This window comes from Manacus candei, unplaced genomic scaffold, assembly GCF_025592945.1.
Source record: "Manacus candei isolate 608988 ecotype Guabito, Panama unplaced genomic scaffold, ASM2559294v1 h1tg000014l, whole genome shotgun sequence".
Lineage (NCBI taxonomy): Eukaryota > Metazoa > Chordata > Aves > Passeriformes > Pipridae > Manacus > Manacus candei.
In genome coordinates this window covers 20,451,543-20,523,631 of record NW_026138062.1, presented here as the reverse complement: position 1 = coordinate 20,523,631, position 72,089 = coordinate 20,451,543, and the positions used below count along the sequence as shown (strand labels likewise).

At 43.3% G+C, this 72,089-nt stretch overlaps 1 protein-coding gene across 2 annotated transcripts; it reads right to left on the bottom strand.

The window, feature by feature from the left end:
* Nucleotides 1–11,649: 11,649 nt before the first annotated feature.
* SIAH3 (siah E3 ubiquitin protein ligase family member 3) lies at nucleotides 11,650–64,863 on the bottom strand. 2 transcript variants are annotated; one of them, XM_051778760.1, is made up of 4 exons: nucleotides 64,836–64,863; nucleotides 58,290–58,388; nucleotides 57,007–57,123; nucleotides 11,650–12,536 (listed from the first exon to the last, which is right to left on the bottom strand). In XM_051778760.1, exons 2-4 carry the CDS (start codon nucleotides 58,341–58,343, stop codon nucleotides 11,943–11,945), a joined length of 765 nt encoding a protein of 254 aa, XP_051634720.1. In that variant the 5' UTR covers nucleotides 58,344–58,388; nucleotides 64,836–64,863; the 3' UTR covers nucleotides 11,650–11,942. The 2 variants fall into 2 exon arrangements, with proteins under 2 accessions (XP_051634720.1, XP_051634721.1); XM_051778761.1 differs by lacking the exon at nucleotides 64,836–64,863 and adding an exon at nucleotides 64,758–64,805.
* Nucleotides 64,864–72,089: the final 7,226 nt, after the last annotated feature.

The window sequence follows — 72,089 nt, the reverse complement described above, 5'->3', positions numbered from 1 at the left end:
AAAGCAAGTTTTCCAGGCTAACCTGGAGCTTCCAGATGGGTTTCAGGAGTATAGGTGACCAAGCTGAAGACAGGGAGCTCCCAGTGGTGCCTGCAACAGGGTACAGGCTGCATCATGTGTGCGCTCCCGGGAGACAGTGTAGAGCCTGGGAAAAGGATGTGAGAATGCAGAAATATCCTAGGCTTGTGGAAAATCCAGCTGGAACTCATAGTTTACCCCTAGCATAAGCCACATGTCTAAGCTTTGGACTGGAATAAAAAAATGTGTGGGTGCTTCAGCCCCCTGCACTTACAAACTGGGGAAAAATCAAAGTTCTTCTGTGTAAGAAATGTCCTGATCCCCCATCTAGGGCTGTGTGGAAATCCACCTGAAATATTATCAAAGCCTGTTCTAACCCACTTTGTTTGCTGATCACGTGTGAACAGCCTCAGGAAAAATAAAGCAACTCTTGCTTCTAGTTATTTTTTCCTTTGTCCATTACCATTTCATTTTCCTAAGATTAAGGAGAAAAAATTGAAGACCCAAACAGCCTCATGTTTCTGAACACTTTGCAGCAGCAGAAAGAAACAAAATGAAACAACCCCTTAAATTATTACATTTTCAAAAAGAATCATCATCTCATTGTACAGATGGTGTGCGCCAGGCTCTCATTAGCATCCTGCTCTATTTTTAGTCCCTCTTCTTGCTGCACATGAAATCTGGTTGCATTAAAGGAGGTATCATGCTGCCTTCCCCAAACATCATTTTGGTCCACAAAAAGCTCTCCCCCTCTCTGCTTTACGTTTTAAGGCACAGCTGCCTTCTCTGCGAACTCGGGACTGCTCTGCGACCACCAGTGTATTTGTTCACGGGGAAGTGGAGGAAAATCACCTGTCACATCTCCTTCCTTCCATCATCAGCAATTTTTTGTGTGTCTGCTGTGAAGAAAGTTGTTAATTCTGAAAGAGGTAGAGTTGTCCACTTTAGACCTTGTTGAAACAGAGGCTAAGATTGTGCTGGCAGGCCAGAGAAAACTAGGACAAGGGAAATTAAATTCTCTGTTTGCTGCTGAACTGGAGACCTGTGCTAACCCTCAGCCTCGGATTCCCCTTTGGTAGCTTTTTGTTATTGCCAGTTGGTAAATCAATGCTCTTCCTGGGCAATTTTAACATGTTGGATGAGTGCAGGCACAAGGTAACCTTGCTCCTAGCCTGCAGTGTTTGGGATAGGTTTTTTCCTGGAGATTTGAGCTCCCAAAAGAGTGGAGGTTGATGTGAGCAGTGTAAGGACTTTATTCCTTGCCTCACAAAGTACATGTCTAAATGCATCACATCCTCAAAGTGCCCTACCTTCACCCCCCCAACAAGGGAAACTATTGCTGACTTGTGCAGATGCAGGCATTTATCTTCCAGATATTTAAAATCAGAGGGGGTAACATCCATTCTTCATGTCCAAGGGGAGAAGCTGGTTCTTGTAGGTTCTTGTAGTCCTTTCAAGTCCACTTCCATTTGCACATACATCAGGGAATTTCAGGTGCCTTCACTCTGGATCAGATACCGTTCTCTTTCACACTTTTGTTGAATTACTTAACACGAGCTTGATGTCCCTTGCAGCTAGGTTCCAGAGGAATGAATGGTAATGAGGCTGTAATTTGTATGAGAGACAACAGGTCAGCTGAAGATACCCTGCTCTGAGAAGAGGGTGGAGATTGCTTCAATAAACCATGAATATTCATCTTGCATGTCTGGTCAGTTTTGATCAATCAGCTCTTTTCAAGGCAATTTCTATCAAGCTCTATGAGTGCCTGAAACAGGTTTTGGCAATAAGAAAGTAAAGAAAAAGATTGACGTTAAAAGGAATTGACAGGCAATAGGGTTAGAGATCCTGCCCCAAATCTGATCTTGTGAATAACCAACCTGAAATTAAATAGTTAATCTGCGAAGGTCCTTGACAACTTACGTGGTAATGCTAAAAAATATTCTCTGTTAAATATCCAGAAGAAAAAAACCAAACAGACAAAAATCAATGCCGAAAGCCTACAAGAAATAAGGAGCAGACTTGTGTTATTTCCATTTAGTGAAATGCCAGAAAGATTAGAATTCCCAAGAACACCTTTCTTTTCCCACATGACCAGTTTTAGGCTAGACACAGGACCAAAGCTCTGATTCCTATGTGCATTTTCAAGTTCCTGTCTCAAAATGCAGCAGTGCTGAATCCAGCTTATGAGGGCAAGTGGGGACAATCCAAGATGGGACTACTCGGACCTGTGTTTTGCCTTTGGTGAGAGTGACACTTTTCAAACTGATTCTGACTGCAGAAGATTAAAGGTAAGCAATAACAAATTGTAAGGCAAGCTTTAGCAGGCAGTGCACTTTGGCAATAGTTTTTTTCTTCCTAATATTTCATTTCTATTCTCTCGTGATGCACTACCCTCTTCATTAAAGTAGCGCTCTAATGCAAGTAGGTGATACAAGCTGAGAATGCCAAGTATGATTTTCATGGCAGACATTGTGAAATGTTTTACAGATACTAATAGAAAGGTTTATTGCTGCTCTTTCATGTAACACATCATCATAAAAATGTCTAGAAAATTATATACATTGGTCCAGATTAAGAAATTCTATCTGAGGTGCCATTGCATGTTAAATTAAAGCACTTCATACAGTGTAACATGCTAAGTTGATGTAAAATATTTGGGGGGACAGTGGAATATGAACAATAGCAAATACAAATACGTGTCAAAATATGTGGGAAAAAACCCACTGCTTAGGTACTATGCCACTTTCTTTGCTTAAATTCCGATCTGCATACCTCACCTGAATTCAGATAAGTTATCTGTGCCTGCCTTCAAGTCTGTGCTAGGCCAACAGCATCCTGGCCTGTATCAGTAATAGAGTGGCAGCAGGACTAGGGAGGTGATTGTTCACCTGTACTTGGCACTGGTGAGGTTACACCTCTAATCCTGATTCTGGGCCTCTCACAAGAAGAAAGACATGGAGGTGCTTGAGCAAGTCCAGAGAAGGGTAAGGGAGCTGGTGAAGGGTCTGGAGCACAAGTCTTATGAGCAGTGGCTGAAGGAGCTGGGAGTGTTTAGGCTGATGAAAAGGAGGCTCGGGGGGAACCACTCTCTGCAACTACCTGAAAGCAGGGTGTATCAAGATGGGGGACAGCCTCTTCTCCCAGGCAACTAGTGACAGGATAAGAGGACAAAGCCTCAAGTTGCACCAGGGGAGGTTTAGTTTGGACGTCAGAAAGAATTTCTTCATGGATTCTAACAGTCTCTTGCTGGTTTTCTGCCTGCTGTGTGCTTTGCAATGCCTTGCACTCGTTTGCCTTAAGGTTAGATGTGTCTGTCCTGGGAAATGACATTCTGTTATGATATGTGGCATCTAACACAAGGCTGAAATGAGAGCCAGGATCCTCTAACCCTTTGGGAATATGAATACTTGTACAATTATGTTGACATAATACAGAAACAGTTTGGGTTCACTTTTTCAGCTGGAAAATTTTCATTTTAGAGAAATTAAAGTGAGGGTCTTTAAGCATTACAAGCCTATTCCTGTGGAGTAGTAAGGATAGTTTTGTGGAGTGTTTGGGCTGGGAGCAAAGCTGCTTGCCTGTGAAGGAGACTGCTCTGGGGTGTACTGATGAGGGGGCAGCCAGCTCTTCTGCCTTGGGGGTGGTGACCCCATACCCCATGACAGTGCCTGAGCTGGAGCTGCAGCCTGAAGGGTGTGGTCTGGGGGACTGAGGACCATGCTCAGAATCATGCATCACCATGACCACAATCAAAGTCTCCCCCAGATGAAGTGATCTGAATGCAGTTATCACCACTGGATGAGAAGAGAGCAGAAAGCCATAGGTGTTTTAGTGATAATAAAAATGCTTCCCAGCATCACCACTGTTATTTCTGCCTTTCCCTAGAGGACCTCAAGCCAAAAATTTTTGAAGCTCTCCTCATCACAGCCTCACATGGGAGCTAGCCAAAATCAAACTCTAACTACACAGCCTTTTTCCAATATACTCCCACTTGAGAACAAATAAGCCCCCAATCCAGTTTGGTTGGTACTTTTCTAGTGAGAGAAAACTGCCATCAAGTCTTTTAACATACAGTTATACTTTGAAAGGTCACTCTGTGAAAATGGTGCCAGGAGGCTCCACGTTTATTGACTCCCTTCCCTGGGCAATTTGCTCAGTTTACATGTAATGAATAAACTCTGTTCTTGGCTGCTGCCCAATCCAGCTGGTCTAAAAGCCAAGCTGTGTTAGCCTTCTGCCAGGGCATTATCACCAAAACTAAAGGTTGTTCCAGAAAAACCTTTTGACCCGTAGCCTAAGAATGTCTTCTTCCTGTCACATCTGCATTTGGGCACTTTATTATAATCCCCATTTACCACAGTCAATATCAGCATTCCCCATTTTTCTTGTTTTCAGCTGCTCATGAACTCCACTATTCCTGCACCTGAGTTAAATCGTGGTGCCATTTGTCCCACTGTCAATCTTCAACTGTGCAGTAGCTCCTAACTTAGCTTTGATGGTTCAGACTTCTCTCTAGAACTGGTTGTTGTATCTACTCAAGGCAAATAGGAGAGGAAAATGGGGTTTGCTGTGTATATCAGTATATCAGCCTTGTGGATGGATGCAATTTGTAGGGTTAATTTAGCTCCAGGATAGGCAGCTGACCCACCATGTCTGAGGAAGTGTCTTAACCTGGCAAAGTAGTGGGATTGTTATGGCAGGATGGCTTCTGATGCTTGTGCTGGCTCATCTGTAATTAAATCACAAACCTCACAGCAATGCACTGTGAATGTAACTGCTTTACAGATCTGGGACTGGAAAGGATCATTCCTACCTCGTGGTCAAATGGTGCAGATGGGATTTCTGCAGTAAGTCTGCACCTAGAGGAATATCATCAAGTCTGGAGAAGAGCTACACTGTGCCTACACAGAAAAACACTCATGTGAGTCACTGAGGAACTGAGAGCCCAAAGTGTGGCCTATTTGACCTGATAACCTTTGAGGCTGAATAAAAAGTGCATCACTGCATATGGAAACTTTGTAAGTCATGGTAGGGCTTTCACTTAGGTTACAACTTCAGTGAAGATGAGTGTGTTTTGCACTAATAAATCCTCTGTTTCACTCTGGACAGGAGGATATATGAAGTTAAGGCTCATATTCAAAGATTTCTCTGTATTTGAGTGCTCTTTTGTGTTTCTCTCTATGCCCAGCAACTGGATCTCCAGGATGAACACTCCTGTGGTGCTTCATTGCAGGCCTCGGTGGCCTGGACACCTCCATGGATGGTTCAGCTCTGGTTCATCCAGTTTTGCAGTGGAGAGAAGAGCAATCAGGAGGCACGGGTGAGGTGCGATCCAGCACAGACAGTACTCGCTCTCAGTACACTAAGGATATATCTCATGCAGAAATATTTTTTAAATATGACTGTTCTGTGTCACAGCCACCAGTCAACATATGTTAGTCCTGCATGACAGGCTATAAGGCCAGTGAGTTTGCCATAACCCACAGCCTAGCTGTCAGCATCAGCCAGTACAGACATACACTGCTGGAGGGCCCAGGTTTAATCTTCACTGGTTTTCATCATGGGAGTTATCACATGTAAGGACTGTACAATAGCAACAACAATTTACAGGCTGCTAGGAATGCAGCCAGTCCTCCTCAGACCTGGGGCTGTCTCCATTTTCTGCCAATCCAACAGAGGAGCCGTGTGGAGGCTTACTAGAGGAGACTGGATAAATCACCTTGGCAGCTCTCCCACTGGTCAGGTCACACCATTCAGTGGATATTTATACTCTTTTTTTGCAGCTCTGATTAAGTATTTCTCTGTCAAAATTCTGGAAGTGACAGAGCAGTGGCTGTGACATGCCGAAGTTCAACCCTCTCTGCCTACTGGAATTCCTTTTCCAAGGACACATGCCACAAGAAACAGCTGCCCAGAGGCAACACCAATATGTTTCTGTTTCACTCAGGACTCTTGTAGCTGATTTTTATTTTTCAGTTCAGCATTTCTTTGAGTAATCAGGGTAACCCTGAGACTGTCACTCTTCTGGATATCTTCTTCCACATCTCAATAAGGCAAAAACACAGGCCTCCCCTGAAGCTCATTTTGAGTAATGATCTCTATCAGTATCATCTGCTACTTATAAAGATGTTATCAGCTCTCCCTGTGTTATTATTTTATGTTAGCATATTATACAATTATTCATTTGTATTACTGTAGTTCCCAGAGACCTCTCTCTGGATCAGGACCTTACTGTGGAAGTTGCAGCAGCACCTGGCCATGTTTTGTAGTCTATTGCCATTGTCAGAAGCCAGAGAGGAACCTGCATTTCAAAACAGGAACCATCTGATAGATATATGAATGGGACTCATGTTTCTGTGCAAGATACTGTTTTAATTCTCAAAACTAAGGGAGGAACTCCCATTGATTTTGGCCGGTGTTGGACTGAACACCTCTGGAAGTGGTAGCATCCAGTTCTGTGGTCCAGCCATTTGCATGGTTTGTTAGGAAAAACCCAGACTGATCTCTGTGGGTGTATCTAGTGGTCCTGATGTGAAAGGCAGAGGCAAAGATGTAAGGCTTGCCTGAATCCCTTCCATGTACTCACATCAATGACTCTTGTGGAGCCACAGTGAAGCCTCGCTATCTCATGCCCTTAAACCTTCTCAGCCTAAAAGTGGATATTAGTAAATAGTCTCAAAGCCATCAAAGGCTTCAAGGTAGCTGCCTGACAGCTGTTATCTTCAATGGTTGAAGCAGGGATTGCAACATGAAGAAAATGTCTACATGGTCTGTCTTGGCAAATCTGGCTTCACCCTGAACAGGTAGGAGATGTAGCGCTCTCTGCACACCCTGCTGGTCAGGCAGTCTGGCCTGAAAAAAAAGGTCCTTTACAGACTTGTTTCATACATAGCGCTATTTGCTTTACTTTTTAAAGTGTCTCCCTTAGTAGAGAAATGAAGATTATCTGAGTGTTTTTGAATTCAAGCCAATAGGACCTGTCTGGCAGTGAAACATCTCTTGCTATGCAGACATCCAGTCTCAGCAACAAGAAAAGTGCTTTAAATATCACCTGAAAACTTTGTCCTAGATCGCACATTTGCATTTGAATAAGTTTGTTTCTTTGTCTAAAAGCTCTGATTTTTCAGTCTGCACTACAAGGATATTGAAGCAGTTCATCACTGTTGCTATGAAAGTTCAAAGCCATTTATCTTCAGTAAGGTTACTTGATACAATTTCTAACAGCAAGAACCTCTCTGTCCTGGAGCTTTCCACAAGATTAAGTGATGTATTCAGATAAGGAATGTCTCAGGAGGATTTTCAGTACCTGGAAGACATAAAGCTCATTCTAGTTGAGGAATGGCAGGTTTTGCAATCGGTGCTTCCCATTTTCCTACCAATAAGCTTTGTTAGTCTCTTTCTTGGAGCCTGGCATCCTTTTGTGAAAGTACTGCAAGAAGAACCATCTTTGCAATGAAAGTTAGTTCTCATCCTTCTCTTGAAGATTATTACTGCTTGCTAATCCTTCATGTGCATGTTCTGGAGTGGCAGAGCCCAAAGGGAGATAAAAAAGCTCTTCATTAGTCTTTTGCCTTTGTGGAGAGAGAAAGAATGAGTGCTTGTAGTCCTAACCAAGGGTATGAGATATAGGTTTAATGTGATGTTCTGCCAAGGATTTTTTGCATTGTTTTCAACAAATGCTTTCCTCTCTTGGTGGGAGCTATGCACATGAAAGACAGCAAAACTGTCCTGTGTCAGGACCTGGAAGAATCACTAGCAGCTGCAGGTAGCTGGGTACCCACCAAAACCAAAGGAGCTCTTGGTCAGGATGGGACTGGGTGTTTGCACTCACTATGCAGCACCATTGTGCAGGACCATTTACACGCAGACCCAGCTGATCTGCTCATCTGCACTGCTCCAAAAGACAGGGCTCCCAGCAGATGAGAGGCCCTTTTCCTGGGTGGAAGGTGCTGGTGTGAAGAGGCACAGAGCTTAACTCAGGAGGGCTGATTATTTTCCTGGCAACCTGTGCTGTGACCTCACTGCAAGTGTTTTCTGTTGGGCAACTTTTCTGTGCAGGGACTGAGCTCTGCCCTCAGCACTATGTGAACACCTCTGGAGCCCACAGGTGCTGCCGTGTCCTACCCTGCTGTTAGCCCCCTTGTTTTCCGCAGGGCCATCTCTGTGAAAGATGAATCATCTTTCTCTGTGAACAGTTCTTGTGATGACACATGGCAATCTTTGTTTTCTGCCCTTCACTCTGATGGCATAAGCGTGCAGAGTTAACTGCATTAAAAAAAAAAGAAAATAAAAACCTATGCTTGTGTCTGAACAGTTCAGAATCTGGAGCTCTTCCATGTGAGAAGGTGTTTCTGATCCAATTGGAGAAGAAGTACATCTGAGTCTATTCTGACAGATTCTTCTCCGATGAGTGTTTTTCAGGTCTGTGTTGGGCTAGAAAAACAGATAAATCACCTATACTACAGTACTGTCAATTGCTGATGCACAAAAAAGAGAGTCATGCAGCAGTATCCAGCAAGTTATTGTAAATTACTCATTTTGTTATAGCTCTTTTATTGTCCAGGATTTACCATCTCTCCTTTCTTCAGTAGTTTACTGGCCTGTATTCATAAAGGATGGTATGAAGGAGAAGATGTGATATCAAGTCCAGTGAGGACTACTGCCCTACTTCTGAACAAGCCCTACAGCTGCCACTGGCACTGCAAGATCCTTTGTCATCTTCAAGATGATGAGACTGAGGATGCTTCAGCTGATTTATAAGGAGTCATGGATATATGATGTGAGCTTAATTCATAATAGGATTGAGCTGAAAGCACTAATGGTGTTTTACTGCAGATCTGACATTAACATTCACACAGTGTCTGATGGATAGTGCAGAAGAACCAAAGTAGGTTTTGTAGTGGATCTGGTAGCAATCCATCCTGCTCAGCCTGATGAAATTATTGTTGCAATTTACTAAACCAAGCAAAAGAAAATCCACCCATGAACAGAGATGTGGAAAAAGCTTAAAAAACCCAATGAACTAAACCAAACCCAAAACCAATATCTTGTCTATGTAAAAAAAAAAAAAAAAAAAAAGGAACACCACTCTCAGATCAGGTAGGTAGGAAAATAGAATTTTGCAACAGCTGCACAGGGATTTTGCAACCTCATTTTCTCCTGCACCAAATGAAGGGTACTTCCTTACTTCAAACACATGTAAGGTTGTGTTCTTCACAGGAAGGAAGGAATTAATTAAGAGTAATTTGTTTTAATACATTATAAAGATGCAAAATACTAGAGTACAAAATTAATTCTAGAAGCCCTGATTACAGCCAAATTTAGGAATCAAACTACTTTTCAACCATAAGCAGAGAGCTGTAAAAAGTGCTATATTATGGGCACTGAAAGAGTGTGTGCAAATTGAACTTCACTGTTGATCCTATTTCCAGCATTTTGCATTTATGTCCTACCATGCAGAATATTTGCTTCACCTTTGCTTTATAACAGTATAAGGTTACTCATAGGCCTTGAATTACGACAGAATTAGAATGCCTTCTGTGGTAGAAAGCCCTTAAATATATCCTTAAACATTTGAGCTTCATGTTGAGATGCTTACAAAGGCTGGTTTTAGCACCCATCTCTCATATCTGCCTGAAATGTGTCCTCCTTTTGTTTCCTGGGAATCTCACTGGACAGATTTTCATCAGTACTCCAACGTAGTGTAGTACTCTAGTGTAGTACTCCAATCTAGATTTCTGAAATCCCTGCCAGAGCTGGGTCTTTGCAGATGTGGAGAAAGCCAAGACAAGCAAGGAGTTTACTTTGTTGGGTTCACAAAGTAGATATTTCAAATACAAAAGGTGCCAACTAATAAGAAGTAAATAGTCTGGAAAAAGTAAATAACCAAGAAATATACCTCCCCCTAGAACTTCTTGTGATCAGGCAACAAAAGCATCATTACATTTGGTCTCTACCCCAGTGTACAAAGACGTCAGAAAGTTTAAGCTAGAGGAACTGTTTTTCTTGGGGTCTTATTGCTTTTGCTTTGTTTTATTTTTACTGGAGGAGCTGGAGAAGCCAGTTTCAGTCCACAAAAGCACCAATGATTTATTTATTGCTATCAGTTAAGGCAAGGGCAGTATTTGATGGTTCTGAATATTTAACATCGCAGGGAAAAAGCAAGCTGCTCTGAAGCCTGTGTGTTCCAGCGAAGCACTGCAAATCAGTATGTCCCCCCCGGCCTTCTGAATTCAGAGGTGGGAGAAATGCGTAGCTGTGCTCCAGTGTATTCTTACAGGGACTGAGACTTCTTTGGACCTCAACAGCCTGTTGAAGAGACCCTAGCTCCTCTCTGACCTGCTATGAAAGTCCAGGTAAGGAGGTGATGTACATCTATGTCTCAGAAGACATTGCCTGCATGGTATTCATCTCAGGAAAACTTCAATTCATTTCACGTCATGCATAATTTATAATAATTCTCAGGAGAGCAACAGATGGGAGAGATCAGCATCAATAGTCTTGTCTACCTGAAGTTAACTACAGCGAGATGTGTTTTGAAGAACTAAGGACTATTCTCAGCTTGCTTCCCCCCTTCCTTGGCTTTCCAAGGAACTCAGTCTCTCTATCTACTAACTGACCCAACCGACCAGATGTTTCTTGACAAAGCATTCAGGAGCAGCCAGACCACAGTCACACACAGGCAGAAGGGAAAACAGGAAAAGGCAGTTTCCCATGCTTCTCATGTGTCACAATCCCTGTGGAGGCCTCTCCTTCAACATGTCACCTACTGCAGTGGGATTTCTCTGTTGTTGTTAGCTATGGAGGAAACTGACTGCAGATGGAACCGAGTTGCCAGATCCTGCCTCCAACTCTCCCCAAGGAGCCATCCAAGGAAGATGCTCTTAGAGAAGCCTGTGTCTTTTTATGATCATTGCTGTTTGTAAAACACCCTCAGCAGAAGAAGGGGACCATCATTCTTTCCCTGCCCCCAAAATGTATGGAAGGAAGAAAAGAGGTGGTTTTTTTTGAAGGAATGTATTTTAAATCTCACGTCTATATTGTTTTAAATCAATATTTAGTAGCACAAACTGTGGGTTTAAGGGGCACAGAATTCCATAGCAAGATCAGTGCTGAGCTTAGGACCGTCCTTATACTTTATTTTCTGAAAAGTGTTTTTTGGATGCTTAAGGAAATAGCAGCTAATAAGATGAATGCCCCAATGACTGGTTATGGTTATATCACACCTGTAGCCAGACTATCTAGCAACCTCTCATTACCCTGTATGATACAAGAGTGATATTTAACCATGCTCACTGTGACCACCTACTAGCTGTCCTAAATTGAATGCAGGATGAGGGTTTCCAGGCCCCTGCTCAGCAGAGGTGATGACTTCTTCTTCTGAAGCTTTCAGTGTTTGAATGAGGAAGTTGTTCCCTCAGAAGCTGAAGGGAGCTGTGAAACTTCAGGCTCCCGCAGGGCTTGGTCTTAACCACAGTATAAGAGTTAAATCACTGTTGCTAATATGGAAACCTGGGTGCTCTTGTCCCTTAGTGGAATACTTGACCTTTCATCAGGCACAGGGGCCTCCAGTCAATTAGGCAGGCAATGAAGGAAACATATTTGCATAGCATTCTCAGAGCAAAGGTTTCTGTGAGTCACCCTGGGCGCACTTTTCATTAACATGTGTTGTTTTCAGTGCTGCTGGAGGGCTACAATAAATTGATTAGCCTCTTTAAAATTTATCATAAAATTGTATTAACAAAATGGTAAATACATTACACAGAGACTGTAACCACGGGATGTTTACATAATGCCCACTGTGGACAAGTACTAAATACCATAAAAGACCTGAGACCCCCCCGAAAAGTCTGCAAGTTCTGGCTCTCACAAGGCAGCTAGAGCACCACTGTTGTTGCTGTTTCTCCTCCTGCTCCTCTTCCCCCTCACATTTCAGCTTCGGAGTTGTGAACTTTGCTGGTCGTTATTGCAATTCCTATCGCTAGGCTTCCATTGTCAGAAAAGAGTTGAGCCAGGGAAGTGTTCAGCACAAGGCAATCCCCGTCGGAAATGACAGAGTCCACACACTCCAGTACCGACCTGGGGGTCGCCTCCCACTTAAGGCGCCTCTGGTTCCTGTTGAGCTCCAGCCGGTAGGTGAAGTTGTCAGCTTGGGTCGGTGTGCCAATCAGCATCATCGTGGCAAAGAACTGCGGGTGGCCTTCATACTTCTCCTGCTTCCTGAGTACCAGCAAAAACTGGTGGCCAAGGCAGGAGTGCATGATGATCCAGTCTGTGGGTGCAGGCAGGTGCATGTCCGTGGCCAGGAAGACAATCTCTGCACCCTGAAGGATGTTGATGTGATGGGTCTGCCTCAGGTGGGACACCACCACCTCCAGGTGCCCTTCCCATGGGCAGGAAAAGAGCGGGCACATGCAGGGAACCAGTTGGGGGTCATGCACTGCTTCGTGATGATGGCAGGGAGGAAGGATGCCTCTCTCTGTGGACGTCTGTGCAGCTGCACAGAGGGTCGGTGCATACTACAAGAAGAGAGAAATTACATGTGATAGCAGGTGGACCAAGAATCAGTGTTGATATGCAAGGTGCAGACCCTGCAGATATCAGTCACCTAACACTCCACCTAAAACAGCACTAGTGGGATTGCAGGGAACTCAGCACTCTGGATATCAGAGGCAATTCTGACCTGGATCTGCACAACAAAAAGTGCCTCGTTCTCCAGAAGAGAGAAACTGTTTGAGTCATGGTAAATCACTTAAAATGAAAATGATGTATGTGTTTAAAGAGCAATTTCATTAGTTTAGGGGGGAAAATCTGATTAAAAGAAAAAAAAACAACAAAGCAAGAACAGCATGGGGCATTTTATATAGTTAAGGCTTTTGCTGCTCAGAACAAGGAAATGAAATATGTATGGCATTATTACTCTTTAATGAAACATACATGCAAATACAGACATTTTTCCTGAAACAATAAGCTTTATAACATCCATAATTTGTGAAATAAAAGTCAAGTTTTTATTGTATACGATACCTTCATTTTTTTTTTTTGGTCAATATATTTGTGCCTAATAGATGCACTTACCTCCATAAATCTTAAATTGCTCTCAAAGGTGAATGGATGGCAAATTTAGGGCATTTTTGCAATAAAGTAAATTTGGATTAGGGTAGGGCTGCTCACTAAAAAGGCAGTAGCTCTTGCAGAAGGTTTCCACATGAGGACTAGAAAGCAAATTGCTCTGCCTCTGTCAAGTAGATGTTGTTGAAGAGAAATAAGTCTTATTCAACCAAAAGTGTATTCACAAGTAATGCTATTCAGGAAGAGTAATGGCTTTCCACAATAACTCTGTGCATAGACAAACCCTAAAGCACAGGCATGCTGGTCATGATTAATTCTATCCAATTTTAAACATTTACTTCAGCATTTACTTCAGCCAATCAAGCCACCTTGGACTGCCTCTGCAGTCTGTAGGGTGCGGCAGCCCTTACAGCGGAGGATGCAGACCTCAGGTGGAGTAATTCACATTCTAAAGGTGACATCAGCTGATGCCAGACAGACTGAAATCCAGTCTGTCTAGTTGTACCTAATTTTTGGCTGTTTAATAAGTTTTTGTCTTTGAACCCCTCTTCTAAGAGCGTCTCATATATCCATTAATGTCTCTTATAAGAGTACATACATATGTATGCACATTTCGCTTAAACATATGTTTTTGGAAGATTCATGTAATTCCCTGAATACTACCCCACATCCACTCATTTTAATATATGTACCCAAAATTTCAGGAACTACATCATAGTTCTAACATCTAACAGTTGTTCTCTTCCATACCACATCCAAGACATAGCAGATTTGGCATTTATTCGGTTATTTTTTGGGCAGAGACTTGTTTTAATCAGGGGCAAGCATAATCCTATAAAATGGGTGCTAAATTTGTTGCAAATGGTGTATTTCTCATCTCTTTATGGATATCATGGTGCCTTTCATTACAGCCTTGCTGTAAGCAGTTTTGCTTTCCAGGATGTTTTGGAAGGCAATTTCTTGGGTGAATTGTCCTAACTCTCAGATGACCAAGGCTTCCTTGCCAGCCAGGATGACAAGTCCTGGATCTCCATTCTCACTTTGTCAGTAGCTGCCCAGGAATGTGATGGGCAGAGCAAGGCTGTGATTGCTGCTGCTGTGAAATTCATGTTTCCTCCCAAGGCACTGGATGTCAAAGGGAGCTGTTTCTTCTTCCTCTGGTATTTGATGTGAAGAATAATTGACTAGTTAAGCCCTATTACTGAAACTTCCTTTTTCTTTGGAGAATTATTACTTCAATAGTACAGTTCTACTTTTCCCTTCCTCATTTTTTATTTGTTTTGCTGTGTAAAATTCAAGAATATAAACTTTCTAGGAACATAATGAATTGAGGACAGATAAATGACTATCATTGTCTGGGAAATAAAACAGGTCATTATAAACTAATCAAGGTTTGTGGCATTAGCTGCCTGCTTATCGCAGTGGGATTACTGGTTCACACTTAATTCTGCATTAATTTTTGCATCCCATTAGGATGAAAGTTATGGTTAATTTAAACTCTTTTTGGTGAAGGAGGGTATTGCAATGGAAGATCACAAAAGCCTTAAAAAAAAAAAAATCCCTGAAATGCTAATTGCCTCATAAAATGAATTCTAATCTCCCAATCTAATACAGTGGGTGTGAGCAATTACTTTCTCTCACCAAACTGTTAATGCAACATTAGTGATTATACTAATTAAAACTAATGAACTCGTTCTCACATGCTGATAAACCTCTCAACCACTCAACAAGTTCCAGCCTTCTATCAGTTTTATTTAACTCTCCTTTTGGAAGATGAATCTTAAATTAACCTCTTGAATAACATTCAAAATTAGGTTTTGAAATGTGAAGCTTTATAGACTGTGTATAATTCTTCTCCAAAGATTACCAGAGTCAGAGAAACCACTTCCACTGAGGATGTAATTGAATTTAGAAATGCATTCTCCTAATTTGATAAGCATGGAGACCAACGGTAGCTCATCCATCTAAACTGCATCCAAGGTAAGAAAATAGAAATACCTTCAAAAAATCTCTTTATGATGAACACATTTCTATGGCTTAGGAATTAGGAATATAAATTACAATGAGCAATTTATTCAATGTATCTTTCTTCTTTCCTTAATCTGTGATTTTGTGTGTATGTGCACAAATAATTGTGAATTGTCTTTCACACCTCATATTTCTGAAACATTCTCAAAACCTTTCCATAAACCACTTCAGCAAAGGATTTCTGGTCTGACTCTGTTCATTTCAGGTTTACTGAAAATTCTGAAATCCAGGACAAACCACATGATCTATCTTTATTCTCTGACTAGGTGAGAACCATCTTCAAAATCTGATTTCTGAATTATTCAACATTCCTGTTTCTAAACTTTAAATTTGTAGTATTTTTAAATAAACGTTTAATAATTCTCTGTCACTGTAAAAAAAAAAGTCTCAGAGGAAACTATTACTTTACTCTTACTTTTGAGGTATGAATGTAACTATTGGGGTGTCTGTGCCCTTGTTGGTGATTCATATGACTGTGAATTGAAACACTAAAATTGAAATGCAAAATGGGCATAAAACGGTCACCTTGAGTGTATTTAAATGCTTGAATAAATATTTATGAACATTTTTTCTCATGTTTAATCTCCTCCAGTATTTACTTTCCATCATTTATTGCCCGATTACCTAATAAAATTAGGTTTATTATATTGTTGTGTCAGTCCAATATTATTCTCAATTATCTTTTAGCCTGTTGGCCAATTTTAGTCAAACTGAATTGTGGAATAGAAATCTCAAATGCTTTAATTTTCAATCATTTTTATGAGAAGAGGCATCAGGGTAGAGAAGTATGACCCTTGCACGTCTCCAGGGAGGAACAGTTTGCCACGTGTGCAGTATTACATTGGCAGACAAGAGAGAACCTAAACAATGGCAGTTTGATCCCAAATGTATTATAGACACCAGCGAATCCACATGAGACAGTGTCTTTGTGAACAGGAGAAAAGGCTTCAGCCAGAGTGCTCCTCATTAGACGCAACATAATCCCACCATGAGGTACCAAACTGCAGGAAACCAGGCTCTGCTGCTCACAGAAAAATTTCTTTTTAATGATGCAGCTTATTATGGTGTAATTCTTTTTAAGAACAAGTAATTTGGTAAAGAGCAATTTATAAACACATGGTGCTTTTCTCATGGAAAAAAACATACAAACCATGATTATACTTGGACCTGGGACACAGGCTTTCTGTTAAAAATGCAGCAAACCACATTAGATGTGATTCACTTGTTTTACCTTTGATGTCTGAGGAGTGGGTGGCTAACTCCGAAGAATATCAGTTCCTTTTACAGCAGAGCCCATAGAGAATGCAATTCACTTGATCCCAGGAGGTGCCAAAGGAACATCCCCCTGGACACCGCTCTCTACATGCAGCAGGACCAAACACATCCTCAGTGCAGTTTTACCAGTTTCTAGACAAAGAGCAGAAGGGCAACCCTATTTTAGCCAGGGAAGAGTTGTACCACCACGGGCTTCTCCTACTGCATTGGAGACAATACAGCCTGTGGAGAGAGAAGCAGATGCCTGTTCACATAAGGGTGTAAATCCTTGGTTCCTTACCACTGGTACACTACTCAAGTCACCTCCAGTGACTTCGTAGAAGTCTTCTGACATTCAGGGGAAGTATGAAGAGTAGATCCAAGAGTTAGAGATCTCCAAGATCTCCAAGAGGTCAAAAAGACACAAGTACATTTCTGACTCTGCAGCTGCAAAGGTGAGGCACCCAGCTGGGAGAAAGGTCTTTGGTATTGCTCCTCATGCTCTGAGAGACCTTTTGTATTCGAACTATCAAAGTTTTCAGTCAACTGTAGTACAAATAGTGGAAACAGAGGCAGCAACCCCCACTGCACGTCTGCTGGCTGAGCTCATGGCCCTGTGGGATGCAGACACTGGCTACACCACCATCCCTCTAGCCCTGCTTCCCTGCTCCACATCGGCATAGTTTCAATAGGGACAGCAAGTGTGGCTGCTTCCCTGAGCAGCTAAATGCCTTGCCATTAAAGTTCTGACTTGAAAATGGTGAATTTACTCAAGATAAACTCCGCAGGGTGAGGAAGGGTTGAAATCAGTCCTCCCATCCCACAGGAGGGGGCCCAGACACTGATGACCTGCAGTATATGGAGAGTGAGTAGCACCACCACATTGCAAAAGAATAAACAGGCTCAGGTCTTCAGAGAGAAGGTTAAGTGTCACCTTTCCACACTTTCCAGCATTTGCCAGTGTTATATTGGGAGTCTGGATGCCTCATTCATACTTTTACTTACTGTAATGCACATAATGTGCAAAAATCAGCCTGTGAACAGTACCGGTGTGTGCTGAGAATATCCTAAGGAGGGAGGACAAGGACTAGTTCACTGCCCAGTGAATAAGGGTTTCTGACAGCAGAACAGGTGCTGCAAATAATCGTCCTTTTCCAGACACTTCATGCCCGTGCAACTGTATTTTCTCCAGTGATCACACACACTTTGCAAACACTCATTAATTCACCCATGTGCTGGGCTATTTGCTTAGGGAAGTCAGTGGTGTAGTCTGAAGGCCATCATTGTAGGGCTATTGAGGAGGGTCATATAGAAAACAGCAAAGAGGAAAATAAAGCCACTGGACATGCCAGCCAGCCCAAAACAGAAGACAATGCTCCCACTCTACCCCAGTCCCACTGCAACCTAATCCTCCTCCCAAGAAGGAACTGCTCCTTCCATGCATCCAAACTCTTTCTTCTTCATCCTCAGCTTTCTTGGCTGGATTACAGGAGAGTTGATAGGAGCTGTATATGTTCATGGCAGCTGTGACCCTTGGTAGGAACCAGGGGTTGAGAGGGGCTGTGCTAACACCCTTTTTACAAACCCACCAACTGTGCTGAGGCTGCCTCCTCCTATGGTCAGCTCCACTATGAGATATAGTTTCTTATTGTGTACAACTTCGTAAAACTTACATTGTTTGGGGAAATACCTGATTCAGGCTGACTTTAAAATACATATTAAATCACATATACACTTACATTAACACACATACACATATTTATATATAGACTCATAACATATCCATTTCAAAAGTTTCTGAGAATAATGCAGTGGGAGAAAACACACTTTTGTCCAGGTTAGACTATTCTGATACCTTTTTTGTTTAAAAAATAGTGGGATCTGGGGGGATGGAAGCCTATGCATCTTGATGATGAGCTTCTCTTATAAATTTTATTTTATTATTTCTGCTTGTGAAAACAGTCCCAAATTTTAGAACGCATATTTTTTATTAAACCTTCTTCTGAGAGGGGCGCTTTTTGCTGTGTAATTTTTTCTTCTATGAGGTTCATTGCTGTGTCTGTCTCTGTGCATAACAGCCACTTGTCAGCTGATACCCTTGATGTTGAATTGAAGAACAACAGCAGTATTTTTTTCTCACTGTTGGGTCAAGGAATTTAGGCATGGAGGGATTAAAGATCCAAGTGTTGTGACCGTATTTTTTTTGTCCAGCTTGTATCAACCAGCCCCTGATTTTTCATAGTACAATTGCCTCTGAGAGCACTTGATATTTTCTAAATCCAGCCTCCATTAACCTCAGATGCAGCTACAAGTGATTAAACTATCTGCAGATCAGGTCCGAGACTTTGGCAATGTGGATTTCCTCACAGCTACAGGAACTCCTTAATAACATGTCATTATTTACCTCATCTCCTCCACCGCCCTGTGTGTAACAAGAAAGAACAAGAGATGCAGTCACCCTATAGGTAGGTAAGTAGCCTACCTACCTACTCATTTCTACCTAGTAGAAATGAGCCTTGAGAACTCAGTGGATTTTTTACTGTGTCCTAAAGATTTCCACAGACAAGGAGAGACCCAGGCCTGCAGCTGTGAGATGCTTTGAATGAGCAACTTTCAGGGTTTTCAGCATCTTTAAGCAACCATGGCAACTTTCAGGGTTTCGGTTGAAACAAATCGGTAATTTCTTTACCAGAGAAATGTACCGTTTATTTAGTTTTCTTACTGTCTTCCTCCTCTTTCTGGGCTTCTCAGGGTCTGATTGCTTCTTCTCATCTGTATGGAAACTGCCTCCAATAATTTTCTAATTCTCAGCTTCTTTCTGCCTCACAAAAGCCTTGCCACCCACTAACATCCACCTCCACGTTACTTACACCCACTGCCTAGGGACAGATGCTCAAAAGAACTATAAAGGTGACATGAAGAAAGTAGTGAGTCTTTTAATCCTGGTCTCAATTTATCTCCTGCTCTTTTTTAATATGCTAATAAGATTTTTTAAATCTCTCAGATGAAAGAAAAGAGAAGAAAAAAAAAAAACAACCCCCTGAACCTATTTTGTCAAAAACTATATCTGAAATTAAGAAATCCAAGCCAGGGCTCATGTTGGGGATTTATTTAAAATTTTAATTACACAAAATCTTGTTCATTATGAATGCATCAGTTGAATTTCTTAAGTACTGAATATTAGTTGCAGCTTTGGCTGTGGGAGGATTTGGTTTTCCTACTATCAAAAGACAGTGAGAGGACAACTTCAAGCTTATTTTGCTAATCTCACTTTGCAGTATAATCAGGTGTGATTTAGTGACACAGCATAGGGGATGTGTTAATGGCTGTCCTCATGCTAATTACACACCTCTGAGCATGCAGAAATAACTACAATTTTAGTACACGTCCACACTGTAGCACACACTTTGCTCTATCAGACAACCCTGAATTTTAGATGAAGCCACATATAGAAGTATTTTGGGGAAAAAAAAAGTGGTTTTGTAGTAGATATAGCAAGACTATGATACAGCATTTTAAATGTATCCCAGATAGAAAGAAAGACATTATTCCCATATTAAATTCCCTTGGTTTTTTTTCAAAAATAAGTTTTTTCAGCATAAACTGCCATGCAGTCTTGAAGTACAAGCAAAAGAATTCAAGAAACTTGACATTCTGCAATATATTGAAAACAATGTAATGATAATGAAATATAAACAGGATTCACACTAAAGCATTTCAATTCCATAGATGCTTTCTGAGAGACACTTGTGTAGACATGGACAGGGTGGAGCAAAGCCATGCTCTTCAGTTCTTCTGCGTTGAAACAAAGTTTGATGAACCCTTCCCAGCCCAGATGGGAGGAGACTGAAACTTCTTGTGTTTAAACTGAATGGAGACATACCACCTTGCTATCTCTCAGCCAAAGCTGCAGCTGGGTCAGGGACATCCAGGCAAATGGTCCTGGTTTAGCTTTAGCTGCTGCATTTGATGGATCTCACTTGACATCACTTTCTGTGCTCTCTTTGAGGAATAAAATACACTGAGTAGATATAAGCAAACCACATGCACAGGCAATTTCTGTGGAGCATCTGGCAGTTATTTGCTAGACAAAATAAATGAAAAGCATGGAGATGAAATGGGTGAAATGGAAACATCTGCACCTGTGGAGATCTGGCAAGTTGGCAAGCTGATACACATCACCTACTCTGGGATGATTGCCCTGTGCCTGCTCTAAGGGCTTAACTAAGGATGAAGCTGTAACAACAGAAAAAAAAAGGCATCCTGACAGTATGAGACCATGACTCTGGGAACAAATAGGACCAGATATGTTAATAGCGCTCAGAGAGCATCCTTGCTCAGTGCAAGGTGCTGCACCCATGCTCACTACCCTCTCCTGCATTTCCTTCCTGCTACTTGAAATCCCCTGATAGAAAAGTGGCTTTCTAGGCATTTTGAAGAGCTTTTCATATGAAGTGGAACAATAGAGGACAATAAACTACTCCTGTTCCTCAAGAAGAAGCCCACTAATGTTCTCTTGCCAGTACAATTTAAGCCCTTTGCAGAGGCACCCAAAAGAGGAGCTGAACTGAAGCTGTTGAGGTGGAGCAGGAGCTGATGCATACCATGGAGGGAGCGAAGACAGACTCTGCCGCTGTCATGAGGAGATTCCCTGAAGGGTAAATGGTTACTGGGGATGAATCTAGATCCTGGATCCTGAGCTACAGCTACTGTCAGCAATAGAGGTGGAAAGCGTGGACAGCTACAGGTCAGAAACAGTTCTCCTCCTCTGTTGGTAGTTTGGAGATAATTTCCAAATTTCTAATTTGAGCATTTCCATCTCTGGTTCATATCTAGGAGTACCTGAGCACCCTCCTGGCAGACTTCCCAGGTTTGCCAAAAGGCTGAAACCATTAAAGATTTGCAAAAAGCCAGGCTAGAGGGTGAGACATGCCCTTGGGACCTCATTTGCAACTTGTATTCTCTCTGCTGCATTTTAGGACTGGATACAATGCAGTGATAATAAGCCATAGTGCAGTGTATTTGATGCTGCATTGCAACTGCTGATGCACTGGGGCATGGAGATGTTTACCCTCTTCTCTTTGGACTAGAAGAAGATTTTATACCTTGTTTTAAGAAAGGGTGATGCCTCTAAACGCCATCCCCTTTGGCCACACAAGGCAAGTATCGAAGCCAAGGCACACGCTATCAGCTCTTTCTCCAGAAGGGCAGGGTGCAACCATTGTTTATCACCAGACCGCTCATGAGGCACTGCTGACTGTGGCTCTGGGTGATGTAGTGAACAGCCTGCATATGTAAAAAGAGATAATAAAAAATGCAGAATTATCTGAAGATTCACTTCATCCTTTATCCACTTTGTATTTTGGATAAAGCCTGTTAATAAAGTGCAAAACCATTATAGGCTTTAATTAAAAGCAAAATGATAAAGTAGTTCCAAGCTGCATCTGCTCTGCCTGATAGGGAAGGCAGAGTTCATAAGAGCCCTGTATCTGACCTGTTGATTTTTTGGTTTACATTCACACTGAGAAAGAAATTAATATGGAAAAGAGTTTAAAAAAAAAAGGAAGAAGAAATGATTGCCCACTGTGCTGATAAACTTACCAGTTCAGACTGCCTCTAAATAACTCATCATCTGATATTCATTTACAAGTTACTACAGTAACAGCGTGTCTCCAAGAAAGCAGATTTGCTTAAGTCATCTGAGATAATTAGACCAAATCCACCCTGAGACAATTGAAATTCTTCCCTTCCACCAGACAACCTCCAGCTATCACAATTATATGACACATAAATCCATTAACTGCTCTTTCAGAAATGCACCCTGGGAGTGCCAAAGGATGGCACAAAGGAAGGAGGTAAGGGATGAGGTAGTGATTGTTAAGCAAGCCCACAGACTCTCTTGGTAGGACCAATGTCTCCAATCCCATGTACATACCCCTTCTGGCCAAGGATCTGCTCTGTGGTCTATGTCACATTGGTCTTCCAACCATCACAAGGTAATGTGCCACCAAACCTGCACCAGGCAGGTCACAGCTGCGTGCAGATGCTGTACTGGGGCCATGTACGTGGGGTGACAAGGGAGCACAGGGCTCACAATGGTGCCAACCCTGTCTCTCTGTCCTGTCTCATAGCTTGTGCCTGTGCCTATGTCTCTGTAACAGTCACTGAGCAATGAGAGACTCCTTGCAATGAGGAATGAGAGACTGAGCAATGAGCCGTAAGAGACTCCTCATTTTTGGTTAAGATCTTCTCCTAAGAGCTGTGTCTCAGGAAATACAAGAGTGGCTGAATATCATGCCTGTCTCCCTCTTGCTGAGGCACTGCTAGTACCAGCAAGTGATGAGCATCTCAAATCTATCCACAATGGCCTGGTATGGTGGGGTCATGCTCAGGTTTCAGGAACACTAGGAAGAGAAGAAAGGAAAACAGATTGTTCTGGGCTCAGGGTTAACTCTCCATTCCCCTACACATCTCTGCCCCTTCTCCACTAGTGACATTCAGCTTGCCCTTGCTCTGGGTACCTGCAATGGGAGTGTGGCATTGAATGAAGAAGTCTACCTGTTACAAGACAACCTAAAATTCATGATTATTCTACTGTCAGCTGAAAGTGTGTCTTGAGTTTGTGCATTCAGGCTTAAGAAAGGGGAAAACCCCACAAAACACAAAATAACCCAGAAAACCTGTGTGAGCCATTAGCTTTGGGCATGAAAAACAAACTTCAAGTCTGGGTAAATTTATTTAGTTTGTGTAATGTATGCAGATGTTTCAATGATATATTCTTTGCAGTAAGGAAAGGGAAATTTCTCTGGGAACATTTGGCTTGTGTCACAAATACTTCTTTTAATTTTGTGCAAATCATAGGCTGTTTCTTCTTTTTCCTCCCCTTCAAATTTTTGAAGACAGTTCTTCTAGAAGTTTTATTCACATGGGGAGGATGCAGATGTAAAGAAAGAACAGAAAAGCAGGCTCAGCTTAGCCAGAGAAGACAATGTTCCAGCCCTATTAATAGAATGAAAATTTAAAGGATTTTGTTGAAGGAAAAAAGCCCCAAAGATCCACAACAATGTTCTAGTTAAAATTCCTGCTTACAGAAAGCTACCGTCTATCCTATCCAGGAGGGGTTGAATCAGTCTCCCTGCTGTGCCTCCTGCAGCACTGCCCTTTTCGGGAGGGAATCCCCTGGCATCCTCTAGCCTGCTGGCACCTCCCCTCTGACCTCGTGTGTCACCCTCAAGAGAATCACAGAAGGTTTGGGGTTAGAAGGGACCTTTGAAGATCATCAAGTCCAACTGCTCTGTCATGGGCAGGGACATCTATCAGAAAACCAGATTGCTCAAAGCCCCATCCAAGCTAGCCTTGAACACTTCCAGGGATGGAGCATCCACAACTTCTCTGGGCAACCTGTTCCTCTGTCTCAATATCCTCATAGTAAAGAGTTTCTTCATTATGTCTAATCTAAACCTGCCCTCTTTCAGTTTAAAACTGTTAACTCTTTGTCCTGTTACTACAGGCCCTGGTGAAAAGTGTCTCTGTCTTTTTTGTCAGCCCCTTTACGAATTGAAAAGTTGCAATGAGATCTTCCTGGAAACTTCTCTTCTCCCACCCCAACTCTCTCAGCCTGTTTTCATAGGAGAAACGCTCCAGCCCTCTGATCACCTTCATGGCCCTCCTTTGAATCTGTTCTAAGAGGTTCACATCATTCTTATGTTGGGGACCCCCAGAGCTGGATGCACTATTCCAGATAGGGTCTCACAAGAGGGAAGTAGACAGGCAGAATCATCTCTTCTGATCTGCTGGTCACATTTATTCTTATACAGACCAGGATATGGTTGTCTTTCTGGGCTGCAAGCACATATTGCCAAGTCATATCTGATTTTATATGGACGTGTACCCCCAAGTACAAGTCTCCACAGGACTGCTCCAGATCCATTCACCACTCAGCCTGTATTGACACCAGGGATTGACCTGACCCAGGGGCTGGGCCTTGCACTTGGCCTTGTTGAACTTCATGAGATTCATGAGGCCCTACTCCTCAAGCCTGCCAAGGTCCCTTTGGATGACATCTCTTCCCTCGAGTGAACCAGCTGCACCCTCAGCTTGATGTCATCTGTGAACTTGCTGAGGGTACACTCAATCCCACTGTCTATGTCTTTCATGAAGATTTTAAGTAGTATTGGTCCCATTATGGACCCTTGTGGGACACACTGTTCATTACTGGTTTCTACTTGGATACCGAGCCATTGACTGTAATTCTTTGGATGCCACCATCCATCCAGTCAATTCCTTATCCATCTAACAGTCCATCCATCAAACCCATCTCTCTCCAATTTAGAGGTAAGAATATTGTGGGGGATTGTATCAAAGGCCTTACAGAAGCTGATGACATCTGTAGCTCTTCTCTTGTCCAGTGATGCAGTCACTACATTGCAGAAGGCTACTAAAATAGTCAGGCATGATTTGTCCTTGGTGAAACCATGTAGGCTGTCTCTAATCACATCCCCATCTTCCTCATGTTTTGACATCTTCCAGGAGCATCTGCTCCATGATATTACCAGATACTGAGGGGAGGCTGACTGATTGGATTTTACCAGGGGATGATGATGTTATTTATGGGTAAAACATGAACAATCAGAGGTGAGAGACCCATCACGCAGTAGTACTGCAGTCCCTAGAGTCTAGTTGTTTTTGAAGTTGGAAATCCATTGGCATAGAGTGTGCAGCTCTGGCTGCAGCACCATAGGCTCTTTCTGTCAGTTCTGGTCTCCTTGGCTCTCTGTTTTAAAATTTCCTATTTCAGTGCAAGTGTAGCACTGGGGAAAGGGGGAAGAGAAGCCACATATCTTATTCAAAGCCATTCTCACACTTTAGTGTCCCTCCTCACAACCTCACTTGTCTTGTGGGAAGGTTTTATGTTTTAACTTCAGTCAGGTCCTCCCCATGCAGGCAGCTTAACACGTGTTCCTATAAACTTATCTGGCTGTACAATACTGCATAACTTGCACATCATAAAAGTGAATAATTTTACAACTATTCTGATACACTTATGGGTTTTGAGGATTTGAGAGTGAAGTAGATTTTCTAAATTTATTTTCAACTTTCTATAGAGAGCTTTTTATAGATCTTTCTGTGTGATGTTATTGAACAAGATGACAGACCATTCATTTTATCACATCAAAGGTGTTCCCAGGACAAACTCTTTTCCTTTTTCCCAGAGGGCTGCAAGGAGGAAGCGTGGCGTCTGAGGGGTGAGAGACTGAGGGGAAGATCTTCTTCCTGTCTCTCACACTGCAGTGCTGCCTACCTGCCCCCTGGGCAGGGTGCACCATGTTAGAGAGGGAAACAGCCTCATCGCCCTCTAAGGGTGCCCTCAGTCCATAGAGATTCCTGCTGCAGTACCTGCTCCATGTTGGGCTATGATTCTGGGGTGAAGAGCATGGGTTTGCTACAAGGAACTGTCCACCCCTGTGACAACCTGAGTCAGTCAGGGTGGGCATTACACCACCTTCTGGTTTCATAAAGGGCTAGGAGAGCTCAGGGAAGCCCTTTGGGATCAGGCTTAACAAACAGGAATGTCTATGTAATGTTTTATGCAGCCTGCCATGCCAAAGGCACGAATCACGTGTGAAGTTACTGCAAGAGAGACACACGTTCTCCCAAGGGGAACAACTCAAGTGTTTCTTCAACTTCACCAGCAGCTACTTGCTCAGTGAAGGCTGTTAGGCATCTTCATGCCCCTGTCAACATAGCTTCCATCTGTCTTTAAAAGCCTTCATTTCCTTCTTTTCCACCCTATAAACATGCAGTGATGGCTTACTCCGTAATTTCCAAATCCACAGTGAGTCCATGGTAATTCAGGATAACATCTTTTAGACAGGGGGGCTTGCAAAGACTTTGAGGGTAAAGATAACATTACTCGGCAGAATAAATACCTGTGACAAACAACTGGATAAATTTTGGGTGGAATTTGTCTTGTCTAAATATATTTATCTAAAAGATAGACATGTTCAAATCTGACCTACTCATGAAGCTTAATCTCCTTAATGATGGAGATAAGATGCACCTCCACAAAGTTATTCATCATCCTTGTGTTGAACATGTTCATCTTCAGGGAGAGATGAAATTACTGAGAGCACCTGCAGGAGATGTTCACTTCTCTTCCTTGTCTAGAAGTGGAGTTGGGGTCACTGGCCCAGCACTGGACATCAGACTTGAGAAGTTTCCCCATGTTCACTATATCAGGAGAATCACAACTCTTGAGTAGCAAGGGTGTCAGGACACAGCCACTGTGACTGTTCAATGGATGATTATGAGCTGCCTATTTGCCTAATGCAGAAAATCCTTGGAGCTGTCACGTTTTCTTCTCAGCTAAGGGATGGTCATCCTAATTTTCAGTCCTCTAGATTTAACAATGAAATAAAACTAATTTACAGCTCTTTCTATTAGGAGGACAAATTTTCATCTCTGTCCTTTGGGTGAGAGGCCCTATAACAAATGAATGATTACTTATCCATGATACCTATTAGAGATTGCAGTTGAGTCATCTCATTTGTTGTTTGAACATGAGGAATTAAGAGCCCTAGCAAGGCTGTCACAAAAATTGAATTCATAATGAGATGAACACTGCTTTTACCAGAGGTTCTTTCTAGAATTAAATATGGGAAAAGCTCAGTGATGACAGGACCTTAAGCTGTGGACCTGAATCACAGAGCCTAGTAGGACTTTCCACTTGCACAGGCTTCCTCCCATTGCTACTTGGAAGTGCAACCTAGCTACCACACAGTGGAATTCACAGAGACAAAGGAGCAGTTAGCCATGTACTTGCTTGGCCCTTTTCCCTCCATCATTGTCAGCAGTTTACTGGGGACAGTTTACTCTGAACAGCAGCCACCCTGATAGATTCCTGTGTACTTAGTCTGATGCTGATTGAAGACCAGTCCCTGCTGCCAGGTAACAAAGCTGATCTCCTTCAAAAGCATCCTCAGTGCAGGGAAACAAATAGCTTTGAAGTTTTAGGAGTAATGTTGAAGAATGGCACGGATAACTTGACTTTGAGCTGTGTGAAAGCAAAATTATACCCTAGTAGTTCTGCAGAGTCTCAAGGTCAAGACACACATATTTGGCTTCTGCTCAGACCCTTCTGCCCCTAGACTGTGGAGCCATCACACCTGTGCACCTCAGCACCACAGTGCCTGTCCACTCTGGATCAACCTTCCCTGACCCAGCAACATTGCTCTCCTCCCTGCAACCTGCCCTGACTCACCAGGCTTTCCCCCATCGTGCAACACAGTGCCCTGGCATTGTCTCATATATTGAAGGAAAGAAAATTGCAATAATTGACTGCCATTTATTAAACTACAAGCTAGCCATTAGTTAACTCATTGTTCTTGTTTGTCCCAGTCATAAGATGGAAAACTAACCCATTTTCTTTCACTCATAGAAGTCTGTCCACACTCTGTTACAGAGTGTATCCACAGAGAAAGTACCCAGAGCAGTATTCTACTCTTACCATGTGCATTAAGGATCTTTCCTTTCTAAACTGGGGTTGCAGTTTGGCACTGGATGGAAGGAAATCTGAAATTATAACTCTTTTTTCTACAGCAGAGCAGGAGAGCTGACTGCCCTGTTTTTGTGGGCTCAAGGAAGCACAAACAGGAGGCTCTGCAAGGTTATGGTGGGAAGCTATATGGCAAGACCTGCTTCAGATTTAGACCAGAAGATAAATGATCAGTGAAAGACCTCACTGTTTTCCTCCATCCACAGCCACTCAGGTTAGTCCACTCCAGCACAGAACAGAAATGTGTGAACATAGATCCTCCACCACTACAAACCAGAGAAACCCAGTACTGAGCAGCATGGAATGAAGATCATTAACTTCACCCCTGCTTAGCCTCATCCCCGCTTGGGGTCTTGTCACACAGGTGAGAGCAGCTAACTTCAGGGCAGGTAGTGGAGAACCTTTTTCCACAGAAAGTGCTGATGCAGTTATAATGGGAAACCTCCCACCCCCTCTCTGTTGCTGCAGTCCCAACTTAAGGATCACAAATGCTCTTTCCCTAGAGATGCTTTGTGTCTCTGGTGGACTTGAGGAAGTGACATCAGCATTGCAAAGGCAGACCTGCCAGTCGCATCTCTACTTTGTTTTCCACATGAGCTTTCTCCCCATTTATTTCTGCTGCCTGTTTTACATGAAGATCTGCTTTAGCTTTGGGGCTTGCTCCAGCACAATTTGCTAAAATTATATCAAGTATTGATTGGTCACAGATATATTACAGGGCAATGCTATTGAGCATACATTAAAGTAAATGGAGGAACAGGCCCATGCTGCTTTTCTTCTTTTATCCAAATGGTAGTCAGCAGCAGCAGAGTTGTACAAGATCTGAAACTGGCCAGAGATTGTCCAAATTATTAGACTATGGAGAAGACTAGGTGTTGTGTTAAATGCCGTGGGCCTGGTACTGCCCTTGGGTACAGAGTAGTTACATAAAAGGTCTTGTGAAATAAGAATGGTTTAAGGAAAAGAAACCTTGCAATTCAAGACCTTCAGCACTGTGGTGATATGCCATACTGATCTGTGTTTCATTTGCACTTATTATTGCTCAATATTTAATTTCATTTTTACTTAGAAAGGTGCCCTAGTGACAGTGACGGCTGGCTACTATATGTCAAGTCATGCAACTCGGGCAATGAAGAAAGGACAGTAAGAGAAGAGCAAAGAGGAGATACAGTTGCAACTCCAGGTGGTGGACATTAAGATGACACTGGTAGAAGATGAGAGGAAAGTGAAAGTTTCAGGATGAGAAACTGAGGTTAAAAAGAGTTTTAGGAAGAAATTTTTGATTAAAATATGGAGAAAGGTAAACTACAACTCTTTCTTAACAGTCAGATGTGAAAATGGGTATCATGGACAGCACTATCAACCTAAAGTGACTTGCAAATGTCCTTTTGCTGGAGTTTCCTGCTACTAACCTTATAAAAGTGACTGCAGTTAAAGAAATGCAGGCTGGAAATTTAGAAAAGACTGTATTAAATAATATCAGGATTGAGTTAAACCATCTGAAGGTATAGAGTGGCAGAGTTACAGATAAGCTTACTTCCCATTGTCCTGATTCTGGTATTGCTTGGCTATTTTTCTCCACTGCCTATAAGAGGAGTTGAGAGTGACTAAGCTGAGCTCAGATGCAGATATCTGGTTTTTGGAGATGAATCCTACCTTACTCCTGCCTCTGAGCTTCCTGGTCACCTTCAAGCCCTTTGAGTCTGTCTCTTCCTTATCCATCAGTCTGGCTCCACACTGGCTTGTCCCCATGTTGCCTCAAGTTTAGAGCATGGTGCTAATAGTGCCAAGGCCATAGGTTCAATCCCTGGTGAGGCCATTCACTTATGAGTTGGACTCAGTGATCCTTGTGGGTCCTTTCCAACTCAGAATACTCTGTATAATGGAGTCCTATTGTTGTCTTTATATCCTTTTCTAGATCAGTGTTTTTATGAATTTAGGCTCTCCTGATAACATCACTGCTCTTCCTTGAACTCTGCCCTAACTGAGCCATGACACATCAACATCCCACTCTAAACTTAGACTGCTTTCAGGATCTCAGCTAGCCACCTGGAATAACTCTGTGCCCTCTCTGTGCCATGTGAAGATGTACATTGACACTAACCATCCAGGTGATAAATTCTGTTCCACCTGGTCCCTCATGTTAAAGACTCCCTGTGACAAAGCAAGCATCTATGTTTTCACCATGGCTTGTAGCCTTTAAAGGGTGATGGTATGCAGGTCTTATGTACAAAGCCTAAACTGCCAAATAAAGGAGTTCAAGGGACAAATCTTTGTCCCAAGTTCAGATGACACAACCTGGCTTACAGACATACCTTCATTGTGGGGAGACAGGGTAATCTTGAAGCTATGCCATTTAAAAAGTTCTGCAGGTGATCAAGGTCTGGATCTCAACCAGACCTCATTCCTAACTTATAAACCTAGTCTACCCTTATATAGGTGAATAAAACAGGTCAGGAGTCATTCCTTGGCTCTGAGGACAAGTGGCACATCTTCTGTCCATGTGGTTTAACTTGCCTCTCACACAGAGTGGCTTCTGCATTGTGCTTGGTGGAAACAGCCTCTGGTCTCTCCAAGGCAATTAAGGAAAATATTTGCTGGTATGAGGCAAATCCAGGGAGAATGCTGCCCATCACACTGCTGTGACCTTGGCCTGCTGTGGCTTGGTGGGTACAGCCATATACAAATTTCCCACGCCCAGAGGTGGCTGCTCAGCATGTGCAGGCAAGAGGTAGAAATTCACATCAGGGAGTTCATGTGCTGCTTCCCAAGCCCTTGAAGGTTAATGGTTGCACAGAGACTGTCAGCTTTAAGGGACATCTTTTGGCACCTTTCCTAAGCACTCAGTCATTTGAAAATGAAAATAATAAGCATTTTCTTGTGGAAGGCCTTTTCTTTTGACACCTTATGTCAAGACGCAGTTACATGTCAGGTACGTGTTTGTTTTCACAAGGCACGATGTAAAAAAACATCTCTTCCTTCAAGTGCACATTGTGTCAGCAGCTCTTTTGGACTGATTTCAACTCCTCAGCTGTACTGCAGCTCTTCTATGTCTAGAAAAGGGCATTCAGGCTTTACCTTCCCTGTCAGCTGAAGAGTCACACCACTTTGGAAAGTGCCCTTGAAATCAATGTGGGTGCTATATTAAAACTACTTAGCACATAAATTGTAGGACACAAGGCAGTGTGTGTAACAAGGCATGATAACCATGCAGCGAACCTGCTGTACAAGCTCATTTCAAAATGTAGCACAGACTCCTCGCTCTTCTGCTTGCTTGGTTCAGAGCTTTAAGGAAGAGTGTGCTTATGAGGGTACACGGCTAACCCCATCCAAGCTCCAGTAAGTCAGAAATGGGGCTGAACTTTCTCACACATCATAATTTTTTTTGCTGCTGATATGCCCACACTGTAGGCTTGATGTTAAAATGAGCTTTCCCACCTAATTTGTGCTCTTTTGGCTGAATCTGAGGATGTTACTGGATGGACAGTGATGAAAGAACAATAAAACAGGAATGGAAGTGTCATAGCCACATTTCAGTAGGTGCTTCCACAGGGCTTGATCGTGTACACAGTAATAAAAAAATTATAAATGGGCACCTTACCCTGGAGTAGTGAGACAGCGAGGGAAAGAACAGGAACTATCTCTGCAAGTTTGCATATGCCTAGGCATTTGACCATGGAAAGGATGCATTTAGAAGGTGGTTTTATTTCCAAGCCTGCCAAGGGGAGATACATCTATGCAGGTAATTATTAAAGTGTATCTTCAGCTTCACAAACCTGAGCCTGTAAAAAGCTAAACTCATGTGCCCATGAAAGACTTTCTATGTGAAAAACTTAAAGGCTCCTTGGACGTGCCAAATTGATTTCTTTGTCTTCAAGTATGAATATCAATTAAGCAGAGGTTACGTCCTAGCTTAAAAGCTGAGTGAGATTTATGTGAACAATCAGTTTCAGTTACAAGGAATTAATTTTATGTATATACTATGACCACAGGAGTACATTATTTGCTTTCATGTCTTTTGTTTCCTGATACTGGCACTCTGGAGCAAGGGTATCTCAAGTAGATTTGGCTTCTCATTATACATCCAAATCCCAACCATACAACTAGAGACACCTGTTGAAGGGTCACACTCAGATGAACATGATTAGCTGTGTGCATCCCGATTCAGTGGAGGCACCCCAAGGTTTTGCTAATAGAGGAGCCATGGCTCCAGGGAGAACAGCAGATGCTGAGTGGTCAGAATGAGACTCATTTGCACGGAGTGGTGCATTTCTCACTTTGCTGCTTTACCATTGTACAACCCTCATTACTTCTGCTATTTCTTTTTCTCCAGCACTGAACATAACAAGTACCTTGAAAAAGCACCATACATAAAGGGTGAACAACTGTAAATCCAAATTCTTAGCTGAACAAAGCCAAGACAACTCCAGTGCAGCCGTTCCACTGCCACTACGGCTAGGAGCAGGGAGACACAGGGACAGCAGAGGCTTTCACAGTTTGCATGCCAATGTGAAGGAAGATAAATTTAGGATCCAGTCCTAGTTTCTGTGGATTGTGTTTTACAAGAGACATTATCTAAAAGAAACCAGTATGTGGTTTACTCTTTGCACAAGAGGCATAAATATGGAATCATATTTCTTCTATGCCAAGATGCTTATGTTTTTGCCTGCATGTTTGCCTTGCTTCAACAGAAAGAGTGGAGGGTGATTCCTACTCCAATCCATTCCACCATTAGGGCACTTGTGTGGGAAGTAGTAGATGTGGCTCCCTCCTTTTTGGGAGAGACTTCTTGTTTGTTAGGTTGCTCTGTAAGCAGTAGATGAAACACAGACTGAAAGCTGCTGCTAGGGAGTTGTGTCTTCTCCTGCCCTGTGTACTGTCCGTTTGTATAGGGTACACTCACAAAATAAATACGGAATCTAGTCCATTGGGCAGCATAGGACTATCTGATTTTCCACCCAGAGTAGTACAAGTGAAAGACATAGAGCTGAACAAGATAGTCCAAAGACATCAGCCCTTTGAGGGTGAGGAGGTACACTAGGTACATTAGCACATTTTCAGTGGCAGCTTTGGTATATAGAGACTCTTATTGTGTCGAAGCGATTTGGAGTTAGAGAACAAATGGTGCCTAACTGTATTTTAGGAGCTGGATCCTGGCCTGAGTCCCCAGCAGGTCATGTTCATGAACAGGTAAAGGAAATGGCACAATTTTCTCCTACACTGGCTAAGCCACCATCCATCATGGGAATTTGTCCATCCCCTACTTACTGGGGGACCACTGAAAACCTGGGGTATCTCAGTCCATTGACTACAGAGAGTTTACTCTGATCTTAGGGGCAGGTAGATAGGTAGCAACTCCAGGATTCAAGAAGAAAAACACAAGCATGGGAAGATATAAAATCCTAGACAGCAACATACAGAGTTGGAAACTGGAAACTCGACAGCACTGAGAACCTGTTACAAGGGCAGTAGAAAGCAAACCCTCCCCATCTAATGGCTGATTGCTTGCCCAGCAAGGACTCTTCAGGTGTCTTATGGGGGACACTGAGCATTCTGATGCTTAGCCTGGCAACACATTAAATCCTAGCTATCTCTTGTCTGTGTCAACCAATAAATAACTGTTATACTTCAAAGTTGTGTATATCCTGCTTACAGAATCTCTTTGTGCATAGCAAAAGGTGCCTGAACAAAGCGACCTAGAAAATGAGGGTTCCAGTTTCCTCTCTCCAATATATAAAGCCAGCATGACCAATAGAATAAAATCCAGTTTCTTTGTTCTTGTTCTCCCTTTTAATCTTTGTTATCCCTGCAGGTAATGAGAATGACACACTTTTATCGTTATTTGTTGGTGTTGGGGGTTACCACAGAGGCATAGGGGTAAAATATGCAGCTAAAGTTGTATTTCCACCTCTACACAAGTGGAAAGTGGTGTATGTAACATATCATGGTGTTGACTCTTTAGGGACAAAAAAGTTGTCTTTAAGGACAAAAATTCAGATTTTAGAAAGAGCCACAGAACAAAATACTTTTGAAGATGTGGGCCATTTAGGTAGTGGAAGGTGATGGTTTGCTGGGCTAGAGTGTCTACGATCTCAAAAAGAGAAATTTGGTAAAAGTTTTGCGCTTGATCTCAAAGTTTTGAGATCACTGGAAGGTTTCAAAACCAAAAAGTTTGATTAACTTTACCTAACATCTGAGGTTCACAGATATCTCCATATGATCTAGTCAATATAGGATCTCTCAAAAATCAATGAAAATAGCATGGACTCACCTCATGATCTGCTTTTGCATCTACCCTAGCCATGCCTATTTCCCTTCAATTGGTAAAATGACATTCTTCATTTAGTCAGGTATCTTTTATAGTTGGCACCAGAAAAGAACAATATGAAAGAAGGCAGGAGTCACGGAGGGTGTGGAGTGAAATAAAATGAGCACTGGGGCTGGCTTGGATGGAACTAAGTTTTTAACAGAAGTCCACATGGTGCTGGACTTCGGATTTGTGACCAGAATGGTGTTGATAAAACATGAATGTTTCAGTTATTGTTGAGAAGAGCTTGCACAACATCAAGGTCTCTGTTTCTCACTCTGCCTCCCCCCGCAAGTTTATTGAAGAATGGTCAAGAACTTTGGAAGGGACACAGCTGGGACAGATGACCTAAATTGATCAAATGTATATTTTGAAATGTCATGTTCATCAATAAATTGGGGGGAGGGTATTCTTTCAAAAGTAGTCTTTGCCTGGAGATCAGCTGACATTGGTCTGTGACTGCATTTGCATCACTTTTATTTATTTTCTCTCTTTTCTTCACTTATCTGTATCTTAAGATCTGACTTTTTCTCACTATTGCTTCTCTGATTCTTTCCCCCATCCTGCTTGTGGGGATTAAGCAAGGTGGACAGGATTAACCCACCACAAAGGGCAAAAGGGGCAAGAAATTTTAATGAAGATTGAAGGGAAAGGAAACTAGAAAATGGATGTTTGCATAAAATAAACCAAACTCTGTAGTCCCCTGACAGCATTACTAAAACACAAAGGAAATGGGAACAGCACTTCCAGGGTTCTGCTGTCACAGAACAGGCAAAGAGCCACAGCCTGAAAGTAGTAATTTTTCTGGAAGTTTATAACATCTGTTTGAACAGATATGAAAAAAACCCACCCCACTTTGTATGAAGTCTCAGCAATGTTACTGTTGTAATACTGAAAATTCTGTTTGAACAATGCCTGCTGTGGGGGCATGCAGAATCAGTGAAAGAACAGCTTGGCAAACAAAGCTGAAGCATGACCCAAACCTCAGACCAAAACAGCAAAGTGAAAAATTCTGAGATACAGAGAATGACACATTTGGAAATGAACTTGTGTTTGTGCCTTTTATGGAAAAGATAGGCCACAATGCTGAGCCATCTCTGCACTTAACCTAGTAGCAGGGAAAGACCTTGCAATGCCATATTGGGGTAAGGTGCAAGGGACAAACAACAGAAGAGCTGGTCCATGACATCCACCACAACAATGCAGAGAACACACAGGGTGTGAAACGAGCCCAAATGACAGCCCCCAGACCTACACTAGAAACAGCACTAGGGAAAAAACAGTAGGAAACATTCGCCTACACAGTTTGAAGAGTTGAGGCACCTCATATTCCAGTTGTCTGCATTGGAGGAACTGCATGGAGAACAAGAAGTCTAGAGTGCCAGCAGCTGGAATTGCCAGACTGATTTTGTGATTTGCATCAGGATGACCAGAAAAGAAGTACATAAGAAATGAGAGGTCAGGGCAGCCAAGACTGGCATACTAGTTTTGTCCAAGGAGGCCTGCCAGAAAATGGACTGAGCTGGTAGTGAAGACTGGTCACATGGTCTTCAGCCCCTGCAGACGAAGGTTAACCTGCACTGTGATAGCCTGCTCATTTCAGGTGGGATGGCAAAGACAGCAGCTGAGCAGCTGCTGTAGGAATAGGGTAACACCATCTTTTGAAAATTTGTTTGTCTGTGATGCCTGGTAGGGAACTACAGAGGAGGGCAGTGGTAATTTACACCCCAGGGCTGGATGAGAGTGCCCATTTGAAATCTTAGCAGTGTTTCTCTCCACCCAGGCCTGACGTAGGTGAATGCAGAAGGAGAGAAGTGATCTTCTCTTTAATCTTTCCACATACCTTCTTGGTGTGAGGCTGTCTCAAAACACAGTGCAGGTGTACCCTGACCACTGGCACACTCAGCATCACGTATAATTACGTGCCTCTCCTCTGATGGCCTTCATGGTGCAGCTCTGCCCTTCCTTCCCTGCTGCCCCCTCCCCACTCTGTGGCACATAGCTCTGAAATTAGCATGACCCCCACAGCCCACCCTGATCCTCCAGTCTGCAACTTGCTGCCCATGGTGCTCCCCATGCTTGTAGCCAAATCTTGGCCCATTGGCCAACACTGCAGCAACACGTCTTTAGGACTTTCTCCCTGTTTCAGTTACTTATTATTTGACACAGGCTCCTTGTGGTTTGGGAGCATCCCGGTATTTTCTGACCTTAAGCTAAACTCCCTTATTGTTGCTTTAATTTCTGGTCAGTTTGTGTATGATATGAAATGCTTAGGAGCTCTGGCAACCAAACATGTTATGCCAACACTTTGGCAGCTTTCTCCCAATGCACTGGTTTCTTGTGGTCCTCACAGCGCTGAGGTGAAGCTGTGATAAGTCAGACATTATGGGTGCAACTACAATGACCAGGTTTGGAAGCCTCTTTTTGTATAAAGTACACTTGTGGAAATGTGGCAGTTCATTGCTTCCAGATAAATAAAAAATGACTGAAGTGGGTTGCTCTCCCCTGCCTTTGGATGTGATGAAGGACACTGCATTAACAAGTCTCCTAGCTGCCATGATAACATTTCTGAGCACGGAGCCAGCACTGGCACCCTCAATGTCTCCTTTCCCTACCTCCTCTGAGACAAATTGACCCTGCCTAAGTAAGAAAGGACTTTCCTAATCACATTAGGATCAGTTTAGATGGCAGAGAGGGTAAGAAAATTAGAGCTTTTAAACCATTATCTCTTCTTAATGAACATCTGCGTTGATACAAGCCCATGGAGAGTTAAGGAAAGCTGAGCTATGTCTGATCTCATTATAGCTTTAAAAAACAAAGTATGTGATGGAAAGCTGGTCCATGGCTGTAAGAAAACCAGAAGTCTTTTTGTAAGAGGCAAGAAAGGGCTCTGTTCAAGCCCAGAGTGGCTATATTCTGATTCTTGATTTAAAAAATAAAATTATCTTCAATTCCTCAAATCTCTTCTTAGGCCCCATATGCCAACTAATATATAGATATGTACCTAGTCATGTAATGTGTCTATAATTTCATATTATATGTGTTACACTATAGTGTTTTAATTGTGTTGTCTGCATCTTGTTTGATGCAATCAATTATTGTAATATTTTACATAATCAGAATTAATATATTGTATGAAGATGCTACAGAGCGTGTCTGATCTGCTTGCTGTGACAGCAATAACTGAAGTGATATTGTTATTGTACTAGGAGAGAAAAACAAGCTCTGCAGAAAAACTGGACTGGATGAAACAGGAAATAGGACTGGATTTTGGCTAATGCAAAGTAGACACTATATGGCAGATGATAAAGTGGTCAGGAGTTTTACTGTGCAATATATTTTTCTTAAAAGCAATAAATGGGAACTGTTCACATATTTCTTAGAATCACAGAATCTTTTAGATTAGAAAAGATCTCTAAGATCATTGAGTCCAACCATTAACCCAGCATTGCTAAAACTACCACTGAACTGTGTCGCTGAATACCACATCTCCACATCTTTTAAATACCCTCAGAGATGGTGACTCAACCACTTCCCTGGGCAGCCTGATCCAACACTTTACAAAACCCTTTCAGGGAAAAAAAATTTTCCTATTGTCCAATCTAAACATCCCCTGGTGCAACTCGAGGCCCCTTCCTCTCATTCTGTCACTTGTTGCCTGGGAGAAGAGACCAATCTCCACCTTGCTACAACCCCCTTTCAGGTTTTTGTAGAGAGTCATAAGGCCCCCTGAGCCTCCTCTTCTCCAGAACACCTCCAGCTCCCTCAGCTGCCCCTCACAGGACTTGTACTCCACACCCTTCCCCAGGTTCACTCCCCTTCTCTGGACTCGGTCCAGCACCGTGATGTTTTTCTTGTAGTGAGCAGCCCAAAACTAAACACATGATGTGAGGTGCTCTCTCACCAGTGCCAAGTACAGGGGATGATCACATCTTAACATAAATTAGGAAGAGACCAGGACTTCCAGTTGACTTATCAAAGTATAATTTACCGTTACAAAAATCCCCTCCTTTTATTCATATGTTTGCATATAAAAATAAAACTAAGATTGGAAAAAAATCAAATAACACTATCTTGAATTTGATTACATGAGACAAATGGGCCAAAACCATAAAGCTGGTATCTGGAGCTGGCTATATCCATCAAAAGAAGACCAGGTACTGAACCCAAGTACTGGAATTCTGGTCATCCACATACCTGAACAATCATCTCACTCCCTGGCTCTCTTCACACCACCCTCGCTACATCTCTCCAAGGTGAAATTGTTGTAGCAAAAGCTAACCCTAACCTGAAGCTGAAGAAGTCATTTGCATGTAGCTTCAGGAAAGAGATTACTTCTCATCCCTCTTTTATTTAACAGTATAGACATAACCCACCAGTCTTAGATGTTTGTACTGGATTTCCTCTGTGCTAACATCACTTCTGCAGTGCATTTATGTTGATGTGTGTAAGTGCACATGTGCTGCACATACACACACACACACACACACACACACATATCTCCTTTGCTCCAATTTGGCAGAAACAATTTTGAAATTTTGAAATGCCAAATCTAAAATGTAATCTCCCAAAAGAGTTTGCAATGCAGATCACTTCAGCAGTCTGGTTCACGGCACAGCTCTAAAACAAGTAATAACAGTAACAGACTGAGCTGAGAGAGAAAAAACTTTTTAAGCCAGCTTCACCACCAAAGTCTATTATGAAACTGTTCTCTCCATCTGCAGACATTTAATTGCTCCTGGCTTTTGACCTCATTAAATTCCAGATAATTAATCCCCAAGCACTAGATTTTCACTGCCCCAAGACACTTTGAAAGGTTTTCTTAGCAGTGGCCCTGAAATGATCATTTCCTGCTCTCAGTGCTGAACATGCTGCGTCAAGCAGTTTGATCCATGTCCATTAATAGCAGACCACTTGGTTATACCAAGAGGAAGAAAAAGACAGGAGAAAAGTACAAGCCTTGCATTATCATCAGTTTTGGTGTGAATTTGAGGGATGAGAAAAATGTAGATTTGTCTACTTGCAGGACAATTACCCTGTTGCTCTCCAGGGAGCTTAGTTGGCAGAATGGCTAAAGAGCCAGGCTGAGCTTCAGAGCTGCTGCCAGCAGTGTGCTGCCATGCACCTCTCCTGCCTTGGGATTGTCACCTGCCCATCCACAGGGAAGATACCAAAACCCAGTCCCCATGTTTTGGCATTGAAACCATCTCCCACTTTGACTTTCCATTCTCCAGTTCTGGTTCAAAGGTGGACGGAAAAACTCTAGGAAACGAGGACAATACGTTCCCGGTTGTAGACTAGGGGCATAAAAACATCACTGCAATTTATTGCTAAGTGAATTCTACCACAGATTTAATTTAGTTAAAACTTCCCTCTTCCTCTTAAATAATCAGCAGAAGGCATTTGCTGTAGGTCTCCCCACACTGACCACCACCAGCAGAGGCATGGCTGGAAGGCAGCATCCCACAGGCACTGCCCAAGCAATATCCTTAGGGACAAACAGAAGGCATCTTGCAGGCTTTTGCCCCTGAGAACTCAAGTGTCTTCATTTTTTTCTATGATCTGTATAACAAGTTAAGTATAATCTTGAGACAATGCAGTGCAGATTTGAAAGTAACTTTCTTAATTAATTTTCTGGACTGTTGAAGGTAGCACAGCAGCCCTGCCAGGAGCTGAGATGTTCTTACAAAGCTCATCTACTTTAGGGTGAGACAAGAAATAGCATCTGTCCTTCAACAGGCACCTTTTCTCAACTATAAATGCTATCAGCTTACATTTACTTTTCTTTTTTTTTTTTTTTTTTTAACTGCATTTCTGTTGTTGTACGTGACAGGTGCCTGGACTGATTATCTCCAAAACCAGCATAATTAATGGCTTTCCGTAACTTCAAAATCAAATGTATTTTGATCAGCTTCAAAAAAAAGCCTTTCTTTCTGCTGATGGGAGGTGTGAACCTGTAAGTGCTGAGCCCGTGAGACTTTCCCTGACTTCAGAAGTTCCATCTCTCATTTAGCAAAATTACTGAGAATGGCATTTAATGAAAAGGGAAGAGACTGGAGCTTTCTTCTTTCTGTGTCACAGACCTTGCCTTAACCTCAGAAAGGCCTTAGTTTCTTCAGCTCTAAAACACAGGTGACAGTATTTATAAGCAGACTGGGAATTTCTACTTGAGGAACATTTTATGAAAGCCTGGCTATTTTCCAAAGACAAGTGTGATATTTTCCAGACCAATGAGCCATGGACTCTCTACTGCAGGTATAAAAAAAAAGTTACAAGAATATCTAATCCCCCGAAATAGGAGTTTCAATACTTAATTAGAACAGAAGTGGCATTAAGGCATTTTAACAATGCCAGGCTAGTAATGTCAAGGCTAAGGGAGCAGAAAGCCTACAGCTGATCCCCCTGATGTGGGATGACCAGGGCTGCTTCAGGAGCCTGCAGAAGCAGATGCTCTGTGGGGAGTGTGTTCTCTACCTGCTCTTGGATGGTGAAACTAGCTGGATTGATCAGGACGTGACTGAAGGAAAAGTAAAGGAGCAATCTGGCAAAATGGGGCAGGGGGAGGATGCTGCAGCTACTGTGGGAAAGCAGTGGAGAGAGCTGGGCCTCTGCTGTTGGGGGGTAAGTGGTGTGTGCAGATATTGCTGGCTTTTACAGACTGCTGAAGCACCAGTCAGTGGTTTTACAAGCTGGGGTGACTTTCACAAAGCCTTGGAGGGCAGAAAGTGCTGATGTAGCAGCCAAGAAGAGCTGTAACTGCACCTACAAAAGCTGATAAAGAGAGGAGCACAGGGAAGAGGTGCTGTGGAGGGAGCAGGCTCACGTGGTAAGCACTGAGGGAATGTAAGCCTACTGCAAAACTATCCTGGGGAAGGAGAATCTCACCAAATTGATACAGCCTCTATTTTGAATCAGCTGTAATCTGTTTTTCTGGGGTTATTTCATCGTCTCCCTTCCAGCCTCTAGCAAAGTTACTCTATTTTTACAACAGATGCAGTGTTTTGGTAGGGATATCAAAGTTCTCCCAAGCAGGAGGGAGGGGATAATTCCTGGTTTTTGTGTGGGATCTTAAACTGGTGCTATTTTGTTAACATTCAGGAAAAAGAAAACACTGAACAACGTCTTCCCAGCTTCCCCAGAGCCTTCCAAGGTAATCAAATGTAGCCTTCTTTTTTTTTTCTGCTGACAGTACCATTTCTAAAAATATCATATTTTGTCCATGGACATGCGATCTTTATTGATGAAAATCATTGTGTCCAAACTAGAGGTCTTTCTGAAGGACGTCTGGCAGCTGAAGTTATTGTCTTAAGCTCCTGAGAAAGGACCTTGGGTTTCAATTTATGCAGCTAGTCTGGTTAGGTTGCCCTAAGAGCCTCTTCTAGCTTTAAAGGACGTGAATTAATGTCTGCGAGGCAAGAAAATTTCACTGTACCTTCATCAAAGCTTCACCCTGTATTATGTCTGTGATGTTTCAAATGGGATCCCTCCTTTTGCCTGTCCCTGATGCCAGCTTCGCAGGGTCCCTCCAGATGCTTGTTATCAGAGATGGATAAACATGCTGTGAGTAGACAAAGTCTGACAAGCAGGGGAAAATCCTCAGCCTTGTGCTCACTCTTCATTTAGGCCAAGGAAGACAGGAGCGTAATGCCCTGTGGTTCCTGGGGTTGGTGGCTGAGAGACAGTTCAGTGATCCTAGGAGACATTGGCATAACCCTAATTTAAGGGACCAGTGCTGCACTTCCCAAAACTATATCCTAAGTACAAGGCAGATGTGGAAGAGCCATTTAGCTTGGTAATTTCCATGTTATCCAGGGATTTACAGCAGATGGAACCCTTGAAGGACCACACTGTTGCTAGGTCCTGACAGGTACAAATTCCCTTCCTAATTAATATTTGTTAGCATGTGTGTATCACTTAACCCAGATCTGATATACAGAAATGTGTTGTTCATGGTAACCACCTCAGCTCCTTTGATCATGACAGGCCAGCAGCTTTATGAAAGCTTTTGGTACCTGCTGTGTCTACAGAAGAGTTGATTTATGGTTCGCTTAATGAATATTGTTCTATTACATATTGATTTTCTGTGTGGCTAATAGCTTAACTTTAAAATTATGTGAAGGCCATAACTATGGTAAGTCCATATGAGCAGCAAAACACCTCAACATAATAAAGCAAAAATCGTTGAGGACCTGCAGCTGGTGCATCCTCTCTATGAGAACCTGCTTAAGCATCATAGCTAACATGTTCTCTGAACTAGTATTTCTCAGAGGTGAGCTCATAAGCAAGTTAATTAAATACCAAATTGGTTATTGTGAGTGCATTTGCTGGGCATGAAAATGTGATGTATCTCTGACATTTCCATCTGTAAATATGTTTTAAATAAGTCATTGGTAGTTAATTACCATACTGTAAAATTAAGGCAAATAGATGTATTCTGGATGCAATAAGGCATCTGCTGTATGGTAATTAAATAACATCAATGGATTATTCTTAGAATAAAAATTTTGGAAAAGCAAGAGCATCACATAAAGATATGGCATTTATTGCTTTCCTGGGCATAGCTTCTGGATTAGACAAGGCGCAGAAGATACATTCACATTAGGAAGGAGGGGGCTGATTTGCAGCAAGATGACCTGTCCACACCCCCTGTTTCCTGGCATGAAGTCTGGGGTGGTTGCCAATGCTGCAGTACACCACAAGTCGCTTCGCACCAGGAGACCATCCACGTGTGAGCCACAGAGCACAGATGCAGGCTTGAGACCTCAGGGTCTCAAGCACCCCACTGTTCTTGTCCAAAGAAGGATTTACTCCCTTGAGCTCATGTATTTATTTCTTTCTTCAGCTTTGGGATTCGGTTTGAGAGGCAAGCCCACCAAAACAAGCAGCCTCTTGCTCTTACTCCTTTCTTTGCTTTCCAGCTAGGGCAGCCACCTCCATCTGATGTGATTTGAGCCTTTTTGCGGATTTGGCCATGACACCATATTGCATCCCAGATGCAATTCAGCTGGTCACGTAGCCTTAGCCTTCTCTCTCACACTGGAAGATAATATGTGGGGAAAAAATAATAATTTGGAACTGTGACAGCCTCGGTGCTCATTTCCTATGGTGACAGATATCTGGAAAATCAAGTTCCTTGCTCGGACAAAGGAAGACCTTGCCTTTGACTACATAGTACATAATCATCTACTAATGCTTGACGTGCCCCTCCATTCTCATTCTGCCCTTTCCTGAGGCAGTGCACAGTACACCCTTGAATTTTATGCCAGTTAAGAACCTCCTGAATATCACTGAGCTGTCAAGTTTTTATTATTTTCCACTTGACATTTGGACATTTTGTATGAGAATTAACTCCCCCCCCCCCCCCAGAATTAAGGCCCAGAAACTTCATGGTGGCTGTGCCGCAGACACGGAGATTTCTGCCTCTGCTGGAAACTCTCCATACTTGGGACTGGATGAGGCACAGTCTTATCACTGTTGTGCATGGGGAACCACCGAGAAAACTCAAAGTGATGAAGAGCATTTTTATTTATCAGTGAAGATAAGGCTGGTGAATACTACCACACATTTACTTTTTTTTTTTTTTTATCAGGTCATTGGTGTGGTGAAGCCTAGATGATTTATGATTGCCCTCCCAAGGCTTTTGCATTTGCCAGGGAGAAGCACAGAGGTTGCTGCATTGACACACACTTTTCTAAAACACTACCTTCAACCTTGACCTAGGTGGCTGAATTTTACTCTGGTTGGAAGCTGAAAGAAAAATGTGCCGACTTTGCTATCTTTGTAAGGGAAAAACTCAGGATGTTGGCACAGATCTGCCCCGAAACCTTAATGCAGGATGACAAGGGAGGTTAGGGGGCTGTTCATGCCTTGTATTGTCTATCTCAGACCATCATTTTCTGTCCACCTCTGCCTCCTCCCACAGTCCCAGGCTAAGCAGACATCCTCTGCTTCCCTCCTGAAGCCAGGAGGAGATAGCGTACTCTGTAATTCCGAGGTGGCATGATTGCTTCATTCCCTCTCAGTGGTGGCTGCATATTAACTGTGGATTAGTGAGCCCTCTAAGTATTACTTAGTGCTCCTAAAATGCTTTATATTTTCTACTTACAATATAATCATCATTAAGGGATTAAGATTAAAAAAAAATTTAAATTTAGGTGGCTACAGTTAAGCTTCAGCATCCTCATTTTATTTCTTACCTATTTACAGTGGTGAGAGCAGAAGAGCGTATCCTTCCAGCCTTACTGACACCAAAAAATTGGCAGCTTTACGCTATTTATGGCAGTGCACCAGTTTTGCAGACGGGTCCTTCACACACATACAGAAGATTAACCTACACCAGGAGATTTAAGTATTTTGGCATCCACCCCAAACCACTTAACTGATGTCAGAGAACACTGTCCCTCACCTCATTTAAAGAGAGAGAAACCAAAGGTGTAGATGCCTGCAGAGCATCCCAGCTAGATGATGCCCCCTGCAGCTCTGGCAGCAGAATGGATTGCTGTAGCACCTGGATGTGCCCATCAGGCTTGGAGACAGATAGACTACAAGGCCTTGGCAGGATACTGTATTGAATGGATCCTGCTTCCTGCAGGGCTTATTAGTTCAGGCACAGCAGCCGCCTAACACACCTATTTATCCCGTAGGCTCAGCCTGGCTCATATCCAGCCTTGGCTGCATCTCCATTCGTCCATTCTTGCACTCCGGGTCCAGGGTCAAGGGGGGCAGGAGACGAACAGCCTGCTGAGGCTGTTGGTGTGCTCAAAGGCTCTGTTTGTACATGGAGGGAAAAGGTAGTCTGGGTACAGAGGTAAGCACAGCAAACTCTCTGTCATCTTTAGCTGTAGCCTGGGCTCAGAGCATTGGGTCAGTCAACAAGGAGTGCTCTCCAGGGAGGTCAGTCTGATTTTACCCATGAACTCAGGAACAGATGGATGATAACCACCAAGATGTAGGGTTGCTCCCTATGAGGGAAAAAATTATCCACAAAACCAGACTTAGGCTGCAGAACTTGGTTGCAGAGGGCTGGACTAGATTCTTGCTCAACTTTCAACACTTAGCTATTTGCGAGCACCAGGTGGCACAGATCTTACTGGAGCACTGGAGCTGTAATTTTGGGCCACCCAGAACTGGAGGTAGCTGCAACCCACTGCGTGACTTGCCTGTAGAGAGTATCAAGGTCCTTTTCCATGAAAAACAGTTCAGAAGCTACTTGATCTGCAAGTTTCTTCTGTGTTGTGAAAGTCAAGAAGCAAAAGTTACTATTACAGAAAATGCTGAAAGGCTGCTTTTGGCACATTTTCCCTGTGAGTGAGTAATGAGAAGGTTTTCCCTTCCACAACATCTGCTTCATCGGACTGAGTTCTCTTGCAACCGGCTGTTGATTGGCCTCTGGCAAATTAAAGTTGCTTTAGTTAAAGCAGAAAGTAAGCAGAATACCCAGACACAGCCTGGATTTATCTGTGAACTGGGATGTTCTTTTCTAATCACTAGCTTATTATTGAAAAATCGTTAGAAGCTTAAAAATTGTTATGAGATACCTCACCAGTATGCTCGTGTTTAGCTGCAAGTCTAAATTATCTCCAGTTGCCTTGTGAAGCTTCTGGAGATTAAGCTGGTCTCAGATCTGTTTTCTGATAGTACCTTCATCTTTTACCAACAGCCTGAAAGAAAATTCAGTCTTTATAATCAGTTATTTACAAATCAGTGGTCATGTTTGTGCAACCATTCATGACCCTAACATTTTTGAGTCTCTTTTTTGAAATATTTTCTATGGCAGAAGAAACTCAGTAAAAGTTTAGTTTTCTTTTTAAGTTATATCATTTCCTGTATGATTTAGACCCTTGAGATTCCAGGCAGGAATTGTAATTGCACAAAGGGCTTCAGTTTGGCTGTATAGGGGGAACCAGAAGCAGCGATGGTGAATTACTGCAAACATTTGCATCTGTTTTCCTGCCACAGTTTAAATCTTGACCTGGGCATAGCCGTGAATTGTCTGCGAGTAGACACATGCCAGTTTGTAATGAATGTGCTGCTGCATTGCTGCCTTCTTTGAGTTTGCACTCTGCCGAGGTCAGCATGTGCCTGTGGAAAACTTGTATGACTCCCTGAAGTGCAAATATTAAGTTTAAACCTGGGTTCGTGTCTTGAGGGAAATATTTATATGGGATACTGCTTGACTGAACAGGGATAAAGACATCCCAAAAAAACATTTTCCAGAATGATGGCAGAGAGGAAACTGAATGAGTCAGACAAGCCCCTGACCACATCACAACTATTTTGTAAGAATGTGAGGAGAGAAAATAAAATATGAGCATATGCCCAAAGCCAACAAAACTTAAACACAAGATTTTTCAAGGACCTGTGTCTTGGGCTCCTGTCAGCTATCCTATGGTGAAACCTAGGCCATTCCTGATTCCAGGGCCTGCACAGCCACTGCCAAGGCATCAAAGGAGAACATGTGCCTGCATTTCAGTTGCCTCTTTAGTCTGACATACTAATGCAAACTATTTTAATAAACCCATAAAGGCCTGTGAAGTGGGTTGGGGCTGGCATAAGGACCAAGCTTTGTCTCCCCCTCTGCTGCTGCTGCACCAGGACTGTGATACCTTTTAAGGGACTAAAAAATTCATGGGGGATGGCAGTATTTTAAGATCTCCCAAGAAAATACAGATCACCCACAGACTTCCATACTGCAAACCATAAGCTGGGTGAAAAAGGCATTTCCTCACCTCTAGTGATGCTATCTCATCCTAAATTACCAAAATCTGTGTAACACCTCTGGCTTTCAGTCATCAAAGAAACAGAAAGAGACTCCCAGAGCCTGTGAGCAGACACAGAATCCAGGCACAGAACAAAACCAACACTACCTAAGTAACATCTCTGCTTTGTGCCTCTTTGCACAGCTAATTAACACAGCTTGCATGTCCAAAAGCGGATCTGAAGCATTAGGGATCTTGCCATAGGGGGGAAGTAATCATGAAGCAGTTAATTGAATAAGCCCGGGAAAAGTTTGTTCTGCCGGCAGCCATCCCATAAGGAGAATGAAAGACAGATTTGCCCAAGTGGATTATTTTCTCCTTGTGACTTGCTCTGCTCAGCACTCTTTAGGAACATGTTTGTTTACACTTGTGCTACAGTGCAAAGTCTTTTCTGATAGATGTTGAACATCTGTCCTCTACTCTTCAGAGTTTATTTAGCATAGCTTGCAATTACCAATAAGGGTGCTTATCCCAAAGCATATTTTGGAGTATGTCTTGCCATCCCTCATCTGCCACAGTGACCTCCTTTCCAATCTGGACTGATTTAATTAGCTGGTAATATCCCTAGGCTTTGGACCACCTATGAGGATTTGCATTTCTGATGAGTTTAAATTACCAGATAGTTGTATAACTCGTATAGCTCCATACTTTTTCACTGGTGTCAGTCCCCTGTGCTGATCCTTGGATTCCCAAGTGTGTCCCACATGACCTTCTGTCTGCCTTCTTCATTCTTTTCAGATATGTTTTTCTGGTATTACTTTGGTTTGGTCATTGTTGAGGCAAATGTTTGAAGATTGCTGTTGACACCTTTAGGCTGCTGTACCTCTCTGTACACATCACGTTCTGTTTTTATATAGTATTGCAGCATTAGAATCTCCTTGAAAGCGTCCTTTTTGGGAGTGGAAAGAAGATTGTGTTACCTGAACCTCTGTAAAATAGTAATGAATACTTGGTGGTACTGTGGCCAACCTTTCTGGCTTTATATTAAGGAGACAATTATCATACTTGGTTTTTCTTTTGCATAAGTCAAAGGAACTGTACAGTATCAGTGGAGTTTATTTAATTTACCTTCAGTTAGACAAAAATGACATATCCATTCCAAGCTAGTCTTCTGCCTCCCTTGATTGTTGGTGGCAAGAAAAACAGTCTGTCTTTGAGAACAATGAATCTCAGTAATTGTAGATTTGAAAGGATGTTACACCACAGAGGGATCTTCAGGTCTCAGGTAGGACAAATAGGGAATTCACAGTACTGCCCCACAAGCAAAGCCTGGCTCCACTAGCCTGTGATGTGCCTTTTCATACCATGGGAGTCCATCCAGCATGGATAGCACATCTCTGCTTGCAACGAAGTATCCTCAGGTGATATTGCTGTCCTTGCAATGCAGCAGTCAGACATTCCTATTGAAGAGGATGTCTTTGGGCTTCCCTCTTCAAAAGAAATGGGTAAGTTTGCTGAAGTCCATCAGGTTTTCCATATGGTCTTTTGCTGGATCAAGTTCGATAATTTCCATAATAAGTATGTCTGACTAAAGGTCTGCTCCTGCAAAACATCCGTTTTATTCTGTCTGTGCACGTGCTTGACACTGAACCCCTGAGTGTTCTTGCTGAGGTCAAGGTACTGCCATGATCACCCCACTTGCCACCATCCTGCTGTTCCCATTTCACCCTCTCATTTTTGCAAAGCCTGAAGGTGACCATAACTCTCCTCTTATCTCAGCTGCCCTATGTAATCATTGTGTGGTGGTCATTTACTCCATTTTCACGCTTATTACTTTGCTTATTTTCCACATGGCAGTTCTTAAGAGTGGAAGAACATTTCCGTCCTCTGCTGATGTGGTTTTCTGGTCTGTAGTATCCGCCTCCTTGCTCATCTATAGCATTTGTTTTCTGCACAAGGAGACATTACCAATTTAATCTTTTTCTGTCTTATTTATGCTCCATTTCTCTGTTTCGTTTTACATTTCAGCTGGCATTTGATGAGAAAGAGTGTGTGATCTTGTGTTTAAGATATTCACAAGGACACGTGTCTCTTCTCCACTATGCATTTACTAGGGGTTGATGGGCATTTCACCAGCCACTCTGGAGCTTAATATTTCCGCATGTGAAATACTGATGCCTAAGGCGTCAATACCAATAACATCACTAAAGCTCTTCAAATGATTTTTTTTTTACTGGGGAGGCCAATCTGGAAGTGAAAAAGAGTTTCAGTTTGGATCAGTTCAGAATGAAATTGCTATGGAAGAAAAGGCTAGAACTGAAAGCATTTCATCTGGTATGGAAATAGCTGGTTAATATCTTCACAAAGTTGTTTCAAACATTTCTGCCTTTAAAAAAAACCCCACCAAAATAAACACACAGAGTACTCGGAGGTCTCTGCTGTTCTCCTACAGGGATGCTTTCATGGTATTGAGGAGACTAAAGGAGAGAGCTAAAGATAAATCCATTAATGTTATATAAGTTGCTCAGAAGTGCCTCTAAATAAATAAAAGTGCTTCTAATTGTACACTGTGTATGCGTACGATTTATTGGCAGTGCCAGGACACACTTCCCTCTTTGGAGAATGCTGTGGGAGAGCTGAGCAGGAGTGTTGCAGGTGGTTATTAGCAGCAGGTCACCCTGGAGATTTTCAGATCTCCAGATGCAACTGAAATTTTTCCATTCAGCACAGCCCTCAATAATCCCAATGGGTAAGAGCCTTGCGGGAGGTTCTGAAAAACAGCTGAGGCCACTCCCCTGCCCAGCTGCTTGCTCCTGCTGCATTGAAGAAGAAGGGATGTGTGCCTACTTTGGCAGTGCACACAACAGACTGCCAGCTTAAATCCACACTGAAAGTGGATTTGCTTTGCCACACCAAAGCAGAGGGAAGATATTCTCTTTTACCGGATGGTGTGATCATTATCATGGCTCACTATACTGGGTGGACAGAAGTGCTGTGGCTCCTTCAGTTGGACCTGCTTGCTCGAGCCCTACTCCAGTGCATAATGGCAACTAGGTTTTGTAGGCATGTAGAACACTTGACTTCCTTGCTTGAGCTACATCCACAAGTGGTGACAGCAATGGTTTGCTGCCTTTTGTAGCTTTCCTTATCTTGCCAATGACTGTTTTAAAGTGAGACTTAGTCAATGGAGAAATTGGTGGCACCAAACAAGCTGAAGATTGAATGATTGTAATTTCTTCTGAAAGAGCTTACAGGAAAATAAGAGTTCCAAAGTTAGTGATGCTTTCCTTCCAGCAGGAGCAGAAAAGTCCCAAATTAGCATATTGAACAACAGATGAGGAGAATCTTTTGCTTTGAGGCTTTGGTACAGCAGGGAATGGGAAGCATGAGAAGGAACAATAAGACAGAAGAAAAGGTACTTAACAAAAAGAGGTAAGCCATGGAAAGAAAGAAAAATAATGCAGTCTGATAAGGTGGTTGTCTGAACATCCATGCTTTCCATTTCCAAATACACCATGCATATGTAGGTTGGCTAGGAAGTTGCTGTCATGTTCAGCCATACCCAAGTGGAAACTTCAGGCTCTACGCAGCTCCACCAGAAGTTGAACATGGTGGCTCAGCTCTGCCCACTTCTATTGCAAAAATCACAACAGAGGCAGGTCCAGCATATTGCCTCCAAAGGACAAGTATTATGGCTTTTAAACAGCATAGGAAAGCCAAAACCCTGGGAAGATAGGGCACAGACACAGTAGCTCCTTTCTCTCATTTTACCAGAGCTCTTTGGGATCTGATGTGCTTCTTTAAACACAGTTGCTTGGATTACTTAAGAACCTCAGATTTTTTCTGAGAAAAAAAATGAAATTTCTATGTCCCCCAGCTAAGTGTGCTGTGAGTTCTTGGATACCAGGAGAGAATCCTAATGGTTAAACAAAAAATTACATTCTCTTTAAATTCTGACTTTGAGGCAAAATCCATGGTAACTGGGAACCTGGACTAGGACTTTATAGGACTTGAGGGCTTGTGGGAATGTCCAGGGGTGACTTCCATCTGCTGGGAAGCAGATTGAGACCTTGCTGCTGATTTCATGTAATCAAGGCTTATATTAAAACACCCCTCTTTTCTCTGCACCCTCTGTGTTAGCCATAGCAATTCATTTGGGGCAGTATTTCTCCTGAGGGAGTTATTTGGGCCATTATGTCTAACCCAGAGGCTGCACTGAGAAATTCCTGATATACTGAGCCATATCAGAGTGGGTGGATTACAAAATGATATTTGGCAGTGTCTGATGGCTACTTCTCACCCTGCTGTCAAACATCCTGTCAAGGGGAGAGAGATTTCTCTACTATTAAAATAACAGCACTGTCTTCCATTGATAACATCTGACTTCAAAAGTTCTGTGTCCAGGTGGGATTTATTGTCAAGTCATAGAATCCTAGAATAGTTGAGTTGGAAGGCGCATTCTGAAGGTCGTCTAGTTCAACCCCACTGCAATGAGCAGGGATGTCTTTGACTAGGTCAGGCGGCTCAGAACCTTGTCCAACTTGACCTTGAATGTTTCCAGGGATCGGGTATCCACTACCTCTCTGGGAAAACTGCCAGTGTTTCACCACCCTTATCGTAAAAAAACTTCTTTCTTATATCTAATCTAAATTGATTCTTCTTCAGTTTAGAATCATTAGCCCTTGTGCTATTGCCTCAAATTCACCCTCAAAATCAAATGTGGGTAGGAAAGGACTCAATGCCTACCCACTGTATCCCTTCTCCAGAGCTGCAGCATAACAGGCAGGACCAATTAACAGTGGTAATTAATTTTCGGCAGTGGGTTTGGGGTGGGAGGTGAGAGAAGGAAGCCAGAGCCTATTAACGCAGAAACTTCTGAAGTGGGAGCTCTTTCCCTCCCTCTCCCAAGGAGACATTGTAGTTGATATTCTGTGAGACCACACTGAAGCTCAGAGCTGTCCTGCTTTGCAGCATGCTTGGAGTAACGTCCATGCTGCCCTGTGTTGTAGTCCCATGGCAGGGATCTGCAGGCTTAAGGTTAATGGTTTTCTGGATAGAGGAGTTCCTGGGACCAGGTAGCAGCAGCAAATGGAGAGTCCCTGAGGAGAGCTGCCAGAGCATGCTATGCCTCACCTCTGCAGAGCACCATTATGCTCACATCTGCAGGACAGACTGAGGCTTCTAGAGTGCTCGTGGCCAACTCAAGTTCCAGTTTTGCCTGCTGAAAGCCCTTCAAAGAGAGGCAGGGCTGAAGGAGGGCTGTCAAAGCACTACCTGCTGCTATTCACATACCTACAAAAGGATTTAAAAGTCTGAGGTGCCCAGTGCTTACACAGCCTGTCCTACAGCCAGGATGGGACATAGGCACCTTGCCAGGAGCCCAGGTTTGCAGGCAGCAGTGGGTATTGCAGGTCCTCTCGACACAGCTGTCACAACCCTGCTGGACACTGGGGCCAAATGCCACTAAGTCCCCAAATCATAGCCCTGCAGGGGAGATTTGAGGGTGTTTGGGCTGAGATGGTGGCAGAGGACATCTGGGGGTTGTTAGCAACAGGTTTCAAAGTCACTCTCCTCCCTCCAAACAAATAAATCTCATGGGGGTGTAATGCATCATAGCACTTTAATCCTACTGGGGATAAAGTGGATTACAATGCTATTTAGCTGGCCACTGCATGCAGAGCCAAACTGTTGTAACATGATTCAAATCCCTTCCCTAAGTCAGAGCAGATTTGCTTTTTGATTTAAAAAATTGCTAAATGACATCTTGGCCCCGTAAACCATGTTATGATCCTTTTCAAATATAAGATCGAACTATTTATATCCTCATTTGAATATGCTTCTTTTGTAATTCAGCAAGTTCTTTGAAGTTCTACAGAGGTGGAGATCAGTGTTTTTTACAAGAGCATTGTAAACACACATTTTTACTCTTTATAAGAACATTTTTCACACTCCCCAAAGAGTTAAAGTTGTGTGTAAAAAGCCAGTAACTCCTTGAATGAAGATCTGTTTTATCCAGCTGTATGCAGCATCTTGCCAAGCATCGGCACCTGGCTGAGCTGTGATTGCACTGCAGTCCCCTGCTGTGTGTGGCTGGTTTTGGGGACAGGGACTGTTGCCAGCTAAGGAGTGAGGACAACCTCCCACACCTTCAGCTTCTTCGCAGGGTGCAATTAGCAGTGCTGGGGAGAATGCTATTAACAAAGGGGGAAGTGTGCAGGAATTCATTGAGCCTCATTTCTGCAGGATCAGCAAACTCTGCTCATTTTTTCCATGCACATGGAGCACCTTAAAACTTTCCCTTCACATTGGGACCTGCAGCCAGTGGCATAAACGGTGTTCCTTCAATTAATACAGCCTTGGAGGGACCATCCACTTGGCTGAGGAGCTCTACTGCCTGACTGTGTCTCTCCAAAGGGAGATGTCAGGTTGACCACACGCTTGAATGGAAACAGGTTACAAGGTAACGCGTATAATATGACTGAGGACGAAGGTGACCTATGGAAGTGCGGTAAATTAGTGGTTTTCTCTGCTTGGCAAGTGAATTTTGATCCCAGTGTAGTATTGTGCTGTAAGATGCTGCTGCTATGTCTGGGAAACCTCAAGGGAGGACAAAGACCAGAAAGCAGCAAGAAGGACAAAGAGGCTCTGGAATACCTCCCCCCCTCATTCATACTCCTGACAAACCATCGAAACAGTGGGACACATTTGCAAAATTGTCTTTCTTGTGTCAGGAATTGTCTTAGCCTGTGTCAGGCTGTTGTGCACAGGGAAAACAGCAGCAGATCAATAGAGGTGTCTGTGCTGACACTTCTACCATCTTGCCCTTTAAAAAACACTGAAATGCTCATCAGCCTTCCCAATTATTGAGCCTTTCAGTGGGAAGAAACACATGGGTTTCTTTCTAAGTGTGTGTTTCTCTACCAACCTCTGGACCTCTCCTAAAAGAATAGGTAAGTGATGGGCTCTGGTCATGGTCAGAGGTCCAGGCTGTGATTATGATGACAGCTTGCTGGCATAACTTTACAAGAGAGTCCCCTTGGTCCAGCTGTGGGTCTGTGACAGCACAAGCTAGTGCAACCTTTCCCTGGAGGGTACCCTGCCCTCTGCTGCTCACCAAGTGCTTTACGTAATGCCAAGTCTCTAACATACATATGTGACCACCAACCATGGATCCTCCAGAGTGGGCTGGATCCCACTATCATCCCTGAACACTCCCTTGGAAGTGGAAGGAGAAAGAATGGAGGTCCTGCTGCAATTTGACTTTAATGGAGTTATGTGCGTTGGCACTGATTGAAGACCTGACCTGCGTGAAGGATGTCAGTGAGGATAATCACAGCAGAGTATGATGCCTGTCATTTATCATTTGCACCAATCAACCAGGAGCCCCCTTGCACCAGTGTTGTAGAGATACAGAATAAAATAATCCCTTTGCAAAGAGCTTACAGTTTTGGAGTTAGCACAAACACTTAAGCCTTGAAGACAAGGGAGAGAAATGACATTGCTTCTAGCCCTTGCTTCCTAGCAGGCTTGTATTCATCGACCGCAAACCTTAATACAGATTTCACTCCACTTGTCAATTGTTAAGATAGATTTGGGGGCTGTCAAGAAAATGTTACAGTTGAAATGACCCAGGTAGAAATAATAGACTATGAAACATACAGCCATAATACTGTAAAGCAGCACAGAGGAATACATTTGGCCCTTTCATGTTTAATGGTCCCTCAGGTGTCATTTGAGAGCAACTACAGCCTCCCTGTGTATCCCTGGGGGAGAAGTGGGCACCCCGAGAAGCTGGCTCATCTGGCTTGTGTCTGACACCAGGTTTTGGACAAGGTGCCTTGCTTACTAGGAGCCAGCTGATGCTGGCCCACAGGCTGCTTTGGGTGGGAACTGATACTGTCACGCTGGGCACAAAGGGGTCCAATCCACCCATCTCCTCTGGGTCCCGCCACAAAGTGATGAGTCATTCCTTACAGAGCTCATGGGAAACGAAAGTGAACACCTGGGGAGTAGATCAGAGCTAAAGCCCACTGTATTTATGTAGCTTGATGTGAGCTGGGTAACTTGGGAGTACTTTCAAAGCATGTTTCACTTTACAGAGAGATGGGTTTTCCAGAGCAGAGAGCTTTCTTGTCAGCTTGTCTATCTATATGGTGTCTCAACAGGCTCCTGTGAAGAAACACTAGCTGTAGGGTTCCTAATGTAACTTTATCAGGAGAGCAATTCCTACCCAGGTCAAGATAATTCTTGCTGGGGCTTCGCTAACACATCAGACCTTTTCCTAGAGGGTCTTGTTTGTTTCCAGGAGAGTTTTGTGTCCAATGTCTGCATTCAAATTATTCAAATCCAAGGCAGTATCAGGATTATTCATCTCTCTACTGGGCTCTGGGTCTGAGCAGTGAAGAGCTTGGCCATGGCGGATTTTAGTAAACTAAAATGCCCCATGAGTTTAACACAGAGTAACAGTCACCAACTTTTTTTTGTATGCTCAAAGTGCTGCAGTTCCTACAATATAAAATCTGCAACTCGGGAGGACCTGAAATGATAAATTCAGGTCTAGTCTTAGATACCAGTGGAGCAGTAGTCACCCCTTAGTGTGCTTATGGTGTCTCATCAGACAGTTCCACTGGCACTAAAACTGTGTTGTGACCTTCAATAACCTTTTTTCTGCTCAAAATTTTTTTTATTAATTAAAATTATAGATGAAAGTAGCAGGAGACAGTCACATAAAAGGAGTCGAGCACAGAAGCATTCACTTACAAAATCCCCCCATGCACTTAGGAATGCAGTTATTTCTTTTATCCATTCAGACAATCAGATTCTTTCAGATAATGAGAGGGCTCTGCAGTTTTAACTCAGCTTGTGTTGACTGGGGAGTGCAATGCTGGAAGAGGAGTGCCTGCACTCAAGCAGTTCATCCCCTGTGAGTGCCTGCCCCAGCCGGCAGTGCTTAGAGCACAGCCTCGCGGGGAAATCCTCCTGGAGCTGGCACTCTGCTAGAAATGACCTCTTCCTGCCTGAGCGCAGCCTGAAACTGGAAATATAACTGTGGGAAACATGCCATTTTGGGGGAGCAATGCTGCTCTGAAAAGGGATTTACCCCATCAATAGACCTCCCATGGACCTGTAGCTCAGGAAAGATGCTCCCTGCAACCCCTCCAAGTACCTCACAGGGACCGTAGCAGAGACGAAAATAAGTTGTCCTGAATTAAATTAATTTCTGAGCTTGTGTCAGGATAGCAGAGCTACCTCACAGGTCAGGACCACAAGGACTGACCACAAAACAGAAACCACTTCATTAAAGTTGGTCATTCACTACAGCAATAAAGTAATTAAAGCCTCCTGATTGCTTTCTCCCCCTGCTGCTTCTTCTCTACTACAAACATGAAGGCTCTGATATAGATGGAGCTGTTGACACTTTGTCAGTGGAAATCCAGAGCTGTCGGAGTAAGAGAAATGTTTTGTGGGGGCTATAAATAGTTTTGCATTAAAGCAAATGTATTCTTCCACCTAAAATAGATTCACCTTGCAAACAGCTAAAGGACGCTTTCAGCGCCAGAGGAACACCTTCAGACTCCCCTCAGGAGACAGAAACAGCCTTTTTCCCCTGAAAGAGCAAACAACAGCAGTGAAAATGCCTCTGCTGCCACCTCCCCTGTTCCTGTTCCCCACTGCCTGGTAGCATCCCTCTGTGCTTAGGTGCCATCCTGGGAGACCACCCAGCATCCTTTCACCAAAAAAGGGATGTTAATTAATCCAAGTAACTTTTCCAATAATTTTTTACTACATGCTTGCAACATGCCTGCTCATTATGTGGGTGAAAGGGATGAGAAAACTTTGGGGAGAGGGAGCAGCGACTTCCCACAATCACTCAGAGCAGTGGGTTGCTTCTCCTTTGCTCCAAAGGGAATCATGCATTCAGACAATGCAAACATCCTCTCTGCCAGGGCTGCAATGTGTTAACAACATTCTCCTCTTGCTGCCAGAGCATAATTTCATTCTCTATGGAGAAACACGGGTGCTGGTGGTGGGGAAGACAAGGAGGTGTTAGAAGAAAAAAAATATTTTTAACTCACCTTGAGGCTATGTGTTGGGTTGACGATGCAGACAAGTTGCCCGGCAGCTGAGAAAACCCTCTTTGCCTTGTAGTGCTGAAACCGCAGGTGAATAAGATCTAACACAGCCCCAAAGCACTGGGTGAAGAAAAGCATCACAACTTTTGGCGTTGCTGCTGCTGCTGCTGCTGCTGGCAGTGGGCAGGGGAAACAGTCAGGGAGCCCCTGAGTCCTTGAGCCCGGGGAGGGAGTGCAGTTGGAGAGAGCTACTCTCCAGCACAGCTTAGCATGCCTTCATATTCATCATCAAAATAAGACGGGAAGAGGTTTGCAGCAGCGGGGCGGCCAATGGAAAGGACAGAAATGTTATCCTTGAGGTCCGGAGACAGCCAATAACAAATGCCTCCCCTCCAGAAACTCCCTGATGAATTGAGCCTGGCGGAGAATGTATTATTGAACATTACCATACATCAGCACATTGCATTTATCTTGTGATTACAGCCAGTCATACGTAAGGCTGTGGAGATATGCAGGCAAAATTGATTGCTTAACATCTCCATTTATTAATTGCCTTAATTTAACAAAGGAGCAGTTGGATACCAAAGCTACATGTAAGGCATAAGGAAGAACCCCGCCAGTGAAACTGTTAGAAAGTAGCAAAAATAGGTTAAGCAGACTATGTTTTACTGAGGGAGAGAAATCAAATATGCAAAGAGAGTCACAGTTCCTTGCAGCGGTTAAGCAGAAGTAGAGCTTGCTACATAAATAGACTCGCGTCTGTGCATTCACAGGCTTCAATTTGGATTTTCACCACTCTGAAGTTTTCTAAATTTTATATTCTGCCTACTTCACAAGAGTCTCAGCACACAAATAACATTTCCCCCATCACTAAAAATAGGAGAGGTCACATCTCTGCTCTGGTGCAACTTGGAATAACTACATTTAGAGTCAGTGATGTTTTTCTGATTTACACTTGCTGGTGTAAATCAGGTCTGATCAGGTCTGTTGGACTCAAAACATGGTAATTACTGGATGCTGGAACTATGAGAGCATAAAAAGGCACAGAGCATGCTTCTAAAAATAATGAAATACGTGATGCATGAGAGCACACAGAGAGAAACTTGCACTGAGGGAAAAGTGACTTCTAAATCAACAGAATAATTAAACATGCAGAAGGTTTTTGCTTGTCATTCATCTGCATATCGGTGAGCAGGAAATTACAAATTAGCCATTAGATAGTCCTAGGCATTAAAAAGGAATTAGGGAAGTGTAACAAAAATAAACATGCTTTTACATATTATTACCAGTGCGTATCTCTGTTGGTGGGCAGGGATCCCTCTCGAGCCATTGAGTCTCATTAAACTTGAGTCCCTGTAACTGGGTTTTCCAGGAGGTGACTGCAGCTGAGGGAATCAGAAAGCACATTCATTTCATGGGACAATCCTGTGTGATATGTTGCTCTGCTTGTTAATAAATCAAAGAGAGTTAATTTAATTAGCTCTCTGCCAGAACTTCCTATCAGGGTGCTATTTAGGCTTGCTAGCTAAGTACTCAGATGGCTTATTTAGCCTTGGTAATCCTTTTTCCCTTCAAAGCAGAACAGAGAAAAGTAGCTTTTCTTTAATTTTTTTTTTTCTTTTAAAATGTGAGCCCCATGCTGGGGGTCACACTGCAGCTGCGGACAGAGCAGCCCCTGTAAAGCGCAGGAATTAGCCTGGGACTGTATTGTCACAACTGCCTCTTCCTAAATCAATACTGCAATTCTGGTTCTGCCAGACTGCAGAGAACCTGTGCATTAAAAAAAACCAAAAAACAAAAAACAAGGAGGCCTGAGTAGATAAATAAGTGAAAATTGTGAATGCTGGAACAGCTGATTACACAAGCCCCCCAAAAAACATTAAGGATGGAAGGAGTATGTATCTCTCAGTTCTTAACATTTGATTGTAAATGAGAACTGGAGATAATTATTGCAGTGCTGAGTGACACTTTGAGAATATTTTCGGGCAGACTTGAGGACAAGTGAGTGAATTGATTTGCTTAAATGTATTTTTTTTCCATTCCCAAAGTAACTGTGAGCATCCAGCTATTTATTATTTGTTTCTTCCTGATTTGTAGTTGGTAGCTGCACAAATACTTTATACTAGGAAATTTCAGTCTGCAAGTTACCAGTGCAAGTATTCTGCCTTAAATGAGCAAAACATCCTCGCTATTTACTCTGGTTATTGCCACCTGAATTCCTGGAGATTAATTCTTTTTGACTGATTGACTCAACTGAATGACTAGACTTGGGGGGCACCCCCATATCCATGGGCAACAGAGATTGAACCCCTTATCCCTACTGTCCAGATAGTCTCACGGCTCTGGCAGTTCCACAATCCAGCCCCCTTGAGACCCAGCTACTTTCTGGGGGTTGGCAGGAGAGGTGTCCCTGATCCCACAGGTGCATAGGAGCATCTTCAATCTAAATATGCATCCATGCCTCTGGGCTAGTATACAAAAAGGGTTGTTGTTCTTCAAAGCAAAGACTACCTTCAGGGATGGTGAGGGACCTTTGCAATGCCCAAATCCCTGTATACATCTGTGCCCATCTTGCTTGCTATAGGTGACCTTCCAAGGAACAACTCTCCAACACCAATATTTGTGAAAAAGGATGAAAATGGGTGTTTAGTACATCTGAAGGTAACTCCTGTTCAGCACATGAGTTCACATTCATGGGAGCACTTTTTGAAATTGTTTTACTGCCCATATTTTGTCCAGAGGCCTACACACCGCACCTGCTTACGGCATTTCAACACAGGATTTAGCACCTGCTTGACAAGGGACCCAACATCCACTGAGCACAGCAGCTGGCTGTGCACACAGCTTCACTTGCAAACAAAAGCTCAGCAGTGTGGTCTTGCATGCATGTATGGATCCAGTTCTTTCTTCTCCTTTTGCAAACAGAGGCTCTTGACCAGCATAACCCCATTAACCGGAGTACATGGTGGTCTCATCCAGGCTTGGGGATGCAAGGTCTGCTACCCTACCTGGCCTCAAACCTTGGAGCGTGTCCTTGATGGCATTATTGAGCTGTATGGGGGCAGCCAGAGAGACGAGGAATAAGTTCATGTGCAAGGGGCACGTGGTGAATCCCATTAAATTGCTGGTTACAAATTTCCGGTGACTGCAGCCATTATTTCCAAGATGGTTTATTCTGTAACAGACAAGTGCGAAGTGGCGGAAGTCCATAGGCTAAATCTCCATTAGGATCCAGATTTTGCCAAATTAGCAGCTCAAGTGGCATCACCGTAATACACATGGGATTACAGTGCTCTAACAGCTCAGCTGCTGCTGCGACTGCATCAGGTTTGCATGGTAATAGGATCAGCTAGACATAAAAACTGACTGCAGCAGCAATAACTTTCCAGTTTTTCAGTTTTCCGGTTTTTCAGGTGAAAGGAAAATGCTTGTGGAAACCCTCAAGTGTCTAAGCACTGCGTGACTTGTCAGGATGATAGCCTGAAAGATGCATTGCTCGGTCCAAATCCAGCATGAGATTTTGAGTTTCAATCAGTTTTTTTAATCTTTCTGACTGGGCACTTGTAGGGGTGACCATCCTACATGATGCTCTCTCTCCCTTCCTGCTCTGCAAGACATTGCAGACATAGCAAACCCAAGCTCCTTTTCATCCTATCTGTATATTTTGCTGACACCCATGGGATGATTGCCATGCAGCTGATACTAGGGTGCTCTCCATTACCAACAGCCATAGGAGAAATGTAACCTGACTTGGACAACATCAGCACTAGTCATTGTCCCAAGAACAGGAGAGGCAGTTGCTGCTCAGGGTATCACAAGTGTCCATTCGGGCAGCTAACCAGCCTGCTTGTGTGTCCATGTTTCTGACTGCTGGTAGGACTTCTGGCAAGGCTGGCTGGTGTGGGATGTACTCTGGCTCCACTGTTTATATTTCCTTGGGAAAGGAGCCAGACCAATCTAACCGGCCACTGCCCTCTAGCAGGGACAGCCTGCATGGGCGCCTTGGTGCAGGGAAGGATCCCTCTTACATTTTCATCCTTGCCTTCTAGGGATGTTAACTGGGTGTTTAAATGTGTCACTGCCTCCATCTAGCTAAGGTTCATTTTCTGTCTGGCCAGGGGCTGGAGGAGCAGGATCCATGCCAATTAGGCACTGCTCCCTTGTGTGTCTACATCTGAGTGCATCAGCCCAGCTCCTTTTATAGTCCTTTATAGTGGGGGGAATAGGGCACACTAAGGGTGCATTTCCTTTGACCTGACTGGGGCATCAGGCAGTTTTCTGCATCCTTTGAATGCAAACAATGTACAAAGCTTCCTGTGTTCTCCCAGGTCTCACAGCAGGTTTTGAGGAGAGATGTTTGCACTGTTAGTTATCATTTTCCTCTGTTGTCTTTTAAGCAGGAACATAAGAAAAGTCTCACTAGTTCAGCGCAGTGATCCCTCCAGCCCAGCCCCCTGTCCCCAGCAGTGATTACAGGAGATGCCATTTTGAACTGGCTCATGGGCAGGGACCACCATCTGCTGTCCATTCTGCTGGTATTCCCTAAGCACTTACAACTGTCATCTTGCGACATTAGAGGGCACATCTCTAGAGAAGCAGAACCTTTTGGAAGAAGAAGCAACTTTTAAAACTGGCAGAAGAGTTGCAGCCCTCCAGGCTGCCCCCTGTAAAGTACATGTAACTTCATACTGACTGCTTTGTGCTTTGACTGGACCCCATCCTTTCCAAAAAGCCTGGCTTTGAAGATTCCTTTGAAGGAGACCAGTGGTACCTCCTGCTAAGTTCTAAGTTCTTCCAAAGATTATTTATCTTCACCACTAGCATTTTTTTATCTTTTTTTCCCAGTCTGAATTATTTTCCTGCATGAGCTTCTGCCTTCATAAAGTCATTGTGCTTTCCCTCACTGTGAACTGGGGCAGCCTCTGTCGTCACAGACTTTCTCCATGTGAAGACATAGTTTTGCCTAAAACCTCCATCAGCAAACCCAATAGACAGCACCTTTCTTGCCCAAGATAAGGTCACTCCTGCAGCTTCTCCATGCATGTTCTCTACCTCCTCCTCCGCTCTTGTCAAGCCTTGTCCGCTTCTCACCTCCAGTGAGTACAGAAGCAAAAAGACCCATTTGGCTCACAGTGTCATGGTGCTCTGGTTACAGGTGTGACACGTCTGCTCCTTTGGTTCTCCATTCCCATGCTTCCACTTCACTTGCAGGGCAGATTTGACACCACTCAGTGCAACCACAAGGGAGACAGAGCTGCCTGTGGACAGGGAGGAGAACTGCAGATCTCCCTGGAAAATGCATGGAGGTATTCCCTCTTCTCATCTTTTTTAGTGTCTATGATGATGAGAGGTGAGAACATCAACAGATCTTTTTTCCTGTTTTTTAAAAATCAGCTGTTTTTTCAAAAGCAAAGTACTGCCAAAAGTTGTTGACTTTACCAAAATACTTTATCTGTGGTGAATTATTTTGCCACATAGGTTTTCAGAAATCTATTTTGACTGCATGCAGCAATATAAGCCATAGCTGTTCTGGAATTGTACACAAGCACTGGAATTGTACACATCAGCAGAAACTGATCTTAAATGTCTCAACAGTTTTTGTTTTCTCCAAAGGACAGCTTTCATTGGACGAGAACTATCAAAAGCAATCTATGAAGCAGTTAAATAACATGCCAATTAAGATATCAGTGACAAATGCCACAGACAGTCTTATGAAACTACGGAGAAAATAGAATTTGCTGAACTCGAACCAATTTTGCAATTCAGAGGTTCTTCCCAGCATTTCCTGAGTGCTGCCTTCCTTCTCCCTCTGGACAGCTCACTTTCAACCGTGTGTGGTCATCGCCCCCAGAGCTACTTTGCAACACTGCGCATCCAACACCATGACTGGTATAACTAGGGATGCATGCTGCTGCTGTTCACATGCTTGGGCCATGTCTCCCCCATCTATCACAGAGCAAAAGTCATTTCTACACCCTCTGGCCACCTGCAAAGCATCATCACTGCACAGCTGCTGAGCTGGGCTTTCCTGTTAATCTCCCTTTGGCAGAAACTTACATTTCCCTCTGGTATTGAAGGACACTAATGTGGTAAGAAGTGTTTTTCTTTTATTCCTTTCAAAGCCATCCTTCCTACATTGATATTAGCAGTACATGCGTTTTCTAGTTGCTGGGTCAGGAGGGGAATCCTTCGTTTCTCCTTGGGGTACCTCTGCTGCCAAGAGAGAAAGGTTTCTGCCTCCACCTTCTTAATTTTGTCCCTTCACACGGCTGCATTAGGTATGCGCTGTCTTCCTCTGCTCGCTTATTAACGGGAGAGTTTATGGCAATATCTCATGCCACTTCTCTGCAAATGTTATACCCGAGAGAGCATCTCCTTTAGCTCTCACTAGCAAGCCAGCAGCTCAATAAAGACACTTTACATTTTCATGCTGTTACTAGATAAAATAACTGCCATCATTTCCTATTCATAGTGGTTGTCTGGTGCCTAAATTACCATAAGGACCTATTGCTTTCAATTGCCAGCCTAACAGTGTCCATCAGAGATTCCTGATTCCCCAGGCCATATCACCTGGGTGGATGGACCGTATCTGCCTCAGTTGCCTTGTGTTGGAGAGAAAAACCACCAGCAGCCAGAAGAAATGGATGGAGGAGGCTCCTTTTCCTGCTGAAAGCACAGGCAGTGGCTTATTCAGAGGCAGCCTCTAATTCTGAGTAGGTTTTAAGGGATGGGGAGCTTTTCATTTGCTGGGAAGCCTGCCTGAGAGGCTGTCTCTGGCCCCTCTCTTTGCTCCCAGAGGGAACGCTCAGCCAAGGGAAGTGGCAGTGCAGTTGACACCCTTTTATCTCCTTAGTGTGCTCTAAGTTACACACACTGGTTTATAATCAGGAGGCTGGGGGCCTCCCTAGGAGCTGCCACAGTCCCAGTGGGCTTTTTTTTCAATCCAAGTGCTTTAAAATAAACACAGAGACACACACAAGGGGATGTGCGAAGGACAGACAGGTAGCAGGAATGAGACAGACTTGCTGTGCTCATGTCAAAGGGTGAGAAACTTTTGGGAGTGCAAAGGAGCCCTGATGAACCAGGTACTGCTGTTCCTCACTTCCCCACCAAGGAGGAGGGCCTGGACAAAGCAGAGGTGGAGGGCTGTATCCAAATGACCCAGCAAGATAGAATGAAGTCCCTCCTCTTCTGGGTCACAAGAACAATACATTATTCAGGCTGGGAATGATTGAACAAGTGTTTTTATTTCAGACCCCTTTTCTAAATTTCCAATCCCTTTTCATGAGAGTCCCTGGGACAGATTACAGCAATATTTTTCTGTGCAGTCCTGGTCCCTGGTGAAAGTGGGGTCCACCATCACTATCTGAAGGTCTCACAAGCTCCTGCCATCTAAAGGCTTGCAGATCCCACTGATGACCAGAGGCCAAGTGGGACATGTAGTCTTTCCAAATCTGTATTTAATAATTTGAAAAATGTGCCTGCCAATGCCAGTGTTTCTGAGGCATTTCTGCAAAGTTCAATTAGCTAATGGCACAGAGATTCAGACTGATGTGGAATGAGAGGCAGTGTTCAGTGCCAAATGCTGTTAAGAAGATAACTGTGTCCCAGTGTATCACCAGTGGCACCCATCCCACATGAGCTGCAACCAGTAACAGCTTGGAATGCGTCCTTTCCCATCTGCACATGTACCAAAGGCATCCTGGCAGCCAGCAGCATCTTTTCAGCCCACAGATAGCTAAGGTTGAGCCCACCTTGGTCAGCAATGGTGCAGGGACCCATCTGCCCAGAAAGTGCACACAAAAAAGGTTGCTCAGCAAGAAGGGCCTCACCTGGAGGACCAGATCCTCTTCCCATGTTCCCCCATGGTGCTCCCATGACATAAGTGGCATTTATAGACAGGTATCTGATGGCAGAATTTTACTTAGACTATTTATTTTACCCTGAAAGATAATCTCAGGAAGAAAAAACAGAGGTGGCTCTCCTCTGTTTCAGTCCTCCCTGAAATGAATTTTTGGGCTGTCCTTCAGCTCAATATGCTCTTGTAATTATGCTGATGTCAGCAGAGATGAAGCACACCAATGCCTGCCATTGCCATCTGCCCAGCATGGTGAAAGCCACCCAGCTCCCTCTTGGCTACATTCTGCAGTGACTGTTTCTTCGCATCTGGACTAGTGTCTTGTGAGCCAGAGAGACAGGTTGTGGTGTCCTGAATCCACATCACAGCCCATCTTGCCTTGGCTACCACAGCAAATACCAAGGCAAGAAATACTGGGGAGTGTTGTCCAAGTATGACCTCTTTTTACCTTCTCTTTGCATCACAGGTGGAAGAGTAATGCTGTGCAGTGCTTCAGCTGGAAGCACGGACAGGGCAGAGGATGCTGGTAGAGCAGCGGAGGAAGGCAGAAGGTGAGATTTAGGGGGTCAGAAGATGTTCCTATAAATATCGACCTGCCTTGTGTGGTAGAGGAGGTATGTCTAGAGTTATAAACCTTCAATTCACTCTTTTCTTGGAGCAAGACAGCAAAACTTCCCTTCATGCTGGTGGGCATGTCACCCCACCAAGTCCCTCTGGGCAGGTGGTTTCTCACCAGTATAGCTTGAAGTAAATTTAAAATACATAGCACTGGAAATGACAACAACCAAATGAATATTTGCAGCCACATCACATTCTTGGTTCCCCTGAGGAGAGCAGTTTCAATACTGAGTGTTGCCTGTTTTGGGGCACAGCCACAGGACAGACCTTATTGCTTTTCTTCCCGTGTTTGTAAATTTAACTAAATTAATTTGATTTATATAGCAAATAAACGGGTGATTCTTTCTCCTGGTGTCACACACAATTGTCAAATGGACTGCTCCTGCAGCCACCTCTCCACCAATAATAACAACATCTTTTAGTGGAAAATAATCATTTGAAGGGACAACAGTCCTAATTGCATGATGTCTTAATTTCGGCTCTGTTTTCCAGAGAATAACCAATGTTTTTCAAATGAGATCGGTTATCATCTCTGGGGATACAGCCACCTCCTTCCTGGAATGCTTTTCATGCCGGAGGATGCACATTGAAACCAAGAGCAATATTGTCAGTGCAAATCCCAGCTGACACCACGCATTTCTGGCTGTGATACAGCCAGCTCCTGAGAGGCGAGCAGAGCCTGACCTTGGCACAGCCAGCAAAGACCAAAGCTGAAAGCTTCCAGCCTGGGATATAGCTCTGCTGCTTTACGCTGAAGGGAAAACTCCCAAAGCCTGGTCTCCAAGATTTTTCCAGCAAAGCGAATGCTTTGAGTTAAACATCTTGATGTGAAAGCATCCCTCTGCTGGCAATAATAGCTGAGGGAGCATTCCCAGTGTGATTTGTGTGTAATAGCACTGGGACTAAAACTGCATGCATTGCTCATCATGGCACATCAGAGTCAGGCAGTAATTCAAAGCCTTATTTCCTTTCTTTGGGGGCTCAGTGTTTCAATTGTTTTTTGACATTTTTTACCAAATATCTGAGCCTTCAGTAAAACTGAGCATCCAGATAGCTCATCATGAAACCCAAAAGCAAGCTATCAAGACCATTCTGACTATGTCTTGACCTATTATCAGAAAACAAACAACTCCTGCATAACTCTTGCCAGCAATTAGCTAGTGGATAGCAACCCACTCCTCCCCAAGCCCTTCCACCACTGCCTCCTACCCACCCAGCTGTCACCCTCAATCAAGGAAAGCCCCACTGAGCAGATGAGCCCTGACCCGCGGCCTTGAGGCCACCGCACTCCGGCTCAGGGGGTCTCAGGAGGCTTCCTTCCCGAATGCACGCTGGTTTACATTTTAAATGGCAATTTATAAAACCATGATGCAGCTAATGTCGAAAACACGACTTGTTTGAAAGCAATCCCTGTCACACAGCATAACAATGGCATGCCTCAGGGTTTGCCTTGTGTTTTTTTAATGTAAAGATATCAAATGATCAGCTGACTCTCCTGGTGTTATTTCACCTCTCTGTATGAAGCAAGCTCATCGGACACACTTTTCTTAATTTCTCAGCAATCCCACTGAGATTCATTTTTCTCCAGGGTTAAAATATTCCAGGCATTTAAAGTACAAAGCAAATGATTGTATTAAGTTTGCCAGAAGGACTATCAACCTTTTATGGGTGTAAACAACCCTATTTGAATGATTTGGAATGGTGGCTGTGATATATTTTTCACTTCCATTATTTCTTTCGATAGCTTTATAAATGTGTTCTCCACTGTCTACAAGCAGTGTACATCTTAATTATATATGACATGTTTGTTTTTAACTAAAAGCAAATCAATAAAGAGACTCCACTTTTTTTTTTAATGTTACTATTGGATGTTTGTGTACAACAAAAAACCCCCACAAATACTAGTTGAATCATAAAAATCCAAACAGTTGCTTAACAGAGCACAAAAAATAGATGCCAAGTTTTTGTATTTTGGAATTAGATTATAAACCATGCCCCTACATCTGAAATGCAAAGTAGCAGAGCTGGAGGATAAGGCATGAAGCAGCACCTTCACCCCTCTGCCTGTTGGCATGGTGGCTTTGATTTAAAGCTCAAGAGAAGTCATCCTGCCTTGGAGAACACCTACCACCCACCCTGGCCCATGGCCCATGGCCCATCAAAAGAAAGGAGGAGCTGTGACAAATTGCAGTCACAAAGTTCAGATCAGGATTTTTTTTCTTTTTTTTTTTTTTTTAATCCCAATTTCATTCAGCCCCTGATCCAGTGTGCTGCCCAGGCATCGCCACCTCATCTGCATTTCTGCTGTGCCTGCTGAGGGTGAGATGCTCCAATGCACAAGCACAAATGGTACAAAGTAATAAAGGAGGACCTGACATCTTGGGTGCTAAATCCATTTCCCTCTAGCAAAGAAAATAAGCATGTTTTGGTTCCTCCGAAACATCAGTGAAGGAGGCTTGGTCACTCTGTGTCTCTTGGTCCTTTGGTCCCTGGCTGAACCTGTACGGAGCTGGAGCCATTTGGCAAGAGAGCAGAAGTGTCAGTTTGGGGACAGCAGAGGCATGTTCCTACAGCAAGATTGGGCACAGAGGGCATCTGTGTGCTCTAGGGTGAGGCAGGGGTGGGAAGCACTCATGGCACCCTAATCTCAGCTGTAAGGATGCTCATACCACACGTGGGTGTCCTCAAGCACCCTGGGAAGCCCAGCCTTTCCCAGTCCATGCACTTTTCATTCTCACAGCCCCATTTATCTCCCACTGCCAGTCTTAGAGTGGTGATTCCTTGCTACCTGTGGCTTGTCTGGATGTGGATACATCCATGGATGAGATGGACTTCTCCACCTCAAAGGTCAGGGCAAGGAGAGTGGCAGAGGAAGAACACAGAACCCAGACTAATTTACACTTAGCAGCTATTGCTAATATTACTGGTTTCCATCATGAGCAAGGTGAGCAAATAAAAGAATTTAAATGGCTTTTTCTTCTTGTACATATGATTTTTCCACTGTTGGCAGATCCCTTCAATTAATTTCCCCTGGAGAAGAGTAAGCCCTCCTTGATTGTTTTCCAAGGCCTTGTAATTAATGTGATCATAGTCCTGATGGACGTCAATTTGTGTTGAGAGTGTCAGTCTCATTTACAGTTAATCTGGGACAGATCCACTCCACTTCGCTTTGCTGGGCTGTAGCACAGAGTCAGATCTGTTCATGAGATGCACTTTATTACCAGCAGAGGTACCCTCAGGGCACTACATCAATTTACAAGTACTTAGTCGATGCTTCCTCTTAACCCTCTGACCACCAGGATATTTGCATTTTGTAAGTTAAATAAACTGCATTCAGTGGCTGACTGGGGCAAGTAGCAATTTCTTTAGCTAGTGCCTTCTAACTAACAAGATATGAATAAATATGAAAAACACATATCCTAGGAATACTGCCATTGAACTATGATATTTCAACTGAGAATCCCTGGGATCTTTATGTGACAGTGCAGGGGACAGAGCAGTGGGGTGGATCAGCAGTGAGTATGAGAGTGTCCCTCTGCAGAAGGACACGGGAGCAGAGTGACCCATCACTGCCTGCAGAAGAAGTTTGGGCAGTGCCTGGAAGTTTCCCAGACTTCAGTGCACTACTCCCCTTTCCAGCTCCAGCCTTCTACTTCCTAAAGTCAAAAGTAAATGAGAAATCCATTAGTTGGTTTCCTCCTGACACCAGAGCACCACAAAATCGCACTGGTTTACCAGGATATTTAAACAATGCTGTGAGCCTTCTGCATGAGCTGAGCCAGGTAATGCTGACCCTTTGACCACACGCTCACTTTAACCATGTACTGACCCTTCAACCACAGCACCATCTCTGTCGATGGAAGAGGGAGAGGCACAGTTGGGAAAAAGGAGGCGAAATAAACAGAAATGAAACAGTGTAAGAAAGGAGATAAGGCTCAGGTGTGACTAGATCTGCTAGACTGAGACGAAAATTGCCCTGATGTTTACAAGTAAAAAACAGCTTTTCCACTCAATAAACATTATCAAGAACATGATTGTTTCAATGATTTTCCATGATCTGAAAAGTTTTAATTGTCAAGAAATTCCCAGATGTTTTCATTTTGTAAACTATGGGTTTCCCATGGAGAAACTTGAAAAAACATCAGCACAGACAACAAAAGTCCCCAATTCCTTGGGGAAAAAAGACCTCTATCAGCTCTGGCTGCAGCCTAGAATCAAACATGCAGATAGGACCCGGGAGCAATTTCCCATCCAATTTGCTCAATTCACTGGCAAGGAAAAATTCTCCCTTGGTTAGGGCTGCAGAGCAGGCTTCCTCCTGCACTGTCACAAGAGGGAGTAGAGGTTACACCCTGTAGCACAAGGAAGATGTCCTATGTCAAGGTCAGTCTTCTTCTAGACTCCTACAGAAAATATTGTGAGAGAAGAGAAATGGACACCCATTGTAGCAGCCTGTGAGCTATTTTTCTATTTGAATCACATTTTTGTTGGAAGTTGGGGCAGGAAAAGCCCAGAAGAGAGGGGCAGTAAAACTAGGATCTGTAGTAAATGCTAGCATTTCAAGAGGGTTTAAATGGACAGCTTACATCCAATGGAGTAAATGTGGTTAACACAAAGCATTTTAAAGCTGATGGTAAATGACAACTATGTGCCTTTGTACCTTATTATTAAATCGTGTTGGATTAATCTGGCATTAAGTGGTATTTCTGTCTCTCCTCTACCAAGCAGATGCATCATTCCTGTGAAACACTGTTTCATATGTGCCTCAACCAGCAGTGTGGGATCAGCTTCTGTTTGCAGAGGTAAGAAATGGATTCCTCTTCCCTACTGCTCTCATAGACTGTTTTCCTATATATTACAGGGGGAAAAGGAAGTCTACATAACTGGGACATTGACTGTTCAGGTTCAGCTTGGCTGGTTTTGTTCTTCCTAATCAAAATCTGTCTGTCTGAGAGAAATTTTCTCCTTGTGAAAATTGCAGTGTGCTATCATAAGACAAAATTCTGATGTTCCACCTTGGAGAAGACAGTAATTAAGAGATGTCAGGACACATTTTCCTTAGGTGCTCTGGCTTGTCTTGGAGTGATGGGCCTCAACTGCACACAGAAACAAACAGATCCCTTAAGGAAGTTCACTTTTATTACAGTCACAGTGGAGAGTAAAAGCAACAGCCCTGAGAGGTGTGTTTCTCCTGTGGAAGTGGCCCTAGGACTGTAAGCAAAAAGTCATGGGTTCTCTACAAGATTTTCCACCAATCTCTCGGTCGCTTTGATAATTTTCAATTATTCCCTTTTGGACCTCAAAGCTGAACTAAAAATAATAATACAGAAAGAAACCTAAAATAGCAGCAATTCCTGGAAATTCTCCTGAGCTTTCTGGTACAGTCCTAGTAACGTAGCAGGAAGCAGAGTATGACTGCATAAAACATTTGGCATTGATTGAATATATAGATTGGTGGTGTCTCAACCCCTGTTTTAATCTTTCCATTACCTATGGTATTTTTTACAAAGAAAGTCTTATTGTTTAGAAAACAATTTCTAGCAGCCTTCAAATAGATGAGAAGCTGCAGTATCTTAATGGAAGGCAAATTACTGGTGCTTTCACAGCCAGAGCCTCTCCCCGGTCTGATGGAAAGGTTAAACATTTACCACCTTCTCTGTCTGAACACCACTTTCCATGAATGAGAATTCAGCAGAATTTGTCACAGTACAGTCGATAGTAGGAAAAGCTTCTCCACATTTGCTGCAAGGGATAGTTACTCCATGCCAAAGGGGGCTAATTTTTTAGCAGTGGGGAAATCCCATATGGGGAGAGCATGTGGCAGGGGAACAACTTGCAGGGAACCAATGGCTCCAGTCCCGGTGACAGGCACCCCTAGGCTGCCTGATGGGAGCTTTTCACCACCAGGGTGATTTAGGTGATCTGTCCCCACCTTCCTCCCCCAGAGCAAATGAGCAATCACACTTGATTCCAGCTGATGTGTCTAGGTGGGGAAGGCAATTCCTTTAATCCACTAAGCTACTTTAGTTCCTGGTCTTTATCTGAAACCCACAGACAGAAAATGTCACTGGGAACTTGATGAACTTAACTACCTAATGCAATCAGCATTCCTGGGTGCAAATTGGGGTTTCTTGGATGCCTTGCTTAAAAGGGAAACAGCAAAAAAAAAAAAAAAACAACCCACAAACAAACAACTCTATTATAACCTTGGATGAACCATTTTGGAACCAAATCATCATCAGACAACCTGTGCCAATCAAAAAGAATCTCAGAAAAGGATGAGTACAGGAGTGGTGCGGGATGTTTGGTCTGAAAATGGCTGCAAGCCTGAAAATATGTTTTTTAAAAGCCAAGCAAATTCAACGCAAACGCTAAAAAGCGTGGAACTGGTTAAATATGTCAGACTGCCAGCAGACACTGTGTGATGTTGATTTTCCTGTCTCTCCCTGTTATTTTGTAAACCACAGAGGCTTCCCACACCTCCACATTGAATCCAGTTGTCAGAGATCCATAATTTAGGGTGGGCACCAGCATTGCAGCATTTGGATGACTGAAAGCAGCACGATACATAATGAAAGTCGCTCTTGGCATCAGATGCTTAAAGCCCCCC

What these genes read in the sequence shown, in the direction of transcription:
- SIAH3 (XM_051778760.1), bottom strand. Translation starts at nt 58,343, where the DNA reads ATGAGACTCAATGGCTCGAGAGGGATCCCTGCCCACCAACAGAGATAC. An exon ending in ACCAACAGAGATACGCACTG is followed by an intron (nt 57,124 to 58,289) that starts GTAATAATATGT and finishes TTCTTCACCCAG; the next exon opens with TGCTTTGGGGCTGTGTTAGA. An exon ending in ACCCAACACATAGCCTCAAG is followed by an intron (nt 12,537 to 57,006) that starts GTGAGTTAAAAA and finishes CTCTTCTTGTAG; the next exon opens with TATGCACCGACCCTCTGTGC.